The sequence below is a fragment of the Protomyctophum parallelum genome (genome assembly GCF_964188405.1).
Source record: "Protomyctophum parallelum genome assembly, chromosome: 6".
NCBI classification, from domain to species: domain Eukaryota; kingdom Metazoa; phylum Chordata; class Actinopteri; order Myctophiformes; family Myctophidae; genus Protomyctophum; species Protomyctophum parallelum.
Genome location: NC_139701.1, coordinates 19,613,313 through 19,685,401, shown reverse-complemented (window position 1 = coordinate 19,685,401; position 72,089 = coordinate 19,613,313). Strand labels below are relative to the sequence as shown.

General features: G+C 40.4%; 1 protein-coding gene across 2 annotated transcripts in view; it reads right to left on the bottom strand.

Moving 5' to 3' along the window:
• Window positions 1-71,313: 71,313 nt before the first annotated feature.
• Window positions 71,314-72,089, bottom strand: part of kita (KIT proto-oncogene, receptor tyrosine kinase a) — a 39,251-nt gene continuing 38,475 nt past the window's right edge. For both annotated transcript variants that reach the window (XM_083768160.1, XM_083768161.1), the window contains exon 21: window positions 71,314-71,738. In XM_083768160.1, coding sequence (XP_083624286.1) covers window positions 71,556-71,738 — 183 coding nt within the window. In that variant the 3' untranslated portion in view covers window positions 71,314-71,555. The remainder of the gene's footprint in view (window positions 71,739-72,089) is intronic.

The following is a 72,089-nucleotide window of genomic DNA, read 5'->3' as shown; positions in this document are numbered from 1 at the left end:
TTTTTGAAAAAAGAAATTAACCTCGTTTTTCATCATTTTTGAACATGGCTTATAGCACCTACCGTACGGCATACTATAGCACGCCGTTTTTCATCATTTTTGAGGATTTGAAAAAAATTCAAAAATTCAAAAAACATGGGTTATAGCCCATCGTTTTTTTAATTTTTGAAAAACAAAATATCCTCGTTTTGCATCATTTTTGACCATGGGCTATAGCCCATACCGTACGGCATACTATAGCACGCAGTTTTTCATCATTTTTGAGGATTTGAAAAAAATGAAAAAAAAACAAAAACATGGGTTATAGCCCATCGTTTTTTGAATTATTGAAAAAAGAAATTATCCTCGTTTTTCATCATTTTTGACCATGGGCTATAGCCCATACCGTACGGCATACTATAGCACGCCGGTTTTCATCATTTTTGAGGATTTAAAAAAAAATCAAAAATTCAAAAAACATGGGTTATAGCCCATCGTTTTTTGAATTTTTGAAGAAAAAAAAAAACCTCGTTTTTCATCCTTTTTGAACATGGGCTATAGCCCCTACCGTACGGCATACTATAGCACGCCGTTTTTCATCATTTTTGAGGATTTGAAAAAAATAAAAAAATAAAAAAAACATGGGTTATAGCCCATCGTTTTTTGAATTTTTGAAAAACAATGTAAACTCGTTTTTCACAATTTTTGAACATGGGCTATAGCCCCTACCGTACGGCATACTATAGCACGCCGTTTTTCATCATTTTTGAGGATTTGAAAAAAAATCTAAAATTAAAAAAACATGGGTTATAGCCCATCGTTTTTTGAATTTTTGAAAAAAAATACTTATCCTCGTTTTTCATCATTTCTGACCATGGGCTATAGCCCATCCCGTATGGCATACTATAGCACACCGTTTTTCATCATTTTTGAGGATTAAAAAAAAAAACAAAAAAAAAACATGGGTTATAGCCCATCGTTTTTTTAATTTTAATTATTTATTTTTTTACCTCGTTTTTCATCATTTTTGACCATCCCACTGAGCAAAAGCCGGCTATTAGACGTGCATCTAAAAATGGGATGAAAAACGTCAATAAACAGATGTCTAAAAAACGTCTAAAAATAGACGTCTAAAACACGTCTATTTTTAGACGTGTTTTAGACGTCTATTTTTTGACGTTTTTTATCCCATTTTTAGACGCTCGTCTAATAGCCCATATCGTACGGCACTGTAGCACGCCATTTTTCATCATTTTTGAGGATTTGAAAAAAAAATAAAAAAAAATAAACATGGGTTATAGCCCATCGTTTTATGAATAATAAAAAAAAGATTAACCTCGTTTCTCATCATTTTTGAACATGGGCTATAGCCCCTACCGTACGGCATACTATAGCACGCCGTTTTTCATCATTTTTGAGGATTTGAAAAAAATTCAAAAATTCAAAAAACATGGGTTATAGCCCATCGTTTTTTGAATTTTTGAAAAAAGAAATTAACCTAGTTTTTCATCATTTTTGAACATGGCTTATAGCCCCTACCGTACGGCATACTATAGCACGCCGTTTTTCATCATTTTTGAGGATTTGAAAAAAATTCAAAATTTCAAAAAACATGGGTTATAGCCCATCGTTTTATGAATAATAAAAAAAAAGATTAACCTCGTTTCTCATCATTTTTGAACATGGGCTATAGCCCCTACCGTACGGCATACTATAGCACGCCGTTTTTCATCATTTTTGAGGATTTGAAAAAAATGAAAAAAAAACAAAAACATGGGTTATAGCCCATCGTTTTTTGAATTTTTGAAAACAAAAAATTAATAACCTTGTTTTTCATCATTTTTGAACATGGCTTATAGCCCCTACCGTACGGCAAACTATAGCACGCCGGTTTTCATCATTTTTGAGGATTTAAAAAAAAATCAAAAATTCAAAAAACATGGGTTATAGCCCATCGTTTTTTTAATTTTTGAAAAACAAAATATCCTCGTTTTGCATCATTTTTGACCATGGGCTATAGCCCATACCGTACGGCATACTATAGCACGCCGTTTTTCATCATTTTTGAGGATTTGAAAAAATTTCAAAATTTCAAAAAACATGGGTTATAGCCCATCGTTTTTTGAATTTTTGAAAAAAAAAATAACCTAGTTTTTCATCATTTTTGAACATGGCTTATAGCCCCTACCGTACGGCATACTATAGCACGCCGTTTTTCATCATTTTTGAGGATTTGAAAAAAAATCAAAATTTCAAAAAACATGGGTTATAGCCCATCGTTTTATGAATAATAAAAAAAAAGATTAACCTCGTTTCTCATCATTTTTGAACATGGGCTATAGCCCCTACCGTACGGCATACTATAGCACGCCGTTTTTCATCATTTTTGAGGATTTGAAAAAAATTAAAAAATTAAAAAAACATGGGTTATAGCCCATCGTTTTTTGAATTTTTGAAAAAAGAAATTAACCTCGTTTTTCATCATTTTTGAACATGGCTTATAGCACCTACCGTACGGCATACTATAGCACGCCGTTTTTCATCATTTTTGAGGATTTGAAAAAAATTCAAAAATTCAAAAAACATGGGTTATAGCCCATCGTTTTTTTAATTTTTGAAAAACAAAATATCCTCGTTTTGCATCATTTTTGACCATGGGCTATAGCCCATACCGTACGGCATACTATAGCACGCCGTTTTTCATCATTTTTGAGGATTTGAAAAAAATGAAAAAAAAACAAAAACATGGGTTATAGCCCATCGTTTTTTGAATTTTTGAAAAAAAAAACTTATCCTTGTTTTTCATCATTTCTGACCATGGGCTATAGCCCATAACGTACGGCATACTATAGCACGCCGTTTTTCATCATTTTTGAGGATTTGAAAAAAATTCAAAATTTCAAAAAACATGGGTTATAGCCCATCGTTTTTTGAATTTTTGAAAAAAAAAAAAACTAGTTTTTCATCATTTTTGAACATGGCTTATAGCCCCTACCGTACGGCATACTATAGCATGCCGTTTTTCATCATTTTTGAGGATTTGAAAAAAAATCAAAAATTCAAAAAACATGGGTTATAGCCCATCGTTTTATGAATAATAAAAAAAAAGATTAACCTCGTTTCTCATCATTTTTGAACATGGGCTATAGCCCCTACCGTACGGCATACTATAGCACGCCGTTTTTCATCATTTTTGAGGATTTGAAAAAAATTCAAAAATTCAAAAAACATGGGTTATAGCCCATCGTTTTTTGAATTTTTGAAAAAAGAAATTAACCTCGTTTTTCATCATTTTTGAACATGGCTTATAGCACCTACCGTACGGCATACTATAGCACGCCGTTTTTCATCATTTTTGAGGATTTGAAAAAAATTCAAAAATTAAAAAAACATGGGTTATAGCCCATCGTTTTTTTTATTTTTGAAAAACAAAATATCCTCGTTTTGCATCATTTTTGACCATGGGCTATAGCCCATACCGTACGGCATACTATAGCACGCAGTTTTTCATCATTTTTGAGGATTTGAAAAAAATGAAAAAAAAACAAAAACATGGGTTATAGCCCATCGTTTTTTGAATTATTGAAAAAAGAAATTAATCTCGTTTTTCATCATTTTTGACCATGGGCTATAGCCCATACCGTACGGCATACTATAGCACGCCGGTTTTCATCATTTTTGAGGATTTAAAAAAAATTCAAAAATTCAAAAAACATGGGTTATAGCCCATCGTTTTTTGAATTTTTGAAAAAAAAAATAACCTCGTTTTTCATCCTTTTTGAACATGGGCTATAGCCCCTACCGTACGGCATACTATAGCACGCCGTTTTTCATCATTTTTGAGGATTTTAAAAAAATTAAAAAATTAAAAAAACATGGGTTATAGCCCATCGTTTTTTGAATTTTTGAAAAACAATGTAAACTCGTTTTTCACCATTTTTGAACATGGGCTATAGCCCCTACCGTACGGCATACTATAGCACGCCGTTTTTCATCATTTTTGAGGATTTGAAAAAAATTAAAAAAAAAAAAAAAACATGGGTTATAGCCCATCGTTTTTTGAATTTTTGAAAAAAAAAACTTATCCTCGTTTTTCATCATTTCTGACCATGGGCTATAGCTCATACCGTACGGCATACTATAGCACGCCGTTTTTCATCATTTTTGAGGATTTGAAAAAAATTCAAAATTTCAAAAAACATGGGTTATAGCCCATCGTTTTTAGAATTTTTGAAAAAAAGAAAACCTAGTTTTTCATCATTTTTGAACATGGCTTATAGCCCCTACCGTACGGCATACTATAGCACGCCGTTTTTCATCATTTTTGAGGATTTGAAAAAAAATCAAAAATTCAAAAAACATGGGTTATAGCCCATCGTTTTATGAATAATAAAAAAAAAGATTAACCTCGTTTCTCATCATTTTTGAACATGGGCTATAGCCCCTACCGTACGGCATACTATAGCACGCCGTTTTTCATCATTTTTGAGGATTTGAAAAAAAATCAAAAATTCAAAAAACATGGGTTATAGCCCATCGTTTTTTGAATTTTTGAAAAAAGAAATTAACCTCGTTTTTCATCATTTTTGAACATGGCTTATAGCACCTACCGTACGGCATACTATAGCACGCCGTTTTTCATCATTTTTGAGGATTTGAAAAAAATTCAAAAATTCAAAAAACATGGGTTATAGCCCATCGTTTTTTTAATTTTTGAAAAACAAAATATCCTCGTTTTGCATCATTTTTGACCATGGGCTATAGCCCATACCGTACGGCATACTATAGCACGCAGTTTTTCATCATTTTTGAGGATTTGAAAAAAATGAAAAAAAAACAAAAACATGGGTTATAGCCCATCGTTTTTTGAATTATTGAAAAAAGAAATTATCCTCGTTTTTCATCATTTTTGACCATGGGCTATAGCCCATACCGTACGGCATACTATAGCACGCCGGTTTTCATCATTTTTGAGGATTTAAAAAAAAATCAAAAATTCAAAAAACATGGGTTATAGCCCATCGTTTTTTGAATTTTTGAAGAAAAAAAAAAACCTCGTTTTTCATCCTTTTTGAACATGGGCTATAGCCCCTACCGTACGGCATACTATAGCACGCCGTTTTTCATCATTTTTGAGGATTTGAAAAAAATAAAAAAATAAAAAAAACATGGGTTATAGCCCATCGTTTTTTGAATTTTTGAAAAACAATGTAAACTCGTTTTTCACAATTTTTGAACATGGGCTATAGCCCCTACCGTACGGCATACTATAGCACGCCGTTTTTCATCATTTTTGAGGATTTGAAAAAAAATCTAAAATTAAAAAAACATGGGTTATAGCCCATCGTTTTTTGAATTTTTGAAAAAAAATACTTATCCTCGTTTTTCATCATTTCTGACCATGGGCTATAGCCCATCCCGTATGGCATACTATAGCACACCGTTTTTCATCATTTTTGAGGATTAAAAAAAAAAACAAAAAAAAAACATGGGTTATAGCCCATCGTTTTTTTAATTTTAATTATTTATTTTTTTACCTCGTTTTTCATCATTTTTGACCATCCCACTGAGCAAAAGCCGGCTATTAGACGTGCATCTAAAAATGGGATGAAAAACGTCAATAAACAGATGTCTAAAAAACGTCTAAAAATAGACGTCTAAAACACGTCTATTTTTAGACGTGTTTTAGACGTCTATTTTTTGACGTTTTTTATCCCATTTTTAGACGCTCGTCTAATAGCCCATATCGTACGGCACTGTAGCACGCCATTTTTCATCATTTTTGAGGATTTGAAAAAAAATAAAATAAAAATAAACATGGGTTATAGCCCATCGTTTTATGAATAATAAAAAAAAGATTAACCTCGTTTCTCATCATTTTTGAACATGGGCTATAGCCCCTACCGTACGGCATACTATAGCACGCCGTTTTTCATCATTTTTGAGGATTTGAAAAAAATTCAAAAATTCAAAAAACATGGGTTATAGCCCATCGTTTTTTGAATTTTTGAAAAAAGAAATTAACCTAGTTTTTCATCATTTTTGAACATGGCTTATAGCCCCTACCGTACGGCATACTATAGCACGCCGTTTTTCATCATTTTTGAGGATTTGAAAAAAAATCTAAAATTAAAAAAAACATGGGTTTTAGCCCATCGTTTTTTGAATTTTTGAAAAAAAAAACGTATCCTCGTTTTTCATCATTTCTGACCATGGGCTATAGCCCATCCCGTATGGCATACTATAGCACGCCGTTTTTCATCATTTTTGAGGATTTGAAAAAAAACGAAAACAAAAAAAACATGGGTTATAGCCCATCGTTTTTTGAATTTTTGAAAAACAAAATATCCTCGTTTTGCATCATTTTTGACCATGGGCTACAGCCCATACCGTACGGCATACTATAGCACGCCGTTTTTCATCATTTTTGAGGATTTGAAAAAAATGAAAAAAAAACAAAAACATGGATTATAGCCCATCGTTTTTTGAATTGTAAAAAAAAGAAATTATCCTCGTTTTCCATCATTTTTGACCATGGGCTATAGCCCATACCGTACGGCAAACTATAGCACGCCGGTTTTCATCATTTTTGAGGATTTGAAAAAAAATCTAAAATTCAAAAAACATGGGTTATAGCCCATCGTTTTTTGAATTTTTGAAGAAAAAAAACTTATCCTCGTTTTTCATAATTTCTGACCATGGGCTATAGCCCATCCCGTATGGCATACTATAGCACGCCGTTTTTCATCATTTTTGAGGATAAAAAAAAAACAAACAAAAAAAACATGGGTTATAGCCCATCGTTTTTTTAATTTTAATTATTTATTTGTTTACCTCGTTTTTCATCATTTTTGACCATCCCACTGAGCAAAAGCCGGCTATTAGACATGCATCTAAAAATGGGATGAAAAACGTCAATAAATAGATGTCTAAAAAACGTCTAAAAATAGACGTCTAAAACACGTCTATTTTTAGACGTGTTTTAGACGTCTATTTTTAGACGTTTTTTATCCCATTTTTAGACGCTCGTCTAATAGCCCATATCGTACGGCACTGTAGCACGCCATTTTTCATCATTTTTGAGGATTTGAAAAAAAAGAAAAAAAACTAAACATGGGTTATAGCCCATCGTTTTATGAATAATAAAAAAAAAGATTAACCTCGTTTCTCATCATTTTTGAACATGGGCTATAGCCCCTACCGTACGGCATACTATAGCACGCCGTTTTTCATCATTTTTGAGGATTTGAAAAAAATTCAAAAATTCAAAAAACATGGGTTATAGCCCATCGTTTTTTGAATTTTTGAAAAAAGAAATTAACCTTGTTTTTCATCATTTTTTAACATGGCTTATAGCCCCTACCGTACGGCATACTATAGCACGCCGTTTTTCATCATTTTTGAGGATTTGAAAAAAATTCAAAAATTCAAAAAACATAGGTTATAGCCCATCGTTTTTTTAATTTTTGAAAAACAAAATATCCTCGTTTTGCATCATTTTTGACCATGGGCTATAGCCCATACCGTACGGCATACTATAGCACGCAGTTTTTCATCATTTTTGAGGATTAAAAAAAATTCAAAAAACATGGGTTATAGCCCATCGTTTTTTGAATTTTTGAAAAAAGAAATTAACCTCGTTTTTCATCATTTTTGAACATGGCTTATAGCACCTACCGTACGGCATACTATAGCACGCCGTTTTTCATCATTTTTGAGGATTTGAAAAAAATTCAAAAATTCAAAAAACATGGGTTATAGCCCATCGTTTTTTAAATTTTTGAAAAACAAAATATCCTCGTTTTGCATCATTTTTGACCATGGGCTATAGCCCATACCGTACGGCATACTATAGCACGCAGTTTTTCATCATTTTTGAGGATTTGAAAAAAATGAAACAAAAACAAAAACATGGGTTATAGCCCATCGTTTTTTGAATTATTGAAAAAAGAAATTATCCTCGTTTTTCATCATTTTTGACCATGGGCTATAGCCCATACCGTACGGCATACTATAGCACGCCGGTTTTCATCATTTTTGAGGATTAAAAAATAAATCAAAAATTCAAAAAACATGGGTTATAGCCCATCGTTTTTTGAATTTTTGAAAAAAAATAATAACCTCGTTTTTCATCCTTTTTGAACATGGGCTATAGCCCCTACCGTACGGCATACTATAGCACGCCGTTTTTCATCATTTTTGAGGATTTGAAAAAAATAAAAAAATAAAAAAAACATGGGTTATAGCCCATCGTTTTTTGAATTTTTGAAAAACAATGTAAACTCGTTTTTCACCATTTTTGAACATGGGCTATAGCCCCTACCGTACGGCATACTATAGCACGCCGTTTTTCATCATTTTTGAGGATTTGAAAAAAATCTAAAATTCAAAAAACATGGGTTATAGCCCATCGTTTTTTGAATTTTTGAAAAAAAATACTTATCCTCGTTTTTCATCATTTCTGACCATGGGCTATAGCCCATCCGTATGGCATACTATAGCACGCCGTTTTTCATCATTTTTGAGGATTAAAAAAAAAAACAAAAAAAAAACATGGGTTATAGCCCATCGTTTTTTAATTTTAATTATTTATTTTTTTACCTCGTTTTTCATCATTTTTGACCATCCCACTGAGCAAAAGCCGGCTATTAGACGTGCATCTAAAAATGGGATGAAAAACGTCAATAAACAGATGTCTAAAAAACGTCTAAAAATAGACGTCTAAAACACGTCTATTTTTAGACGTGTTTTAGACGTCTATTTTTTGACGTTTTTTATCCCATTTTTAGACGCTCGTCTAATAGCCCATATCGTACGGCACTGTAGCACGCCATTTTTCATCATTTTTGAGGATTTGAAAAAAAATAAAAAAAAATAAACATGGGTTATAGCCCATCGTTTTATGAATAATAAAAAAAAGATTAACCTCGTTTCTCATCATTTTTGAACATGGGCTATAGCCCCTACCGTACGGCATACTATAGCACGCCGTTTTTCATCATTTTTGAGGATTTGAAAAAATTTCAAAAATTCAAAAAACATGGGTTATAGCCCATCGTTTTTTGAATTTTTGAAAAAAGAAATTAACCTAGTTTTTCATCATTTTTGAACATGGCTTATAGCCCCTACCGTACGGCATACTATAGCACGCCGTTTTTCATCATTTTTGAGGATTTGAAAAAAAATCTAAAATTAAAAAAAACATGGGTTATAGCCCATCGTTTTTTGAATTTTTGAAAAAAAAAACGTATCCTCGTTTTTCATCATTTCTGACCATGGGCTATAGCCCATCCCGTATGGCATACTATAGCACGCCGTTTTTCATCATTTTTGAGGATTTGAAAAAAAACCAAAACAAAAAAAACATGGGTTATAGCCCATCGTTTTTTGAATTTTTGAAAAACAAAATATCCTCGTTTTGCATCATTTTTGACCATGGGCTACAGCCCATACCGTACGGCATACTATAGCACGCCGTTTTTCATCATTTTTGAGGATTTGAAAAAAATGAAAAAAAAAACAAAAACATGGATTATAGCCCATCGTTTTTTGAATTGTAAAAAAAAGAAATTATCCTCGTTTTCCATCATTTTTGACCATGGGCTATAGCCCATACCGTACGGCAAACTATAGCACGCCGGTTTTCATCATTTTTGAGGATTTGAAAAAAATTAAAAAAAACATGGGTTATAGCCCATCGTTTTTTGAATTTTTGAAAAACAATGTAACCTCGTTTTTCACCATTTTTGAACATGGGCTATAGCCCCTACCGTACGGCATACTATAGCACGCCGTTTTTCATCATTTTTGAGGATTTGAAAAAAAATCTAAAATTCAAAAAACATGGGTTATAGCCCATCGTTTTTTGAATTTTTGAAGAAAAAAAACTTATCCTCGTTTTTCATAATTTCTGACCATGGGCTATAGCCCATCCCGTATGGCATACTATAGCACGCCGTTTTTCATCATTTTTGAGGATTAAAAAAAAACAAACAAAAAAAACATGGGTTATAATTATTTATTTTTTTACCTCGTTTTTCATCATTTTTGACCATCCCACTGAGCAAAAGCCGGCTATTAGACATGCATCTAAAAATGGGATGAAAAACGTCAATAAATAGATGTCTAAAAAACGTCTAAAAATAGACGTCTAAAACACGTCTATTTTTAGACGTGTTTTAGACGTCTATTTTTAGACGTTTTTTATCCCATTTTTAGACGCTCGTCTAATAGCCCATATCGTACGGCACTGTAGCACGCCATTTTTCATCATTTTTGAGGATTTGAAAAAAAAGAAAAAAAACTAAACATGGGTTATAGCCCATCGTTTTATGAATAATAAAAAAAAAGATTAACCTCGTTTCTCATCATTTTTGAACATGGGCTATAGCCCCTACCGTACGGAATACTATAGCACGCCGTTTTTCATCATTTTTGAGGATTTGAAAAAAATTCAAAAATTAAAAAAACATGGGTTATAGCCCATCGTTTTTTGAATTTTTGAAAAAAGAAATTAACCTTGTTTTTCATCATTTTTTAACATGGCTTATAGCCCCTACCGTACGGCATACTATAGCACGCCGTTTTTCATCATTTTTGAGGATTTGAAAAAAATTCAAAAATTCAAAAAACATAGGTTATAGCCCATCGTTTTTTTAATTTTTGAAAAACAAAATATCCTCGTTTTGCATCATTTTTGACCATGGGCTATAGCCCATACCGTACGGCATACTATAGCACGCAGTTTTTCATCATTTTTGAGGATAAAAAAAAAAACAAAAAAAAAAACATGGGTTATAGCCCATCGTTTTTTTTATTTTAATTATTTATTTTTTTACCTCGTTTTTCATCATTTTTGAACATGGCTTATAGCACCTACCGTACGGCATACTATAGCACGCCGTTTTTCATCATTTTTGAGGATTTGAAAATTTTTTAAAAATTCAAAAAACATGGGTTATAACCCATCGTTTTTTTAATTTTTGAAAAAAGAAATTAACCTCGTTTTTCATCATTTTTGAACATGGCTTATAGCACCTACCGTACGGCATACTATAGCACGCCGTTTTTCATCATTTTTGAGGATTTGAAAAAAAAAAAAAAAAAAAAAAAACATGGGTTATAGCCCATCGTTTTTTTTATTTTTGAAAAACAAAATATCCTTGTTTTGCATCATTTTTGACCATGGGCTATAGCCCATACCGTACGGCATACTATAGCACGCAGTTTTTCATCATTTCTGAGGATTTCAAAAAAAAAAAAGAAAAAAAAAAACATGGGTTATAGCCCATCGTTTTTTGAATTATTGAAAAAAGAAATTATCCTCGTTTTTCATCATTTTTGACCATGGGTTATAGCCCATACCGTACGGCATACTATAGCACGCCGGTTTTCATCATTTTTGAGGATTTAAAAAAAAATCAAAAATTCAAAAAACATGGGTTATAGCCCATCGTTTTTTGAATTTTTGAAAAAAATAGACGATTGTTTTTTGAATTTTTGAATTTTTTTTAATCCTCGTTTTTCATAATTTTTGACCTGACACTGACACTGAGCAATAGCCGGCTATTAGACGTGCGTCTAAAAATGGGATAAAAAACGTCTAAAACACGTCTAAAAATGAAAGTTTTTTAGACGTCTATTTTTAGACGTTTTTTATCAAATTTCTAGGCGAACGTCTAATAGCCCATATCGTACGGCATACTGTAGCACGCCGTTTTTCATCATTTTTGAGGATTAAAAAAAAAAGAAAAAAAAAAGGGTTATAGCCCATCGTTTTTTGAATTTTTGAAAAAAAAAATATCCTTGTTTTTCATCATTTTTGACCATGGGCTATAGCCCATACCGTACGGCATACTATAGTACGCCGTTTTTCATCATTTTTGCGGATTTTTAAAAAATGAAAAAAAAAACAAAAACATGAGTTATAGCCCATCGTTTTTTGAATTTTTTATTATTTTTTTTATCCTCGTTTTTCATCATTTTTGACCATGGGCTATAGCCCATACCGTACGGCATACTATAGTACGCCGTTTTTCATCATTTTTGAGGATTTGAAAAAAATGAAAGAAAAAAAAAACGATGGGTTATAGCCCATCGTTTATTTTATTTTTTATTTATTTTTTATCCTCGTTTTTCATAATTTTTGACCATCCCACTGAGCAATAGCCGGCTATTAGACGTGCGTCTAAAAATGGGATAAAAAACGTCTAAAAATAGACTTAATAGAATATAGCCCATCGTTTTTTTAATTTTTGAAAAACAAAATATCCTCGTTTTGCATCATTTTTGACCATGGGCTATAGCCCATACCGTACGGCATACTATAGCACGCAGTTTTTCATCATTTTTGAGGATAAAAAAAAAAAAAAAAAAAAAAACATGGGTTATAGCCCATCGTTTTTTTAATTTTAATTATTTATTTTTTTACCTCGTTTTTCATCATTTTTGAACATGGCTTATAGCACCTACCGTACGGCATACTATAGCACGCCGTTTTTCATCATTTTTGAGGATTTGAAAAAAATTTAAAAATTCAAAAAACATGGGTTATAACCCATCGTTTTTTTAATTTTTGAAAAAAGAAATTAACCTCGTTTTTCATCATTTTTGAACATGGCTTATAGCACCTACCGTACGGCATACTATAGCACGCCGTTTTTCATCATTTTTGAGGATTTGAAAAAAATAAAAAAATAAAAAAAACATGGGTTATAGCCCATCGTTTTTTTTATTTTTGAAAAACAAAATATCCTTGTTTTGCATCATTTTTGACCATGGGCTATAGCCCATACCGTACGGCATACTATAGCACGCAGTTTTTCATCATTTCTGAGGATTTCAAAAAAAAAAAAAAAAAAAAAAAACATGGGTTATAGCCCATCGTTTTTTGAATTATTGAAAAAAGAAATTATCCTCGTTTTTCATCATTTTTGACCATGGGTTATAGCCCATACCGTACGGCATACTATAGCACGCCGGTTTTCATCATTTTTGAGGATTTAAAAAAAAATCAAAAATTCAAAAAACATGGGTTATAGCCCATCGTTTTTTGAATTTTTGAAAAAAATAGACGATTGTTTTTTGAATTTTTGAATTTTTTTTAATCCTCGTTTTTCATAATTTTTGACCTGACACTGACACTGAGCAATAGCCGGCTATTAGACGTGCGTCTAAAAATGGGATAAAAAACGTCTAAAACACGTCTAAAAATGAAAGTTTTTTAGACGTCTATTTTTAGACGTTTTTTATCAAATTTCTAGGCGAACGTCTAATAGCCCATATCGTACGGCATACTGTAGCACGCCGTTTTTCATCATTTTTGAGGATTAAAAAAAAAAGAAAAAAAAAAGGGTTATAGCCCATCGTTTTTTGAATTTTTGAAAAAAAAAATATCCTTGTTTTTCATCATTTTTGACCATGGGCTATAGCCCATACCGTACGGCATACTATAGTACGCCGTTTTTCATCATTTTTGCGGATTTTTAAAAAATGAAAAAAAAAAAAAAAACATGAGTTATAGCCCATCGTTTTTTGAATTTTTTATTATTTTTTTTATCCTCGTTTTTCATCATTTTTGACCATGGGCTATAGCCCATACCGTACGGCATACTATAGTACGCCGTTTTTCATCATTTTTGAGGATTTGAAAAAAATGAAAGAAAAAAAAAACGATGGGTTATAGCCCATCGTTTATTTTATTTTTTATTTATTTTTTATCCTCGTTTTTCATAATTTTTGACCATCCCACTGAGCAATAGCCGGCTATTAGACGTGCGTCTAAAAATGGGATAAAAAACGTCTAAAAATAGACTTAATAGAATAGAATTAATTTTTAGACGTGTTTTATCCCATTTTTAGACGCACGTCTAATAGCCCATATCGTACGGCATACTGTAGCATGCCGTTTTTCATCATTTTTGAGGATTTGAAAAAAAAGAAAAAAAACGATGGGTTATAGCCCATTGTTTTTTGAATTTTTGAAAAAATAGAAATATCCTCGTTTTTCATCATTTTGACCATGGGCTATAGCCCATACCGTACGGCATACTTTAGCACACCGTTTTTCATCATTTTTGAGGATTAAAAAAAAATGGAAAAAAACAAAAACATGAGTAGCCCATCGTTTTTTGAATTTTTGAATTTTTGTTTTATCCTCGTTTTTCATCATTTTTGACCATGGGCTATAGCCCATACCGTACGGCATACTATAGTACGCCGTTTTTCATCATTTTTGAGGATTTGAAAAAAAAGAAAAAAAGAAAAACGATGGGTTATAGCCCATTGTTTATTGAATTTTTTATTTTATTTTTATCCTCGTTTTTCATCATTTTTGACCATCCCACTGAGCAATAGCCGGCTATTAGACGTGCGTCTAAAAATGGGATAAAAAAGGTCTAAAAATAGACGTCTAAAAAACTTGAATTTTTAGACGTGTTTTAGACGTCTATTTTTAGACCTTTTTTATCCCATTTTTAGACGCACGTCTAATAGCCCATATCGTACGGCATACTGTAGCATGCCGTTTTTCATCATTTTTGAGGATTTGAAAAAAAAGAAAAAAAACGATGGGTTATAGCCCATTGTTTTTTGAATTTTTGAAAAAATAGAAATATCCTCGTTTTTCATCATTTTGACCATGGGCTATAGCCCATACCGTACGGCATACTTTAGCACACCGTTTTTCATCATTTTTGAGGATTTAAAAAAAATTGAAAAAATAAACATAGGTTATAGCCCATCGTTTTTTGAATTTTTGAAAAAAGAATTGGCCTCGTTTTTCATCATTTTTGACCATGGGCTATGGCCTATACCGTACGGCATACTATAGCACGCCGTTTTTCATCATTTTTGAGGATTAAAAAAAAACAAAAAACGATGGGTTATAGCCCATCGTTTTTTGAATTTTTGAAAAAGAAATTAACCTTGTTTTTCATCATTTTTGACCATGGGCTATGGCCCATACCCTACGGCATACTATAGCACGCCGTTTTTCATCATTTTTGAGGATTAAAAAAAAAAAGAAAAAAAAAAAACATGGGTTATAGCCCATCGTTTTTTGAATTTTTGAAAAAAAAACATTATCCTCGTTTTTCATCATTTTTGACCATGGGCTATAGCCCATACCGTACGGCATACTATAGCACGCCGTTTTTCATCATTTTTTTTTTTTTTATCCTCGTTTTTCATCATTTTTGACAATCCCACTCAGCAATAGCCGGCTATTAGACGTGCGTCTAAAAATGGGATAAAAAACGTCTAAAAATAGACGTCTAAAAAACATTCATTTTTAGACGTGTTTTAGACGTCGAAGTTTTTTTGAAAAAAAGATTTATCCTCGTTTTTCATCATTTTTGACCATGGGCTATAGCCCATACCGTACGGCATACTATAGCACGCCGTTTTTCATAATTTTTGAGGATTTAAAAAAAAATGGAAAAAAAGCAAAAAACGATGGGTTATAGCCCATCGTTTTTTTTTTTTATCCTCGTTTTTCATCATTTTTGACCATGGGCTATAGCCCATACCGTACGGCATACTATAGCACGCCGTTTTTCATCATTTTTGAGGATTTGAAAAAATGAAGAAAAAAAAAGAAAAAACGATGGGTTATAGCCCATCGTTTTTTGAATTTTTGAAAAAAACATTATCCTCGTTTTTCATCATTTTTGACCATGGGCTATAGCCCATACCGTACGGCATACTATAGCATGCCGTTTTTCATCATTTTTGAGGATTTGAAAAAAAAAAAAAACATGGGTTATAGCCCATAGTTTTTTGAATTTTTGATTTTTTTTTTTATCCTCGTTTTTCATCATTTTTGACAATCCCACTCAGCAATAGCCGGCTATTAGACGTGCGTCTAAAAATGGGATAAAAAAACGTCTAAAAATAGACGTCTAAAAAACATTCATTTTTAGACGTGTTTTAGACGTCGAAGTTTTTTTGAAAAAAAGATTTATCCTCGTTTTTCATCATTTTTGACCATGGGCTATAGCCCATACCGTACGGCATACTATAGCACGCCGTTTTTCATCATCTTTGAGGATTTAAAAAAAATGGGAAAAAAAAGCAAAAAACGATGGGTTATAGCCCATAGTTTTTTTTTGTTTTTTTTGTTTTTTTTATCCTCGTTTTTCATCATTTTTGACCATGGGCTATAGCCCATACCGTACGGCATACTATAGCACGCCGTTTTTCATCATTTTTGAGGATTTGAAAAAATGAAGAAAAAAAAAGAAAAAACGATGGGTTATAGCCCATCGTTTTTTGAATTTTTGAAAAAAAAATTATCCTCGTTTTTCATCATTTTTGACCATGGGCTATAGCCCATACCGTACGGCATACTATAGCACGCCGTTTTTCATCATTTTTGAGGATTTGAAAAAAATGAAAATAAAATAAAACGATGGGTTATATTCCATCGTTTTTTGAATTTTTTAACTAGTAGCATGCCAAAGTTTGTGCTATTGCCATAGAGAATGCATTGGGCGTTTAAGTTAAATAACTCAGAAACTATAAAACATTTCAAAGTAAAACTTTCCAGCATGTGAGCACAGTAAGCTGAATAATAAAAAGTGTGAATGGAGTCCGAGTTTCTAGGTGAAAGTAATTTTTGACATGCCAATGTCTGCCATTGAGCCCCATTGTAAATTTGAAAGCACTATATCTAAAACTATGAAACATTTCAGATTCCTTTTCAGGCAAACATGTCCACCGTAAGATGAACCTAAGTAGGCTAGAATGGGGTTGGTAGGTTTAAGTATGTATGACTAGTAGCATGCCAAAATTGTGCTATTGCCATAGAGAATGCATTGGGCGTTTAAGTTAAATAACTCAGAAACTATAAAACATTTCAAAGTAAAACTTTCCAGCATGTGTCTCCACAGTAAGCTTGGGAGTTGCACATAGGTAGCACAGATGGCAAGATGGCAGCCGTGTAAAAGTCCTGTACGTGCCCGTCGGCCACCATACATACTCTCAGAGTTACAGACCTGTAAGGTTCCATCAATTGGTTCTAGTTCTAGTGAACAGAAATAATAAATAAATAGTTGGTAACCCAACTGTAGGGAGTGCAAACACAGTAAAGAACCTGGGGGCTATCTATGAAAAGGCAACACAATGAACAGGAAAAAAAAATGTAACTATAAAAATGTAAATACAACAAATTGAGCAGAGCACTGCAGGGAGTTGAACCTCATTCCGGTAAACCAGAAGTACCACAACCAGTGCCTTGGTTTTCGTTTTGTTGTACAGGTCCATTCATTGAAATGTAAATTTTACATTTCAACTGTAAATTTATTTAACAATTTACATTGTAGGCCTACTCAATAATTAATAACGGTATATAAAGAAGAAAAACACAGAAGCACAAAACTAACATTTTTGAATTATTGTTTCCACTAGGCCAAAGGTCATGGACTTTCGCTTTTCCCTTTTCGAATCCTCCGAAATCAGGAGAAAATGGTGCAACTTACCGTGGACAGCCTATTCATCCAAACAGAACAGTCCCATTGAATTGTATTAAATAACGTCAAACTCACCAACATTGCAGCTGTACAGAAAGCTTGAATTATCCTCTATATCTACAATGTATTTGTTTAATAGAAATCCACTGTAGACATGTTATGAGCTATTCTCTGACAAGAAACTCCTTGCAGATGATTTTTTCCCAAGTGTTGGAGTTCGGAAGTGCTCGTTGACTAGGTGCACCTTGCTTGCAAGACGGCAGCCGTGTGCATCTCATCAATTGGTTCTAGTTCTAGTGAACAGAAATAATAAATAAATATACTTGGTAACCTAACTGTAGGGAGTGCAAACACAGTAAAGAACCTGGGGGTTATCATCTATAAAAAGGCAACACAATGAGCAGAAAATAAAAATGAACCATGTACGTACAGTAAATACAACAAATTGAGCAGAGCACTGCAGGGAGTTGAACCCCATTCCGGTAAACCAAAAGTACCACAACCAGTGCCTTGTTTTTTGTTTTTTTTTACGAGGTCCATTCGTTGAAATGTAAATTTTGCATTTCAACGCTAAAGTAATTTCACAATTTACATTGTAGGCAATAATTAATAATGGTATGGCACCAGGCCAAAGCCATGGGGAGAGAGTATGTTTTGCACTCTGAGAGTGTGTGTGTGTGTGTGTGTGTGTGTGTGTGTGTGTGTGTGTGTGTGTGTGTGTGTGTTTCCGTCAGTTTGTTAACAGCTAATCTCCAGCACCATTAACCCGTTCGATGCCAAATTTTGCACACACACTCCCTGGATGCCAACGATGAACATCTGCCACAAATTTTCCAGGACGGCCTGTATAGCACCACACATTTTTGTATGCCCTCCGAGACTATGGACTATATAGCCTTTCGCTTTTCCGTGATTTTTACCTTTTTTTCAAATCCTCCGAAATCGTGAAAAACAACATACATGGCTACAATGGCTGACTGCAAGGGTTGATATGCTCTGGCTTGGCAGCCTGACTTTCTACACTGGCTGACTGGCGGAGCTGACTGGCTGCGTTGGCTGACTGGGCAGGCTTCCTGGCTAGCTGGCTTGCTGGGCTCCCTGAGGGAATTCGCTTTGGGATGGATCTCTAGGGGCATCGGCTTGTGTTGAGCCTTCCAACGGCGTCTACCTTGATCTCCATCCTAAGAAAGAAAGACAGAAAAAGAAAGACACACACAAACCCAACTATGCAGCTTCCACCAAGCGTCACTTGGGATGGTCACAAACTCTCCAACCATACCCACCCCATGTATCTTGGAGTTACACTGGACAGGACACTCTTCTTCAAAAAACACCAGGAGAACACAAAAGCCACGGTCAACACCCACAATTAAATCCTGTGAAAACTAGTGAACTCCAAGTGGGGCGCAGACCCACAAACAATCCGCGCAACTGCCATGGCCCTGTCTTTCTCTACAGCAGAGTATGCCTGCTCAAGCTGGAGCCGATCACGTCACACCAAATTGGTCGACACAGCCCTAAATGACACCTGTGGCATCATCACGGGATGCGTCAAGACAACACCTGTCCCGTGCCTTTATGCGCTAGCCGGCACCTCTCCTGCACATCAGACGACTGTGTATCGCTCAAGATGAATGGAGAACACAGGAGATAGACAGTGAAGTTGGGGATGAACGAAGGAAAGTCTGGAATGAAATGATAGAGAACACCTCACACACACATAGTTTCCTTTCGTGGCTGTTTACATTCGAGGGTCGCCGGTCCTCTCGAACGGAACAGTTTAACGTCATGCCCAGGACGAAAAGATATAGAGAACACCAACATGACAAATAACCCCCCTCCCATCACTGCAGGTGTGACACGTCAACCCTGAGTGAGTAGGTGGGGACCCAGACATATTGATGTAAATATAGTCTAACATAACATCAGTAGCATTACAAAGTTATTGTGACAGTAATAATTGCTATAGTGTGTGTTCAGTAACAGTGTTAAGTGTTCAGTAACAGGAATATTCTTGTCTCTCCAGCTCTTTAATAAATAGAAAAGGGTTTAATCAGGAGTTGTAGTAGCCACAGGATAATCTAAGCGGTGGATATTGCTCTTGTCTTCATGTCTTCATGTATGTAAATTGTCTTGTTGTTTGTGTTATGTCAAATGCGTGTATATGTGTTCTGCATACTTGGCTGCTGTGTTGCAAGATAAATTTCAGTGTGAACTGACAATAAAGTACCATATCATATCATAGAAATTAGGTATAGGTGACACATTTTCAGCCAATCAAGAGAAAGTAGCTATTTATGAGCTTAATGTTCCAGTTCTAATTTTGTCTGTTACATTACAATTCCACTTGTTTAATCTGTATCCTGACTGCGTTGAATCCTGATTGGATAAAATTGCAGTTTCAGAAAATGCTTTTTCTGTTTAACAAAAAGCTGGAGAGACCGGGAGACCTCTGTTACTGAACAAACACTATAGCAATGATTACTGTCACAATATAGAGCTATTTAATACTGTTACTGAACACACACTATAGCAATGATTACTGTCACAATATCTATTTAACACTGTTACTGAACACACACTATAGCAATGATTACTGTCACACTATAGAGCTATTTAACACTGTTACTGAACACACACTCTATAACAATGATTACTGTCACAATACAGAGCAATTTAATTTAGGTAACCAAATGGACCCCAATAGTAGATCTTTACACTCTCAATAGTTTTTTGATTGATTGATTGAAATATTTATTAACAGTTTGTAGAATTACAGTACATTTCAAGCACAAACTCAATACAAAGACTGTTAACTGTGAGTGGATGACCCAATTAAGCATTACACTTGTTTACAACAGGGTCCACATTGTTCAATTCATCAAAACATTTAGAGACATACAAATAGACACTTCTATGTAGTTAAAGAACAGAACAGGAATTAATCATATAGGAAGCAAAAAGGGAAAAGATACATATACAGTGAGGGGAAAGGGGGGGGGGGGGGCGGTGGGGGGGATTCAGATTTTACAGAGGCCAGTTTCGAATTGCAGCCATCCGTAGGTGCCCTTTGAGAGCGGTTTTGAAGGAGTCAAGGGATTCACATGTCTTAATGACTGTTGGTAGGGCGTTCCACATTTTGGTGGCATAGGAGCGAAAATAATTTTGTCCCTTGTTTGTGCCGAATCTGGGTTGTACATGGTTTGTTGCACTCCCTCTGGTGTTGTGGGTGCGGACTTCGTTTACATTAAGGAAGTATTTAGACAGGTAGCCTACATGGGTATCTTAGTGGTGTATCGAATCTTGTGGACCAGACCCATTGCAAGATGCTGTACTCTGTCGTCAATTCACTCAATTGTTGTTAAGCATCTGCTTAATTTCCAAAAAACTACACAATTAGAGAATGTAGAAGATTGCTACTTTTCAGAGGTGGGAGGAAGTCCCTATGTTGCAAGTCCAAGTCGAGTCTCAAGTCTTTGCTCTCAAGTCAAGTCAAGTCTCAAGTCTTTGGCATTCAAGTCCCAAGCAAGTCCAAGTCCTGAACTTTTAGTTTCGAGTCCCAACCAAGTCCTAAGCATTTTGTTTCAAGTCCCAACCAAGTCCTTACCTTTTGTTTCGAGTCCCATCAAGTCCTAAGCATTTTGTTTCAAGTCCCAACCAAGTCCTTACCTTTTGTTTCGAGTCCCAAACAAGTCCCACCAAGACATAATACTAATTAATGATATGTAAAGATTTACATAAATCATGAGCATCTATTGAGCCATTTAGATCATGTCAAAGGTCATGTCTCACCGAGACACAGGATCTGACACAAATTAAATGTTTCCCCTGAGCAAGCAGGCTATTATTATTACAATGGTAAAATGTCATTACTTGCACTGAAAAGGTGTTCAAATCCAGGGTAGAAGAGGAATGTTACATAATGCCTCGATCCACTTTTTCCACTCCCGATCCGATACCGATCTAAAATCATCAAAACCGATCCGATAACTGATACCGATCCGATATCGATCCAATCCGATCCAGCACATATTTAAGTCGCTCTATGCTTTCCCAAATCTGTCAGACATTTTTTTATCTTTACCTTTTATTACAGATTTTATAGTCTGGAATGTTGAATCAGGATTGATCAAGTGATAATATTATTACTCAAAACAGAGAACAACACCTCCCCAGAATAATAGTCAACAAACAAGTTCCACATGAGTATAGGTTGAGAATAACTGACCCATTTATTTTTAACAACTTGAGCCTATACTTCAAATGTGGAAGTGTTCTAGTGACAAATTTATTTTATTGTATTCTATGCCTTTTTTTATCCATACTATTTATTAGTATTATGCACATTATGCACAAAATTTTAAGGACCCAGCAATTTGTATCTCTGTGACCCCAAATTATTATTTTGTATTTGTTTATATTGTAAAATCAATGTCAATTTAGAGTGTACAAATGGAACCTATCATTTGGCTGGGAGTGGGGACCCCTGATCCCCAAACCGTGCATACTGTCCTACAGCTACTGTACACAGCACACTGTCTGTCCGTGACAATGGAAATAGTGTCTGTTTATTTAAGCATTGGTTAGCACTTAAGCAGTTATTAGCATCATAGCATGGTCTGTCACATAAGTATTGACAAACAGCGGTCATATTTGTCAACCAACTGTTGGGGACTGTGGGGATATATCATTTTAAGAACATGAGCATGTCGTCATGCTCAGCTGTCAGCTTGTTGCGCTGTTCCGTCTCTCGTCTAAGATGTTGACGCTAATCAATGCTAAAGATTAGCTTGCATGGAGCTAAGGCTGAAACTTTGCTGCTGTTGTTGCCACGGTGGCGAATCCATTTTTGCACTCGGCTGTTGGGTCTTTTTTGTTTTAGAATATATAATACTCCCATGCGGGAGCGGCTGTCAATGTGGCTTTCTCCACACTGAGTAGCAGCGCGCAGTAATAGCTAGTGGCTAGCCTAGCAGCCTGCACTGTGCAAGACTGCCACTGTGAAGTGTGACTGGGGCTGCCAATGCCTCTGTAGCGCACACTGCTGGAGGAATAAAGTCCTGGAGTGGAGTACTAGAATGGACTGGAGTGGAGTGCTTGCAGTGCTTGGAATGGATCGGTCATTTTCGCTGTAGTCCGATCCGATCCCGATCACGTTTTTTGGCTGATATCGACCCGATATCCGATCCGCGGCATCCCTTTATATACAAATACCAAACTATTTTACATGTCATAAAAAAGATAATCAGATGCTGTAAGGTATTAAGTGACTTGAAAATGTTCAAGTCAAGAGGGCTCAAGTCAAGTCAAGTCTCAAGTCCTTGGCGTTCAAGTCAAGTCAAGTCTCAAGTCTTTGGCATTCAAGTCCCAAGCAAGTCCAAGTCTATTTTTGATTTGATCAAGCAAGTCTAAAGTCATCAAAATCGGGACTCGAGTCCAAGTCGAGTCTCGAGTCTCGAGTCCAAGTCCCCACCTCTGCTACTTTTGATCCTTTGATTATATAATGCTGATTGTAGCATAGCCATAGTGGTTAGTGACTGAGCTTTGTTAACATGAGTGCCCGGTGTTGCAGTTTGACTTGTGCCTGGTTTGTCTGGTTCCCTGGGCTGGCTTTGCGTGTGCATGAGCCGTCTTTCACAGCTGTTTCATGAAGGGGGCGGAGCTATCTTCTATCTTCTCGGAGCTATCTTCTCGGAGCTATCTTCTATCTTCTCATTAAATATCCATCCGATTGTTTGTGGAATCTCACTTGTATGAAACAGTGACAACATGCACTTATAAAACACAGTTAGAACTAGACAAAGTGCCAATCGGCACAGGTCTCCACCAGGGCAGGTCAGGTTGTGGCCTCATGGTGGCGCTATAACAGGCTGTTGAGGAAGATTTGGGCCGGAGGTTCGTGTTGGAGGGATGCAGGTACAATGTTTTTCCATGTGTGCATACATAAGTTGTATACAGATCGATGCAGTTATAGCTAAAAACAGGAATTGGCCTGTTATAGCGCCACCGTGAGGCTGATTTTGAGGAAAACATTGTGGCATGTCGTCCTCGGCCTAGTGAAAATGTGCGTGTATAATTTAACGGAAATTGCACACTGTGTTTGTGATTTGTGGCCTTTTTTCGAAATGGACGAATCGTGTGAGCTTTGGAAGCCAATCTTAGCCAATCAGGATGTAAGATGGGAAATGGTGCCGCTCCGTGTTGATCACATGACTATGGAGATAGTGTATACCGATTTGCGTGAAATTTGGATAAAATCTGAAGGAGTAATAATAGAAAATGTGTTTTACATATGTCGGCCTCCTGGTGGCGCTATAAAGAGCAGATGTGAAAAATTCCAGGCAAAGGTTTTTCCTTGGCCTCTAGGGAGTTGGCATACAAAGTTATCCACAGATCCGTGCAGTTAGAGGTAAAAACACTTTTCGGCCAGTTATAGCGCCACCTTGAGTCTGAGTTGAAATTGTTCATGTGGCATTTCGTCCTGGGCCTAGTGGGAATGTGGGTGCACAATTTCAGGGAAATCACGCGATGTGTTCATAATTTGCAGCATTTTGTTTGAAACTGAGCACTCCTGTGAACTTTGGAAGCCAATCTTAACCAATCAGGATGGAGTGTGAGAAATCTGAAAGACCGGTTTCGTTGAATGGCTCTAGAGAGACTGTGTACCAATTTGCGTGATGTTTGGACAAAATCTGTAGGTGTACTGTGCAAAAACTTGTTTTGCACAAAGCAGCCTCCTGGTGGCGCTATAACAGGCCGTTCTGGAAAGTTTGGGGCAGAGGTTCATCGTTGGCATCCAGGGAGTGTGTGTGCAAAATTTGGCATCGACCAGGTTAACGGTGGCCGAGATTAGCTGCTCACGGACACACGGACGGACGGACGGACACACACACACGGACGGACGGACACACGGACAGACGGACACACGTATGCAAAACATACTCTCCCCACATGCCTTCGGCCTGGTGGAGACAATGATGAAAATAAAAAATTAATGAAAATATCTGTGGGAAGTGGGATTCGAACCGTCTTTGGAATGAACCAAAATAACCTGGGAAGCTGTGCGCAACCCATTACACTATGATGCGCTGACAACTGCTGTAGGAAACGATCTATTTGATCCTATATGTGTCTGTCCAGGCGTGAACTTGGGAACAGTATAGTCACAGCATGCCATCTCATCTTGTGACTCTGGTTTTTTAACAAATATAACCACTCCGTTGAACTGATCAATGAATAGCTGTAGAAACAAGTCAATGATGTTGGTATAGTCACATCATGAAACACAAAGGGCCGATTCATACTACTATTTTAGAGCCGAATAAAAGTCTGTTTAACACAAAAAATGCTGGAAACGTATCCATACGCTTTATTAATATCGAACGCCGTACGCGCGAAGCGTATGTATACGTTTTATACGTTTTTTTATTGCTTACTGTACATCAACGTCCTATGCTCCAGGACACCGAGGAAAATAACAGCGATCGTCTCCAGGAAGCTCCAATATGTGATCCGGGAGTAAAAAGCCCCTCCCTCCTGAAAAGAGGTCTGTCTGTGGCGAAGACGCTCCCTCCTCCAATGCCTCCATTACACGTATGGGTCTGCACGGCAACGGCATAGACCAACGCAGATGTCAGGGCATCTAAAATGGAGTTACCCATACTCTAGTCTAGTAGTAGTCTAGTGTCTGTGAATACACTCGATTCCCCCTCCCCTCCTGTTTCTACATGGTTTCTCCCGAGGAATCTTTGTGGGGGGAGTCTGAGTCTCTTCTGCCCGGATCGCATTGCAGTTTGAGTTCCCTGGCCCCAGGCCACACTGCGCCTTGTAATCGCCTTGCACCGCTCTCTCATTCTCGGAAAAAGATATAACGCAGTCGTGTCGATTTGCCCTCTGCCAGTATATAAACCAAGAATAATCTTCAACGATCGCCATTTCATAACGTTTTCAACACGCACACGGCACACGCCATGATCAACTAACTGCCTGGCTACGTCTTCAGTCTTCACCAGCCATCGCTATCCGTTGTGTGGATCGCCATCGCGTCTTCACTTTGTTTGTTTGGGCAAGAAGCACGATCAGCGATGGAAAAGAGCTTTATATCCACGGCAGATAAGTAATGACGTATTATCGAAGGACCGCCATGATCAACTTACTGCCTACGTCTTCGTCAGCCAATGCAGCCATCATCGCTATCCGTTGTGTGATTGTGGATGTAGGCTATATCCACGGTATCGAGAGAGACGCCCGGCTGTGATATAGGTCTTATCACTGCAATTATAATGAATAAAAAGGCTACAATCACACAACGGATAGCGATGGCTGCATTGGCTGGTGACAACGTAGCCTCGGTCCCAGGCAGTTAGTTGATCATGGCGGTCCCTCGATAATACGTCATTACTTATCTGCCGTGGATAAAACTCTTTTCCATCGCTGATCTCTGCTTCTTTGCCCAAACAAAGTGAAGATAGCGTTGTCCAACAAAGCAGCCAGTTATTTGATCATCTCTCTCTCCTGTGCTTCTTTCCTCAAACATGTCCAGACATGTCAACCTCAACCACTAAACTCACCGATCCAGTAACGCATCTCACCGTTATACTATCGTTCTGAAGGCAGATATAAAAATAAACATAAATAAATTATTGTCATATACATACTACACACTGAATGAAAGCCCTAATTGTCTACTTTTAGGAGGAAAACAAATACATAATATTGATCCCATGTACAGTTTGTCAGTAGGATATTGAATGCAGTTGTTCAGGTCCAACTATTATTCACAAAATAAGGCCTATAGCGACATGTACATATTATATACCGTATGAAACAGAAGACCCTCTGCTTTCATAAGAAAAAAACTAATACTGTAATAATAATAAAAATCACACCCCTGTGAAGTGAGCATTTCCTCATGAAGTTATCATAGCGAGTTATAAAGGTTTAAAGTCACAGAGATTGACAGGCAGATATAAACATAAATAAATTATTATCATATACATACTACACACTGAATGAAAGCCCTGAATGTCTACTTTTAGGAGGAAAACAAATATACAAATATATACAAATATAGTTTGTCAGTAATTGGCTATTGAATGCAGCTTGCGCCCACCAGAGAGGATTTCAGAAAATGCATGGACCAGAAGAACTATTATTCACAAAATAAGGCCTATAGCGAAATGTACATACTATATACCGTATGAAACAGAAGACTCAATGCAGTGCAATGTCGCAACATTGCACTGCTCACTTCACAGGGGTGTGATTTTCATTATTATTACAGTAGAAGTATTTTTCTTATGAAAGCAGAGAGTCTTCTGTTTCATACGGTATATAGTATGTACATTTCGCTATAGGCCTTATTTTGTGAATAATAGTTCTTCTGGTCCATGCATTTTCTGAAATCCTCTCTGGTGGGCGCAAGCTGCATTCAATAGCCAATTACTGACAAACTATACATGGGACCATGTGTATTTGTTTTCCTCCTAAAAGTAGACATTCAGGGCTTTCATTCAGTGTGTAGTATGTATATGATATTATTTGTGTTCATTTTTATATCTGTCTGTCAATGTCTGTCAACTTCAACCTTCCATATCTCTGCTGTTTTTTCAAGCGAGCAGCGTGCCTTCAAAAGCAGGTTTTAGAAAAAGGTCAATATCTCCAGAATGGAAGATGGTAGAATCATAATTTTTTTTTTAAATTGAAGTGGACATGTTTGGCCTACTTTTTATTTATGCGATGTGATTCTCGCTATAAGAGGCCCCTCGCTGTGGGCCCCTAAAAAGTTCAAAAGTCCAATGTTAATCGCTTAGCACCAGCAAGCCTGAGCAAATAGAAAACTCTAGCATACAATGTGTTAATAGGCTCTGTTAAGCGCTTGTTTAATAGAAGGCTGTGCGTGACGGGGTGTCGCGCTGCATCGGCCTCTTCTTTGGGTGTCTTACCTGCGCAGGTAAGATTCTATTAAACAAGCGCTCCCCCTCACGTCTTGTTTTACGGCACGTTGCAAAAATACAAAATGGCGGCTCTGAATAATACTTGTGGAATATTTTGGACAGAAAGTAGCTCATAACATGTCTACGAGGGATTTTTATGAAAAACAAGCTCGGCAGATTGAAAGAGGATAATTCAAGCTTGGACTGCAGCTGCAATGTTGGTGAGTTTAACGTAATTTAAGACAAGCAGATCACAAACCAAAAATCACACACGTGTGAACTGAGTGGTGCAATTCCCCCCCCCCCCCTCTCTCTCTCTCTCTCTCTCTCTCTCTCTCACTCTCTCTCATTAGAGTCACTACCCCTCTCACTGTTTCTGGCGCCCCCTACTGCTATTATTAAGTCACATACTCGTGCTTACACAGACACACACACAAACAAACAAACAAACAGGTACGAGGACATTGCAAGCTGGTTGTAGGAGTGGTTGCACCACTCAAAAAAGATGAATAGGAAGTGGATGGAGGTTGTTGCAACTCTAGATTCAGCCCATTGTAAAAAAATCTAGAGTTGCAAATTGCGGCTAACTGTTCCCAAGTTCACGCCTGGACAGACACACATAGGATCAAATAGATAGTTTCCTACAGCAGTTGTCAGCGCATCATAGTGTAATGGGTTGCGCACAGCTTCCCAGGTTATTGTCTCCACCAGGCCGAAGGCATGGGGGGAGAGTATGTTTTGCACTCCGTCCGTCCGTCCGTGTGTCCGTCCGTGTGTGTGTCCGTGAGCAGCTAATCTCCGGCACTGTTAACCCGGTCGATGCCAAATTTTGCACACACACTCCCTGGATGCCAACGATGAACCTCTTCCCCAAAATTTCCACAACGGCCTGTTATAGCGCCACCAGGAGGCCGCTTTGTGCAAAACAAGTTTTTGCATGCCAAATTTTGCACACACACTCCCTGGATGCCAACGATGAACCTCTGCCCCAAAATTTCCAGAACGGCCTGTTATAGCGCCACCAGGAGGCCGCTTTGTGCAAAACAAGATTTTGCACAGTACACCTACAGATTTTGTCCAAACAACGCGCAAATTGGTACACAGTCTCTCTAGAGCCATTCAACGAAACGGGTCTTTCAGATTTCTCAGACTCCATCCTGATTGGTTAAGATTGGCTTCCAAAGTTCACAGGAGTGCTCCGTTTCAAACAAAATGCTGCAAATCATGAACACATCGCGTGATTTCCGTGAAATTGTGCACGCACATTTCCACTAGGCCGAGGAAGAAATGCCACATGAACAATTTCAACTCAGCCTCAAGGTGGCGCTATAACTGGCCGAAAAGTGTTTTTACCTCTAATTTACTTTTGTTGCCCTTTTATCCAACCACCAGATGAAGGCAAGCTGCAATGTCCTACATTCCTATCCTGGTGGAGACCTGTGCCCAGAAGGGCACTTTTTCTAGTTTTGGTTCATTCCAAAGACGGTTTGAATCCCACTTCCCACAGATATTTTCATTTATTTTTTATTTTCATCATTCTAACTGTGTTTTATAAGTGCATGTTGTCACTGTTTCATACAAGTGAGATTCCACAAACAATCGGATGGATATTTAATGAGAAGATAGAAGATAGCTCCGAGAAGATAGCTCCGAGAAGATAGAAGATAGCTCCGCCCCCTTCATGAAAGGGCCACTCATGCACGCGCAAAGCCAGCCCAGGGAACCAGACAAACCAGGCACAAGTCAAACTGCAACACCGGGATCGTTTCCCGCCAATTTCAAAGAATGTTTGTTGCTTCCCGACAATTTTCACAGAATGTTTGTCCTTTTACCTACCAAACAATACTATTTTCACCTCTAGTCGATTATTTATTCAGCATTTGAGCCATGGACCACCATTTGAGGCCATTTAGTCTCTCAGACCCATCACCCATTTGAGCCACTGACCACCATTGTGAGAGTCTATTAATTAATGTGAAATGGTGGTCCATGGCTCAAACATGTTCACTTTTGAAGTTACTTGTTGTGTTTATATATGTAAATACTACTCTTTAAAGCTGTGTTCCAGTAGCCGAGTGGGTACTGTCGACGGTTAGTAAACATTAGGGCCCGCGCGCTCCTCCCCGTCCAGGACTGAGAGTGTGTTTTCTTCTTACAAAACATAATTGTTTTTGCATCTAGTGAGGTCCATTCAGTATCTGAGCCACTGACCACCATTGTGAGTCTATAAATGTAACATGGAGGTCCGTGGCTCAAATACTGAATGAATAATGGACCTCGACTAGTCTAGCAAAAACAATTGTGTTTGTTTTGGTAAGAAGGAAAAACACTCTCGGTCATCGACGGGGACGTGCGCGCGGGCACCGTTGTTTACAAAACGCAGACAGTAACCATTCGACTACTGGAAAACTGTTTTAGAGTTTTGTAGTAACATTATATATATATAAACATCATAACAAGTAACTTCACAAGCGATAACAGACGTTTGAACAAAAACAACAACAGCGTTAAGTATTAAATAACATTTAATTATTTACCTTCTACCTGCAGACGACGGACCGGATGAATGATGTGGCACTTCCAAACAAACACTGACCAAACCCCTCACCTCATCGCGTCTGCGCCGTATTTGATGGTGGCATCACTTCCTTCCGGTGTGATGCCACGCCCGCAAGTTTTTACATGCGATTATCTTGTAGTCATATTGTAGTCCTACTATGTTACATCCGGGTCCCGGGTCTTAATGCTTCCAAGTTCCAACTCGAGTAGAATTATTAATGTAACTGTAAAGTGTCACGACAAAGAAAATATATGACGTGGAACTTTCTTAGAACACAGAAGTGGCTGACGTCACGGCTTAAATACACAATACAGAGCCCGATCTCTACCTTGGCAGGGTCCTCGGTGGTCTAGTGGACTAATTATCTGACTTGGAGTCCTAACCTCTTAACTTCGCCTGTTCAAACCCCCTTGGTAAATTTCGGACTACATTTTGATTGATTGATTTAAATATTTATTAACAGTTTGCAGAATTACAGTAGCCTACATTTCATGCACAAACTCAATACAAAGACTGTTAACTGTGAGTGGACGACCCAATGAAGCATTACACTTGTTTACAAGAGGGTCCACCTTGTTCAATTCATCAAAACATTTAGAGACGTACAAATAGACACTTCTATATACAAAGAATATTCAAAGAACAGAACAGGAATTCATCATAAAGGAGGTAAAAAGGGAAAAGAAACATCTACAGTGAGGGGAAAAAGTGGGGGGTGGTGGGGGGGGGGATTCAGATTTTACGGGGGGCCAGTATCGAATTGCATGCCGTCCGTATTTCAAACTCAATACAAAGACTGTTAACTGTGAGTGGACGACCCAATAAAGCATTACACTTGTTTACAAGAGGGTCCACCTTGTTCAATTCATTAAAAAAAACGACAGGTAGGTACTAGGGCTGGGGGTCCCCAGACCCCAGCAACTGACAGGTAGGTAGGCCTACTGGGGGTCCCCGGACCCCAGCAACTGACAGGTAGGTAGGCCTACTGGGGGTCCCCGGACCCCAGCAACTGACAGGTAGGTAGGCCTACTGGGGGTCCCCGGACCCCAGCAACTGACAGGTAGGTAGGCCTACTGGGGGTCCCCGGACCCCAGCAACTGACAGGTAGGTACTGCATGGGACATGGGTTTCCCCGGACCCCCCAGTCTGAGACTCACTGTGCTATTGTAGGCTATAGGCCTATTGTTATTATAGGTCAGTCCGTAAACACTGAAGTTGGTGCTTTGCATGAAAGTAAGGATAGCACTCCATCCATTGATTCACAATACACTTGTATGGCGTCTATATCCAAGGTAATAAGACAATCTAGGCAGCCTACAGTATGTAGCTTCCCCTTATATTCCCCATTAGTTCCACCACGTCCCTTAATCATTCCCACTCAGGAGTTAGACTGCTACTGCTGATTGTCTCCAACAGGTCGATGCAAGCCCCCAGCTGGCCAACGTTGAAGCCACCGAGTCTACTGGTCAAAGCTGGAACTGTAGGTGCATATAGCACAAGGAAACCCTGTGCAGCTGGGGTTTAAGCATATTGTCATGGCACACTTTATGTGGCCTTCTAAAAACGACTCTTTTGCACCTCCTCGAGGCGGTTGCTGTAACAGAGCCAGTAATTAGTGTTTAGTAATTTCAGATGTGTTAGCTCAGCTCAATTGTTTCCAATTCCAGCACACCTGAAATCCCTAATTAGTTTGTAGGCTCATGCAGTTTTCAGTTTGTTCTTGTGAGACACAGAGGCAGAGCTCCTCTCCCCCTTTTTCTTCTGTTGTGCCTTGGAAAAGCCTTTGCTTGTAAGTTTTCAGTGTTTAATTCTACAATTGCATTTCTGTATTTGGTACAAGTGTGCATTTAAATAATAATGTAATTCATGTGTTGTTTTGAGTTAAAATACATTTCATGATGCTGTAAAAAATACTAAGCTAAGCTAATGTAGCTTTTGTCATTATGCTAGACTACAGTAGCTTTTTGTCAACATGCACAGGTTATTTTATGCTGTAATTGATTATACTTTTGTGTTGAAGTATGTTTTCTGATCAAGACTTTGTCATGTTTATTTCAGTTTTACAAATTAACCATTATTGGATATTAAGAAGAGGACAGTAAAGTTTGGAATGCTACCCTGGTTCTCGACTCTGATTCCATGATGATGTTCGCTATCTGTAAAGGGATGTAGAAGGGACACGCATCTATCTGAGACAGAATAGTAAAATAGCAGCTTTCCCACGGACACTAAAACAAAAGGAAAGAAAGCTTCAACCCAAGTAATCCTCGCTCATCTTAACACTTCGAACGCCAAGACGGCATAGGCTTTACATGATGTCAGAGAAAAGACATTCAGGTGAAGGCTCAACGGAGCAAACATTAAAGACAAGGTCCATAGCCTCCGCTTCAGCAAGGAGTTCAACAGCTAGCACAGCCGCCACTAAGGCTCGTGCCAAGCTTGAGGCAGCACGGGCCAGGACCGAATTCATTAAGAAGCAAGCGAATCTCATGATCGAAAAGGCTCGGATGGAAGCAGATATTGCAATTCTTCAACAAGAAGGCGATGTGGCTGCAGCCATTGCAGAAACAGAAGTGCTAGAGGAAGCAGCAAAAAGTGAATATGCTTCGCTGGAAGAAGCAGGAAAAAGCGAATATGAAGAGAAGCATTCAGTACAAGCTGTCTCTGAGCGTGTTGTCTCTGAACGCGTTAACAATTATGTTCAACAACAGGCCCAGCTAGAAGTAATAATAACCCCTGCAGGTGTCGAGCCATATGGACCACCGTTGGAGCCCATCGTTCATGATCTCACACCTGCAACGCCAACAAGGCAGCATCGATCTGCTGCTCGAGCTGCACAATACGGGAAGCTCGATAACAATGGCAACGATGGTGCAACTCAGCAATCACAGAGGCCAAAACCAGAGAGACAAACGCCAGTGAGTCATCGCAACATCCAAGCGCTGCCATTCTCTCCCACACCTATTCAGTCTTCACCACAGCCATCAAGTGGAGACTCTGGTATGAGTGACATCGCTAGATACTTAGCACGACGTGAGCTTGTCAACTCAGGACTCTTCAGGTTTGATGATCGTCCGGAGAGCTATTGGACATGGAAGTCATCTTTCTTGAACGCCACAGAGGGTTCTTTCGGCTAGTGAGCAGCTAGATGTGATGTCAAAGTGGTTGGGAGAACAGTCTGCACATCATGTGAGGCGGATTCGAGCCGTGCATTTAGGCGATCCTGCTACAGGCTTAAGGAAGGCTTGGGAGCGCCTGGAAGACTGCTATGGCGCTCCAGAGGTTGTTGAAAGATCTCTATTTGACAGACTCGACAGCTTTCCGAAGATCAATATCAAAGAACCCTCAAAACTTCGGGAGCTAGGAGATCTTCTACAGGAGATGGAGTCTGCGAAATGTGAAGGTTACTTACCTGGGCTCAACTATCTTGACACCCCCCGTGGTGTTGCACCTATCGTAGACAAGTTACCTTACAGTCTTCAAGAGAAGTGGATGGGTCAAGGTTCCCAATACAAAACTGTTCATCGTGTTACCTTTCCGCCATTCTCTTACTTCTGTGACTTCATCTGCAGAGAGGCCCGAGCACGCAATGATCCAAGCTTTGCTCTTTCATCAGGAAACCAAAGTGTGCCAAAACCTGAGCAGCCAGCCAAGAGTCAGGCGAAAAGCTCAGTCTATGCCCACAAGACCGAGGTCTCGTCAGATACCGTGAGTCAGACGCAGTCAGATGACGAGAGCAATTCAAGTGATTTGGATGTCAACAAGCAATGCCCAATTCATAAGAAGCCCCATCCTCTCAAGCACTGCAAGGGGTTTAGGAACAAGCCTCTCGAGGAGCGTAAGATGTTCTTAAGGGAAAACGGCATATGCTTCAGATGCTGTGCTACAACCACTCATCTGGCCAGAAACTGTAGGGCAGCTATCAAATGTTTTGAATGTAAAAGTGACACTCACGTCACAGCTTTGCATCCTGGACCACCCCCTACAACCTCAACCAAGCATAGCGGGGAGAGAGAAGCTGTAACACTGCAACCAGATGTCACTTCAAAGTGTACTAAGGTCTGTGGAGATGGTAGGAATACAAGATCATGCTCCAAGATCTGCCTTGCCAAGGTTTATCCAGAGAGTCAGCCACACAAAGCAATCAGGCTCTATGTAATCCTGGATGAGCAAAGCAACCAATCACTTGCCAGAACCGAGTTCTTCGACCTGCTGAACATCAAGGGAGAAAACTCAGCTTACACCCTTCGCACTTGTGCAGGTGTATCAGAGACCACAGGGAGAAGAACCACAGGTTTCATTGTGGAGTCCTTAGATGGAGTGACAAAGGTGAAACTGCCAACTCTGATCGAGTGCAACAATATGCCAGATGTCAGGGCAGAAATACCAACTCCAGAGGCAGCGCAGTGGCATACACACCTAAGGCCCATTGCTCATTGCATTCCTCCTCTGGACCCTAAAGCTCCAATTCTTCTACTCCTGGGTCGCGACATACTCCAGGTCCACAAAGTACGGGAGCAACGGAATGGAACAGGCAACACCCCCTACGCACAGAGACTCGACCTGGGTTGGGTTGTGGTCGGAAATGTCTGCCTAGAATCAGAGCACAAGTCTTCAGCTGTAAGTACTTACCGCACCCATGTACTCGACAACGGACGTCCTTCTCTTCTTGCTGCACGTCCCAACCAGATCTGTGTCAAGGAGAAGTTCAGCATCAAGCCTCCGCCTGACGCTTCGCTAGCATGCGACACCTCCATCTACGACAGCAGACATGCAATCTTTGAAAAGTCAGTGAACGATGACAAAGTTGGATTGTCTATTGAAGATAGACCCTTTTTGGACATCATGCACAGAGAGATGTTCATGGATGACAGCAACAGTTTGCAGCTTATCAGAAATATCTCAAGCACAGCACAGTGGCATTACGTCTCTTCGAGTCGCAACTCTACAGACCTTTCCACTCGCTCTGTACCAGCAGCTCTGTTAAGCATTACTACTTGACCATCGCTGGAAGAGGAGAGGTTTGACCTCATCAACCCACACATAGATGTGTGGTCCACCCTGGTGGCAGAGGTCAGAGGAATTGTCAATTCAAGGCCTCTTCCTATCTCAACCGCCACAGATTCACCTTTCTTGTTGACACCAACCATGCTCCTCACTCAAAAGGTCTGCACCCTCCGTGCCCCTCCAGGCGACATCAAGGAATTGGACCTACACAGGCAGCAATGGCGGCAGGTGCAGCATCTTGACGACGCCTTCTGGAACAGATGGAAGCGTAAATACCTGGCAACGCTTCAGAGCAAATGGCAAGAGGAACGTCATAACCTGAAGGAGAGGCCAAGCGCAACAAATGGCCCATGGCCCTTGTGACAAAGGCACTGGCTGGCAGCGACGGACGAGTCAGAAAGGTCTAGCTCAGGGTCACAATAAATGGGACAATCAGGACATTTTTCAGACCTGTTTCAGAGACAGTTTGTTTGATGTCAACCAAGGACTAATATGTTGTAGTCTTTACACTGTGTGAAGGTTTTTTGTGATTTCAGTTTGTTATAGTGGTATCTGATTTATACCAAGCGGGGAGTGTCATGGCACACTTTATGTGGCCTTCTAAAAACGACTCTTTTGCACCTCCTCGAGGCGGTTGCTGTAACAGAGCCAGTAATTAGTGTTTAGTAATTTCAGATGTGTTAGCTCAGCTCAATTGTTTCCAATTCCAGCACACCTGAAATCCCTAATTAGTTTGTAGGCTCATGCAGTTTTCAGTTTGTTCTTGTGAGACACAGAGGCAGAGCTCCTCTCCCCCTTTTTCTTCTGTTGTGCCTTGGAAAAGCCTTTGCTTGTAAGTTTTCAGTGTTTAATTCTACAATTGCATTTCTGTATTTGGTACAAGTGTGCATTTAAATAATAATGTAATTCATGTGTTGTTTTGAGTTAAAATACATTTCATGATGCTGTAAAAAATACTAAGCTAAGCTAATGTAGCTTTTGTCATTATGCTAGACTACAGTAGCTTTTTGTCAACATGCACAGGTTATTTTATGCTGTAATTGATTATACTTTTGTGTTGAAGTATGTTTTCTGATCAAGACTTTGTCATGTTTATTTCAGTTTTACAAATTAACCATTATTGGATATTAAGAAGAGGACAGTAAAGTTTGGAATGCTACCCTGGTTCTCGACTCTGATTCCATGATGATGTTCGCTATCTGTAAAGGGATGTAGAAGGGACACGCATCTATCTGAGACAGAATACATATAGAGTGAGGACCGGGAGCGACAGCCCCGCCCCCTGCTATTCATTTCAATGGAAGTTGCTCATTGGCGTTTTGAAGCACCCGGAAGACTGCCGGAAGTACCATTATAACTCAATGGCTTGAGCGAGCGGAAGTTGAGAGTGGTCTCAAATTTTCAAATTTGAGGTCAGGGTTGCTGCACGTTACGCACATGACATGTCACTGAATGTCCGTCCACCTCCATGAACGTGCTGCAGTTCCACTTTTGGCCAGTAGGTAGTGGCCGCTTCAACGTTGGCCAGCCCTTCTGGTCATAGACATAAAAAGAGCCTCTTCCGGCTCTGAGGCGCGTGTCAAAATTGAAGGCACCATTTTCTAGAGATTCCTTGCGAAGCATGCATGCGTAACATAAGTCCCAGAAAAGACGTGCTGTGATTGGTCAGTAGTCACTTGAGTGACAGTGAGAGACATGGAGGAGCCGCGACGTCACTTGGGCAGCGACACAGCGTGCCTTCAGCAAAGGCCTTCAGCACTTCCGCTTGACTTCCTAACTTTAATGGAGACACGCCACTCCAAGGAACTGGATACCTTTTTTGCAGAGCCTGGGTTTCGATGGGCGCTGATGGGATGCTTGTTTCACAGCGGCGTCTACTACTAGTAGAGCGGTGTTATATAACCTCACAAAAACTATGCCTAAACTATAACTTAACCTGTAAAACAAGCGCCCCCTCAATTACCATCGACTCCCAGGAATATTTTTTTTTTAATATCTATGCTTCTGGGGGATTGGGTTTAAGTAACATTGTGCGCTCGTTTGCACACACACACACACACACACACACACACACACACACACACACACACACACACACACACACACACACACACACACACACACACAGGCCAGACATAGAACAGGCATACGAACAGGCATGGCCATAAACACTGAATGCCCATAAATTGAATCTAAATGGCAGAATTATAGCTGTACATCATATCGTATGATGTCAACTTTGAATGTCGTATAGCCAGACTCTGTCATTATGTTGTCACCCATCTCACAGACCACAACAAAACACATCAGCAACACCATCTACTGTACGCACACACACACACACACAGGCCAAGTTAGATAGATATCCTTGTTTAACTGACTTGTAGCGGCTATATCAGATATTCCTGTCATATGCCCTGTCACTCACCTCCTGATGGACTGCTGAGATACACTAGCATTCAGTATAGACAATTGACAGTACCGAGATACAACAGCAATGCCGGACAGAGGCATGTGCTCCCGGGAAGCTGAGGGGGAGGAGGAAGGCTGTCATGGATGTGACATGTGTCGTACATTGAGCTGATCATGCAACGCTGAACATAATTAGTCTTGTCAGTCACAGATCCATGCCTCTGCTTTTAATATCCCTCCCTGGCTCCCTCGATCTTGTCATGTTTTATCCATGCTTCTGGTCAGACTGAATACAATAATGCATTTCCTTTTGGGAAATCCTGATATCCCTATTCAATTATTTTTGAAAATTTAGAAAAGCTTAAAATGCATATTGCAAGTCGTAAAAAATAAAAGAAAAAAATAAACCAACCCACTCCTTTTACAAACCCTGCTCTTGTGCATCACAGGCATTGGGCAAAGCCGACCCTTTCAGCTCTGCTGCAAACTCTTTCTGACTCCGAGTCTGATTGCTGTTACAAAGCTCTAATACCAGATATAATGAAGTCCTGTCACTTACAGTACAGCAATCCTAGGATCACTGTTTACGGCTGGAGGAAACAACAAATTTGTACCAATCACTTTCAACATTCCTTGCATCAAATCCACAGGAAATGATCAGGAATATTAAGAGGCAGGGCGGACGGCCGCTCAGGCGCGACCTACAGTAATAACATACTGTAGGTGGAACACCAAGAATGATTGATGACAGTTATGCGAGGCCTCGGGAGAGTGGGCGTTGGCTGTCTGGTTGCATTAGTCTTAGTCTATGTGTGGGACAGCTAGTGCCGAGGAGAGCATAGCGGAGAAGGTGATGGAGAGTTCTGTTGGAGCCCAGGGACACAGACTTATAATTATAAGTTCCTTTCCCGTCTATCTGCTCGTCAATCTGACCTGGCATGCACTGCCGGCCCGGGCCAGGAGATAGCCTACTTCTGTTCCGTTGCATGTATGTGCGTTTTGACTTCACTGTTGTTTACTTTAGCATAATGCTGGTTGGTAATGGACAGCAGGCCACACAGGTGTGCCTTCTGATTTAGTGCCTATGTTGACTAATGATGGGGAAATCACCAGCTCATTTTCACGGCTATGCATTTTGTCTTGCACCTGCGACCAGGTGTGAAAACCCCAGGCTGTGTAGTGAATGATATCCTTCTACCCTAATGGACAGTGGGTACACAAGCACATGGCCCAGGGCTCTAGACTAAGGGGGTCCCTACGTCCCCCAGGGACTATAAAATATCTATTTGGGATTTAAATTGATCTAATCCTGGAAAATTACATATCGTGCGCACCTATAGATATATATCTTCGGCAGAATACGAGACTGGGCGTTGGGGGGGGTGCGTCAGCTATGTAAGGAAGTAGCAGGGGGTGCACGGCCAAAACAGTTTGGAACCGCTGCGCTACAGTACAGTACAGTACAGTACAGTACAGTACACTACAGTACACTACGGTACATTTTGGTACAGTAAAGTAGGCTATAGTACAGTATGGTACAGTGTGCTACAATACAGTATGGCGTAGCGTGGAGCTAGAGCGAGACCGCCCGCAGGCCAGTCGAGTTCTAGTTCATATTAGTCCCCTCCAGTATCCCCTCCAGATCAACAGCAGTAACACTGGCAGAGCCCACAGGGGGCGATGTAGACCTCCAGTTAACAACTGTCAAACCAGGGTCCCTATATGTGGGCATGTTAATATAGAGCCTTAATTAGAAATTAGTTTTTTAACGTTTAAATAAATGTGATGTTTCCCCAATTGTAATAGCTTTAAATAGAAAATAGTAGTATAATACAAGGCAAGCACAATGCAATGAGCACTGGTTTGTAGATTTTTGCCACACAATAGCATGGTATGTCAAAGTATGAAAGTCCTCCAGTAAAACATGTGTGAGCATATCTCTGTAGATCAAACTGATCTCTCCACTATGTTGAAGAGAGACACGGTTCAAACTCCTTGACGTTAATGAAACATGCCGTCAGATCCCCAAAACGTCCCTCAGATCCCCCACAGGCACCAACTGGAGTTAAGACAACAACATAACGACAAAAGTGATCCATCTCACTGTCTGTGGCAGGAAGGGTGAGGAGTGGAGCACCATCCATCAGTCGTGTGTGTGTGTGTGTGTGTGTGTGTGTGTGTGTGTGTGTGTGTGTGTGTGTGTGTGTGTGTGTGTGTGTGTGTGTGTGTGTGTGTGTGTGTGTGTGTGTGTGTGTGTGTGTGTGTGTGTGTGTGAAGGAAGTGACAGTTATTGGCGCCTACATTGACTATCAATCTCAGTGTTGACAAATTGTGACTTTCTGTTGGCTGATCGTGTCTCTGTCAGGTGTCCATGGAATCAGGGCTGGTCTCTGACCAGGGGTGGTCTTATGTCATAAAGGTTAGAAGAAGAAGAAACATTTGTAATCTGTCACATACCGTATGCTTTAAAACAGAGCTTTTCCAACTGATTGTGAACCAAGGACCAGTCCACCACCCTGACTAAGAATCAACCTGGGGACCACTGTTGTGTTGGGAGGAGATATGCAATGCATCCCATGTCTATACAAACATACATTGCTAATACATGTTATACTATACTATACTACTGCACTGTATATTATGTTAACATTCTTATACTATACCACTACAGTATATTATATACACCAATAAGACACACTGAGGGCGAGAAGCATCCGTCTGGGTGACGGCAGACTGCTGGACGAGCACTGGCACTTTGGCATGGGGGCCCAAATCAACATATGGAATGAATTACTGGCTGAATGGAATGAAATACATAAAATGCCATCAAAGTTACATAAGTTGAGCTTAAGAACAAATGGAGTCTACCAACGCACCTCAAGCCTAGAATGGCTGGTCCGGTGCATCACAGGAACAAGGACACATGTTCACAAAAGGAGGAGAGGACACTGGGGCAGCACGGACAGTTTAAGCCTTTTTATTAGGTGCTCTCTGATGAAGACCGCATAGGGGTCGAAACCTTAGTCGTTTTCTATACTAGCACCTAATAAAAAGGGTTAAACTGTCCGTGCTGCTCCAGTGTCTTCTCCTCCTTTTAAGTTGAGCCTTTGCATATGCCTGTATGTTGGGGCTAGGGCAAGTGCTTTGGGCCAATGGAGTCTGAAGAGGTGGGTTTTCAGACTACGGTGGAATATTGGGAGTGAGTCTGCGGTTCTGATTGTAATGGGAAGTGCATTCCATTGTTTTGGAGTCAGAAGGGAGAAGAGTTTGGGACGTGTAGAGTGCGTTGTCCCGGCGTTTTTAGTGAAGGTACTTCCAGCTTCCAGCTGATCTGAGTGCGTGGGAGGGTTTGTAGGGTTCGATCAGACTTGCCAGATATGGGGGAGCCATACCTTTGGTTGCTTTGAATGCCAGAATCAGAGTTTTGCATTCTGCCGGGCAGCGACCGGGAGCCAATGGAGGGAGCGGAGAAGGGGGAAGACACTATTATATTTATTTTTATTAATATTGCTTGCAAATTGTGGGATGTCCGGAATTAGATGATGTATGATAAGAGCACCCCTCACTTCACAGTTCACACGGGTGTGACTTTTAGTGTATTTTAGTGTATTTTGTGAACAAAATGGGAGGTATGTGTTGTACCACTCCTGTAAGTGTTTATAGCTGATTAATTCAGTCAGGACAACTCAAGAATGGATGGAATAGATATGTATTGAATATAAATGAGCAATATGTTTATTATGGTTTGGCAATTAATTGGATCTGCTTTTTAGGTACTCAGATCAAGCGCATCAGTCCAATCCCCCGTACCGTAGCCGGTATGAAGATGGAGTGAGTGTGTGATTGGCTGAGTGAATCATGTGGATGAGAGCGTGATGCTGAGGCGGTCCAATTAACGGCCGGCAGCAACTGCACTGAGGTTTCCTGACTGAATTTGCTCATGTTGCGCATGTCTGTGACAGGCGCAACGCTCATTAGGACATGTGCAGATTAGCTAATTGATTCTGTGGCTCACCCTTTATAAAACTATAGACTCCAGGTGGAGGTGTGGCTCAGCCTTTATAAAACTATAGACTCCAGGTGGACGTGTGGCTCACCCTTTATAAAACTATAGACTCCAGGTGGACGTGTGGCTCACCCTTTATAAAACTATAGACTCCAGGTGGAGGTGTGGCTCACCCTTTATAAAACTATAGACTCCAGGTGGAGGTGTGGCTCAGCCTTTATAAAACTATAGACTCCAGGTGGAGGTGTGGCTCTCCCTTTATAAAACTATAGACTCCAGGTGGACGTGTGGCTCAGCCTTTATAAAACTATAGACTCCAGGTGGACGTGTGGCTCAGCCTTTATAAAACTATAGACTCCAGGTGGACGTGTGGCTCACCCTTTATAAAACTATAGACTCCAGGTGAAAGTCTCAGTTTGGATTGAGCTAGTAGGCCAACGCTATAACACCAAGGGCCAGGGCCTTCGTTGAAGGCATAGCCTGTTTTCAGTATGTCTTCATGGTTTGCAGGATTACACACAGGTTCATTTGGAATGAAAGCCTTAAGTGAGTCATTCCTCCACAGTGGAAAGCCTGGTGACGCGAGGTCAACATGAACCTCCAAGTGTGTCACGGTCTCAGGTGAAAAGAAGGCGGCTGGTGACTCCATTGTGTACTTAAGGAGACTGTCTACTCCCTCAACAGGAGGGACAAATGCAACATATATAATTATAAAAACACATACGTAACACATACCTATTATAGCGTGCGCAACAGCAGTATAGAGCCTGGGAGCCTCTGACAGCAAAAGTATAGTTTCTCCTCCCACCATATCAGCAAATGATTCATCTCTGAGCACACATCTCATAAAAATGTTCATTTGTCACAGCCCTTGTCAACGCACATCTTTGTTATTGCTGAACCCCATCCACCCCTTGAAAAAGAGAAATTATAACATTTATCATGACATGCCTTTGCTGAGCTTTACAAAACAAGCCTGTTTTCATATGCAGAAAGAAAGAAATCAATCAATCAATCAATCAATCGTCATAGCTCAGTATGAATAATGACTTGTTTTAGGCTTTTGTGCCTTCATTGATAGTTACAGTGAAGACGGACAGAAAAGAGGGAGGGAGAGAGGCATACAGCAAAGGTTGTCATGAACGGGATTCGAATACGCAGCACGCTGTTAGGCCAGAGCCTATATGTGGCATGCGCCTGTACCGCTAGGCCAGCGGGCGCCCCATTGTTTTCTGTCTTTGACAGTCACAGAAATGTTAACCAATTACGCCCTATATTGATTGCCCTATGAAAACAGCGAAAATAGCCAAACCACAAACTCACGATGCATTGTGATGTGCTAATAGGTTGGTTTGCTTATAGAATGGCTATTTTAGCCATTTTCTAAATGTATTTAGATGTATTTATTTTGTATTTACTTATGTACTTTATTATTATTAGTCTTTATTTTTAATTGACATGCCCAAATTGGGACACCAGTTTTAAATATATTGCATCGATCTTTCAAAACACCAGCAGTATAACATTTTAGTTGTAGGCTAATGTAAGGAAGGACACAACAATAGCAGTCGAGTTATATCAACATGATCTATATTTGTTTCAACAGAAGAAGAGGAAACCATTCCAGTAATGTTTTCCCTCTGTGCTGAAGCTATTTGCTACAGTAAATGAATGCACATGCCGCACAGGATACATTTGTTCCCTTTGTGTTGAATTTCATCATTTATATGGTCTATAAATTCATAAATATTCCAGAGCTGGAATGTTATCGTATCTGGTGAGAAAACAAAGATGACATGATAAAAGCAGCTAATTGAATTACATCAAAGAACATGGAAAACAGATATTTCACATCGTCTGAATACAAACATCGTCTGAATACAATCTTGCAAATAACAAATAGGGGGAAATAAGAAAATAACCCAGTCAGTGGCTTTTGTTTTGGACAGAGACAGACACAGGTTAAAAAGGCAATATTATGACACTTGACAGCTTATCATGATAAAGACTCATATCCTCCTAGAAAGTGGATTACACACTAATAATTCACAAATGTCTGACTGTTTTAATGCTGGGATTATCCTGGCCTGGAATAAATCAAGTGGGAGCTCAAGTTCTTCAAGAAAGACGAAATGATTTCAAAGGTCATTAGTCCTTCATGTGATCACATGAATGGTTAACCCCATAAACCCTAGCGTCCCTATTCTGGAGGTTTAAGCTCAGCGCATAGCAACGCAACATGTTGCAGCTTGTAGGTCGGCTATTTTGGTGACGAGATTTGGTGTTGAGGGAAATACTACAGACCTAGTTTACTGAAGAACCCTGGGGAACCACAGTCAAGTAAGGATAAGAGTTTGAAGTTGTTAATGCTCAAAAATAAATAAAGCAAAATGCTGCAAAAAGCTATGACCCTAACCAACCATTGTTTGTTCAATGCAGCAATATCTGCAGCTGCAATCGGGCCATGCGTTGAGCGGTACCAGGGCAATTACACTGTGTATACTGAACAATTCATCACACAATTATCCATTATGCATTCAGCCGAGCAGGATGTGCTGCCTGCGCGGTATTGTGTCTCATGGTCCTATAAATGACTGAAATCTGGAGAGCCAGATAAGACCATTGGCCGTGACTAACGGCATCGTCCATTCACAAAATACTCTAATGAGGTCATTCAGCTGCTGGACATTAAGAGGGGAGAATCAGGAGGCTATCAGGAGAGCTCAGGATGTTGTTTTTACTCCCTGGTAGTAACATGGTAGCCTACGTGGTTCCTTCCTCCCCCCCAAAAACAAGTGACAGGCTAAGAAAATGTCAAGGAAAAAGAGAAAGGACATGAGGAGCAGTGGGGTTGCCTGCTTCTTCAGTGTGTGTGTGTGTGTGTGTGTGTGTGTGTGTGTGTGTGTGTGTGTGTGTGTGTGTGTGTGTGTGTGTGTGTGTGTGTGTGTGTGTGTGTGTGTGTGTGTGTGTGTGCGCGCGCGCATGCGTGCGTGCGTGCGTGCGTGTGTGCGCGTGTGTGGATGAAGGGGGGTGTTTCATACTGCAGGTGTGTATGCGTGTGTGTCTTGTGTAAGAAACTGACCATGCAGTGCGTATTGTTGTTGTGTGGCTCACAGCTGTGCAGGAAGGAGACCCTCTTTAGGTTATCGGCGGTCTGGCCGGACACTCCGACTCGACACGTCACACAGTCCCAAGTCCAGCACAGATGAGTGTGAGGCCGGTGTGTGTGTTTTCCCTGCCTCCGGAGGGAGAACCCAACAGGAAAATGCGCCAAAAGGACAGGGACGTGACACCGTAGAAAAGAAGCAAATAAATAAAGAGTCTTTCATGTTATGTTAAACTGTTATGTTGTCTCTGGCCTGGGAAACAATTCCTCAAAACCGCAGCTTTTAAGTGAAAACCACAAAGCGACAAAGTTTGACGGAGGTCAGTGCAGTGGTGGTAAAGTAACTATAAGTATACATTTACTTGAGTAGCCTACTGTACACAATTTTTAGGTACTTTTACTTTACTTGAGTATTTCAATTGTTTTGTTTATATATTATATTTCTACAGAGGCAAATATTGCCTTGAGGTATTGATACTTAAAAAAAACAAGTGGGGTACTTCTTCTACAACTTCTGGATGGAACAGGGCAGTGCAACATCCCCGTCGGTCCAGCCCTCCCTGCAGGGCAGAAAACAGAAAGTCTGTTGTGCTTTACTGTAGCCATGTACCGTTAGGTTGCTATAGAACACACGCAAAAGCAATTATGTGTGCATATAGAAATGAGAAAGAAACTCCTTGGCAGTTATATTGTTGAGGCGGCAGTAACTAAGGGGAAGTAAGAACTTGTCCTGTCAGGATTAGCCCTGCAAGAAGGTTTTACAATAGTTGTTTTTGTCTGCTGTAGAAGCGTGGAAAAAAACTAAATGCCAGACCCATGCACAATTGTTTTTTGTTGTTTTTAAGCGGTAACTTACATATAGGATCATTACAATATAACTGATTATATTAGATTTTATTTTGTGAATTCATCCTAAAAATGAGTGAATAAATAAATTAACTTTTTCATTAAAGCCGATTCTGCAATTCTTACTGCCCAGAAATTAGCTTATGAAATTGGGGTAGCAATATGTGGCCCCGGGCCCTCATACAACTCCTGAAGTGAGGATTTGGGACAACAGGTGTTCATCAGGTGGAGAAGAACCACCTTTTCTCCACCCTACACACAAATCATGGGTATTATACCCTGCCGAAACCACCCAGAAGCCTCTATTTTGTCATGGTACCCACACGGTTTGTGATGCTCATTCCACGAACACCCGATCCTTACAATCTATACATCGTTGTAAAGGTGACTATTCAACGATTAGAATTAGATACAATAAGATACAAATTGGTATTATTAAAGCGGAGAAGTAATGAACCAAAGTTAAGTTTCCAAACTTTAGTTGGAGTTTATAGCTACTGTCATTCATGCAATAGCAATTCAGAAGTCATTCTATTTGGCCCTCCATCCTCCACTGCAATACCAGTAATTCAACACGATTTGCTGATTTAGGTGCCAATATACAGTAAACAAGTAAAGCCTACTTGTTGCGCTCAAAGTGTTAAGTAGCCAAATGTGCCGGGGTCCCCAAAGGCAAAGACACTGAGACAGGACTAGTAAACAAAAATAAATGTATTTCAAACTTGGTTTGTTAGGAGCATGAGGGGAGTCCTGGAAGGAGGGGTGGAGCTGAGAGACACTGGGTTTGTGGTGGAGTCTGGAACAAAACAGAGGAACAAAGTTAGAACAAAAACAGCAGATCTACCACAAGAAAAACTCTCAAAAGCAAAAATAGAAGATCTACAATATGCACAACGCTAAAGTACGCTAGGAACTGATTCTAGACTGCTGGTAACATTAACCACAGTAGTCAACGTCCAAGTGTCGGGCGCCGGCTCTCAGCAGCATATATTGGCAGTCTGTGATGGTGATTGTGGAGCAGCTAGCTGGGCTGATTGGAATCAGCCCCACCTGTGCTGGCTGCTGGCTGAGGAAGACTCCGGCCCTTGCCCTATATGATGTCGTGCAGGGGAGGGACTAGGAGCGTGAGGAGCTTGTGGCACAACACTACTACTGCCAAGCTGTGTGACAGTGATCTTAATTTTAACACAGCCAAATTAAAGGGTGTTCCAGTGCTATTTTTGTAACTCCTGCTGATCTATAATCCAAGCGTTTATCCCAGCCATTATTGGAACTCTATATACTCTGGCTTCAAAAGAGAAAAACCTATACAGTCTTCAATTATTTCCGAACGATTATGTTTAATGCACAGCTTCCTACAGGCTACAGCGTAGACCTTTTAACCCCATAAAAGCAGGAGCACAGCCTGAGATCCTCCGGCAGGGCCCTTCTGGTTGGTTCAAAGTCTAGACTAAAGGCCTTTGCAACCATGCAGGACCCCTGGATTTTGGATTGAATTTAACTGTTTTAAACCACTTCTCAAAACATACTTTCATATAGACTTTCTTTTACAACCTGATTAGCTTTATGTTTCTATCATAATATCATTGCAGTGTGAACTGTGAAGTACTTTGCAACTTTGTTTAAAAAAAGGGGCTATACAAATCAAATGTATTATTATACATGCACACACACATCTAGATCACATTTGATCCACATTTAGATTGTGATAATGTTTGTATCGTGTGTGTGTTTGTGTGTGTGTGTGTGTGTGTGTGTGTGTGTGTGTGTGTGTGTGTGTGTGTGTGTGTGTGTGTGTGTGTGTGTGTGTGTGTGCTTAGCACGAAACAGACTGAAGCCAAAGAACATTGGCGTGGCCTTCGACTGCAGGGAAAGTTGGCCTGTGTTGATTCAGCTGATCACTCTGTTTCACATTCGATGTACAAAAATGCTGCTATTGGGGAGGATGTTTTAAAATTCACCATCAAAGCAAGACTACAAGTATTACCAACCAAGTACAATCTGTCAATCTGGTATCCCGACACCCACACTCCACTCTGTATAAACCATCATGATTCTGAACAACACCTAGAATCCATCGCACACATAACAAATGGATGTAGTGCATACAAAAACTTATATATTGCTCGCCACGACCGGATTGTTGACCTAGTGTCTGATGCAGTTCGAAAGTATGTGCCATCTAGTGCAGCAATGTATAAACATTCAAGAGTGTTACCAGATTGGTTTAGCTGTGCATGTGATGTCTTTGCTAACATCCCCAATACACCTGATGTTGTCTTTGTTGACACCAGACACAAGGAGGTCCTGATTCTGGAGGTGGGCTGTGTCTTTGATTTGTACATGGACCAGGCATTCCAAGATAAATATTCTAAGTATCAACCATTACTTGGAAGTATAACAAACTTGGGGTATCGCTGTAGATTTGCCATACTGATATTCGGAAGCCTGGGCCATGTGCATAAACTGACCATGAGTGGCCTAAGAATAGCTGGCATGACAAAAAGCAAAGCCAAACAACTTGCCAAATACTGTTCTGTCTCGTCTGTTATAGGCAGTTTGTCTGTGTGGAGAAGGAGGTGCCATGTGTATCCCTAAGTGAACATGAACTGTCAACCCCGTTATATTTGTTTCCTTGTAAAATTAATTGTAATTTGTGGATTCAAATAAAGAAATCGAAATGTGTGTGTGTGTGTGTGTGTGTGTGTGTGTGTGTGTGTGTGTGTGTGTGTGTGTGTGTGTGTGTGTGTGTGTGTGTGTGTGTGTGTGTGTGTGTGTGTGTGTGTGTGTGTGTGTGTGTGAGAGAGAGAGAGAGAGAGAGAGAGATGTGTGTTTATTTAGTTGCTGTAAACAACAATTCATAACTCTGTTTGAAAGGGAAGTTAGAGTCACATCCTTACTCAAAATGCAGAATGAAGACAAAGGATGTTTGCTAGATCTACCGGACTCATGGCAGAGATAACGTCTCCCCGTGCAGAATGCAAGAAGGAACATCAATCAAGAATTACGACATGGAGAGTAAATGAAACGAAAATAATGCCACTGCCTCCTCACTGTCAAAACATCAAAGAGCTTCTGTCTCTCGGTAGTGAACTTCATTTTGTGAATGTATAACTTTATTTATGAATGCTTTAAATCAACAGCCTGTGTGGAGACTGTTGGAACGTTCAAATGATTATTTTTGGCAGGAAATAGTTGGCTGTGTTCAGCTGTTGAAATCTTTGACTGACATAGTATCTTAAACACTTAAAGTCAGCTTGTTATTTAGTGTTTTCCTCTGAAGGCTCACAAGGTGTAAAGCTTAATTTACACTCGCCGCACGACAAAACATAAACCAGGATGAAAGACAACAGCAGTATTTTGGTTGCCAGAGGAACCGTATGTCTTTGGCTCGACTCCAGGCATCCTTCAGGTATCCTTTGAAGTTTGAACTAGCTGTTCTACAGTATGTAACCACATATTTTTGACTGTAGGGTTGGGAAGACCGATAAAACAATAATACATAACCATTGCCATGTTGTAGCCTAGCCTATACCACTGACAGTAGCACTATTAAAAGCAAGCACAGTAATTATGTACAGCTTTGTGTGACCAACAAGTTCAACAGCATGCAGAGCTCGGGTTTTGGGGGATGCCACTGAGCTCCAGCTAGTATTTTTCTTTTACTCTTTATTTTTGAATTCTGTAAGACGAGACATAGGCCTACAAGACATACACAAGGCATACAGTACAATAAAACAAAAACATCAACAGAAAAAACGGAATAAAAAAAATAGAAGAGGTCATGGGATGTACAGCAACAACAAGCATACAGAATTACAATAATATCCTGCCACACATTCCTGTGCATGGGCAGGACAAACATCTCCTCATATCTCCAGGTGCAACTACGTCACAAGCTCTCAACACCGTGTCAACACTCTTCTTCAACACTGTCCATCATTTCCATTACTAGACTGTCAATAGCTTGGTTGAAGACTGGATCCCAAACTAATGACTTGACCCCTAACCCCTGACCCCCAGCAAACAGACGCAATCCTTCTGGCAATAAAAGAGATAAATGAGCTGTAATAAAAATGTCAAATGTCAAATGTCAAGCAAAAAGTGTTAAAAACAAGGTAACAGATGCTGGAACATGAGGCGTTCGGGCGGTGCAGAGGCACGTACCTAGTACCTACATGTACCTGTTCACCACCACAGGGTTTTAATCCACCACAGTGTTAAAAAAATTCAAAGAATCCATGACCCAAACATAACAAATAACACAATGAGTTTTTTATTATTATAAACAAGGCAGATGTTGCTCCGTAGCTGATCTAACAATAGGACCGTGGGTCATTGGGGTCATTGTGTGCACAATATGGACTTGCTACAGGCATGTACTGTACTATCTGTACTGGACTCTTCTCCCTTCTGGCCCCAAAACTATGGAATGCACTTCCCGTTGCAATCAGAACTGTAGCATCACTCCCAATCTTCCACCGTAGTCTGAAAACCCACCTTTTCAGACTCCATCATGGCCCATAGCACTTACCCTACCCCCTTAGATAGCACTTTTAGACTTAGATAGCATTTGAAACAGACTTATAGCATGTCATGTAGACATATAATAATAATTGCATTGTATTATAGTCATAGCACTTCATAGTACATATGTATAGCATAGTATAGTATATAGTTTATAATGTATAGTGTCATTATGTAGATCATATGTTCTAGTTACGTTCTTAGCTTACGCATGTTTCATGATAAATGCATTTTATATATGTGATGTATTCCCATGCTTTTTTGTTCTTGCCTAATGTAAATCGCTCTGGATTAAGAGTGTCTGCTAAATGCCTAAATTGTTAATTGTATCCACATGAGCATTTAACGACAGTACGATTCAGCTCTCAGCGTAGTAATCAGGATTTAAGTTTACTTTAAAACGTTATTCCCTCATAACATAAGTCAGCTTTCTTATAAAGAAAAAAGATGTTCAACATTTTAGTGAATAAATAGTAAATGTGAGAGCTATTGGTTGGTAGGATGTGTTCATATTGAAATGGTTACGTAACCTCAGTGTGTATTTGTGTAACTAAGTAACTGTTGCTCAGAGTAGTCTTTAAAAAAAGTCCTTTGTACTTAAAAGTACAAAATATGTGATTTGATTTATATGATTAATGCTATGGATGCAGAATCATTGCTATAGTATTTGTTCAACAGCTAGGGGTCTACATGTCATTTGACTAATTTCAGCTTTTTAGTAAACGGAACATTTATTTTCATCCCATCAGGAAAGAAAACTCCACAAAGATCATTATCACAGTGTTCCAGTTCCAATTTTGCCTGCATTGGTTTTATTTATTACATTGTATTTTTTTTCCTCACTTACAATTTTACTTGTACAAATACTGTATGTGGGTCAGTGACGTGACACCCCAAAAAAAGTGTTTTTTTAAAACCTTTAAATAACAGGAATAAAAATTATTTACTTTTGTTCTACTCACTCTCATCTTTATGGAAACATATTTTGTTTTTAGATATTTTATTGGAATCAGAATTTATTCAGCATTTTGTTGTACTTGTGCCTAAAATCGTCATATGGTGTGACATGACAATAATTGTTTATAAAATGAAAATGGAGTACAACTTTCTTAAGTTGCTCACTTTATCAAAGTCCTTTATCATAACTAACCTGTGATCCACTATAGTTTTGTGAAAATGTATTAAATCTGTATATTATTTTCGTAATCAACACTCAATGTGAGGCCCATGTTATCGGTCTTTCAATATATTTTGCATTTATTGTGACAAAACTTTCTCTAAAATTACACAAATATTTGTGACTCTTCCTTAGACTATTTGCTATGTAATCCATAAACATTAATGGTTTCATCATTAATAAAGGTATGATTTTTTCACTATTTGGAACGTCACACCAAATTATTTAGTGTCACACCGTATGATCATATCTTCATTTTTCAAAGCAAACTGTGTTTTAACCTACTTATTAGTGAGTACTGAACTTCACAGATTGATTAAACAATTACTCAGGAAAAACAGCAACAGGAAAATTGTTTTAACATTGAATAACATGGCAATGACTGAATAAAACAAAATTAAACACAATTTATTGTGGATAGTTGCAGATTTTAGGTGAAAATGTTTAAAACAAATGTTTAAATGGACAAAAGAAACATGGGACTTTGTTATTTATTGCTATATCTGTAGGAAATTACAGTTTGTATCATATGGTGTGACAAAAAAGTCATATGGCGTGACAGGAAAACAGTCACACCATTATGATAAAGTGTCACACCATATTACGTTTTCTGCACTTAACATAACCTTGAGGCTACTAGCTACACATTAGCATGCTAACAACATGCTAGCTATAACAAAGCAACATAGATTTACATGTAATTATGACCAAAAAATCTAATACCTTTAGCTTTTTTAATGAAAAAGGTGTCACACCCACAGACACTTGGAAGAGTCGCATTTGTCAGCGTTCCAACAAGATCGTATTTTATGAAAATGTTAAAATGATAATTCACCACAGACACCTGTCATGCTATTGTAATGCAAGTGCTGAACAGCCTTACTGAAGAAGTACCTCTCTAACCCAATGGGTGTGTAAACAATTGCCTGTTGAAATTTCCCAAAATGGTGTCACACAATATGATTTTGGTTTGGGGGACAAAATATTTTTGATCAGAAATGACAGAAAACATTATGCTTGGACTTTGAAAAGATTAGGCTCACAAATAGATATCTATATTATATTTATGGATTTTTTTAAAGAATTTTTGCATTTTTTTCCTTAGTTTTATTTAAGTTCCTACTTTGAGAAAGGCCAGGACAGTCCAGGACAGTCGCACCATATGAGTTTTGCTGTGTTTGGTTGACAATTCTGAAGAAATGAGGAATGAAATGTTTTAATCTTGAGTATGTTCACATGGACCATAATGTCCTGCACAATATTCAGAAGGTTTTTGATAAATATATTTCTTATTTATACATGAGTGACACTAAGGACAGCCAGGGACACCATGTCACGTCACCCACCCATATCCTGCATGAGTTCTCTCTCCTGGTTGGATAAAATTGGTATCCCGACCTGAAAATGTTTGGTAAAGAGCTGGAAAGATGGGGATACCCATTTACTGAACACTACAGCAATGAATGCTATCAGAAGATAAGAGCTATTAAACATTTATTATAACAAAACAAATATCACTTATCACAAGTATTCTAACTTCTGTAACATTCAAGTCAAATGATAATAGTACTTCTACTTGTACTTGTCTGCTCGGTTGTTGCTCATCTTGTTTATTTGTCTAAGTGTTTGGATGGACAGACGGTGACAGGTGAGTCTGTCCCATCAGTCAACACCAACATGCTCAGAAGTAGTCAACCCAGAGAGGCTGCCCAGGGGCTAGCATTAGTCTCTGCATGAGGCCTCATCACTCTTCACATACTGTAGGACTACAAGTGCTTAAAAAGAAGCTTATCGGTGATGATACTCAATGGTACTCATTATGCCATTACTCATCTCTCCCACCACCAAAAATAAGCACACTTCCTGCAGACTGTTAATAATAATGCCCGCCCTATATATATTTTGACAGTGTACGAGTCTGAGAGGTTTATGAGGAATACTTCTTTGACACCTCAGTCAAACACATGCTCCGTTTACCAAGGAACATGAATAATTATGATTTACAAATGTTCAGCAACCAAGGAGGAATTCCAGTTAAAAGGTGAGGGGAGAGTTTACTGCTGGAAGTGGGATGGCACAGATGTCAGCCCAGCAGTTGCACAATTATGTGCATCACTGACTGATTTAGTAGAATGACATGAAAACAAGCTCTCTTGTGTGACAGCGGCGGAACAATAAACATCCTGTAGGCTAAACATAAAGGACGGCTGTTCAGAGCGCAACTCTTTTCTTCCACCCATATGGAGAGATATGGATAAGAAGTGAAAGAGTTTAATTAGTTTATGCATTGAAGGATTAAAATAGGCTACATTATGTCCACGAGTCTGTGGTGAAATGGGGTTTACAGTATGGTGAATCAACTGGCAGCTGGTCCGGTACTGTATATTGTCCGTCCAAATCCCTCAACAACCTGGTCACATTAGTCATGGGTTTCCGGTTACACATAATACTGTACGTGTGGCTGCCCCAACATGGCTGCTCAGGCCTCATACTCCTGGTTTTCCACTATGACGTCCTCAACCCGGTCATCCATCTCCCCCTGTACACTGTGTGTGTGTGTGTGTGTGTGTGTGTGTGTGTGTGTGTGCGCGCACGTGCGTGCGTGTTTGCGTGTCCTTGTGTTACAGTACTTGTTTGGGTCAAACATGGGTCACATGGACTGTATAGCGGATTAGCTGGTAGATCACAATTGCCGTCCTAAATCAAAATGGCTAAAATGTTGACGTCCTCACAAATATAGTAATGAAAATGTGCACGGGGGGCACGATGGCACAGTTGGTAGTGCTGTCACCTCACAGCTAGAAGGTCCTGGGTTCGATTCCCGCTCGGGACGCTGTGGGTGCTGGCGGCGTGTTTCCCGGTGAAAGGTCCTTTCTGTGTGGAGTTTGCATGTTCTCCCCGTGTCCCCTAGGGTCGGTACCCTCACAAATCCCTCAAAGGATTGAGGGACCGTCATTCAGAACCAGCTTTATATGAATTCCATAGTTGGATCATTCTTCAGAATTCCAAGATGATTATGTTGTTTAGGGAATATCTTCTTTTATAATGTGTTGAAGAAGTAGAAGAACAACAACGTGTGTGACAAATCATATGACTTTGACTTTGATGTTCTTGTTGTCGTTTTTTGGCAACCGCAGGTCACATTTACTATTAAAACATGCATTTCCCGTCAGTTGGTTGGTTGGTTGGTTTGTCCGTCACCCAGGCAATATATGTCATGCCTCGTGACATCACGTGACATCACATGACATCATCAGACATCCCTGATGTCATCAATATTGGCCAGCAACTGTACAATTTACAATTTAGGCATTTAGCAGACGCTCTTAATCCAGAGCGATTTACATTAAGCAAGAACAAAAAGCATGGCAATACATCACATACACTGCTCCTGCTGCCACCCTTAGATCTCCATATTAATGGAGGAGATCTGTTCTAACATTCCATATGTTGATCTGACCACATCAAACCCTGTACACTCAAGACACGCTCCAGATATGACCAGTACAGAATTAATTCCATAATTATGTTGATCTGACCCCCCATGCCAAAGCGCCAGCGCCAAGGCTTCTCGCCTTGAGGCGTCTTACTGGTATACAGTGTACTGAATATGTACCTATAATGGTCATGCCCAATATAGGAACACCACGTTGAAAGTGGTTAAGGGGTTCTTATATCATGAAATGAATAGTGTATAAAAATGTTATGAGCTCTAGATAACTGCATTCAGGTAGTCCTATCAGTATTAAACACCAATTTCAAATCAAATCAGGTAGAAAGCGGCCTATATCTGCCCGATCAAGTGGCCCACCCATGCAAGGCTGTGTAAATCAGGGATTAAATAGTTTCTATGAGATAGGATTCAACTTTTTGCATTTGCCTACGTGTTTTTAAAGGTGCACTCTATACTATAGACTAGAGGCACCTCAACATTTGTTGAAATACATATCTCAAACAGTGTCACATTTGAGACCCTTAGAGTTGCTTTTGACTCAGGACTTTTTGTGGCCCCTGAAGCAGATCTATACAAGTTTGGGTATTACGTTTACTGACATATAATCTCGAATAAGAAATCATTAATAAAGTCTGACCATGTCTCCACACGCAAAGTACATACACAGGGATTAGTCCAGTGTTTCCCAAAGAATGGGTTGGGTCACGGAACCAATTCTATGGGTTGTGACTAAATAAACTTTTTTTTTTACATTTCCTACAAAACCCTATTCCTATTAATCACAATTTTCTTATTTTAGCCATTTTATCTTGACCTTTACTCATACCTGTACCTATCCTGTGTTTCACTCTTACTGCTGTTGCTGCTATGACACCTGAAATTCCTTTGTTGGCAATGCATTTATTCCTAAATAGTTTGAAGGCTGATGAAAAGGCCTAACTAAACCTTGTGAATTGCAGACTTTGTGCTTAAGATTGTGATCTGCGTTCCACATCCGAGGAAACTGGACTCAAACGAAACCAAACACCTTGTTCTTTGTGACCCCTCACACCAGCAGCTGAATCTTTGATGACTGGACAGGTGATATGATATCCCATGCCCAGTGCAATGGACAATTAGACTCACAAAGCAATCCAGAGTTTGAATGGGCTTCATGGTTCCAAAAAAGTTCCTGCATCAGGGGTCACTTAAAATCTCGAGCAAAAATCGTAAAATAATAGTAATGTTATTATCATAAAAATAAATAATTATAATTATTTGGGGGCCCTGCACTTGCAATATCCTCATGGCCCACCAGTGGTCCCCAGCCCACAGATTGCATGGGAGCCGTCGGTGTCGCCTAAACAATTAAGGTCAGTATCTCCACCCTAGCTAGGATAGAGTAGCAGAGCTGCTAAAAGGATTTCTGACAGGCTTCCAATCCTGTATGCATTCCTATTCCTCTGCCAGTGGTCAGCTGTGGCTGGGGTGTTTTTGGGTTGTCTGTCCATCCGTATATCCATATGTCTGTACTGTAGTCTGTAGACTGTACTGTATGTATGGACGACGTACCACCATTGTATACGCAATCTCTCAGGAATGTCTTGAGGGAATTTCATGACATTTGGCACAAACAGAGTTGATGTTTAACTCATAAACTTACAACTGCTCACTGTAATGCATGAAGACACATCTCATATGAAAGAATGTTTAAGAATTATTATCCCAGCTGTCAAAAATAACACCCTGCCCGTGTTCAAGTGAGCCTTTAAACCAAGCTTGCCTCCATACTGAAATATGAAGCCATACCAAAATACAGTCAGTTTCCCGTTTCCATTGTGCTCTGTTGAGTTGTGTATGCAAATAATCTCTGTCTGTGCGAGGTCAGATGTGGAGCAGTGCGATTACTACATCACACATCTCCTTCCATCACTGCTAATGAAGGATATCAAGTGAAAACAATCCTCCTGTAAGACTTGACACGTGAGATCAGGTACTTGAGTTTGCCACTATTGCTTATCCAAAACACCACGACTATGTTACACCGTATCACCGTATGCATGAATTCAAGGTTACACAACTATTTATGTAAGCTCCAGAGACCACCACAAACCGCAAAGAGATCGCTTGATCTCTTTCATTCTCTCACATTGTGATTACTTTAATCTTTTGAGACAAAGTATGTCAAGAATATTAACCCATTGACGCCTGGTGCAATGTATACGTTGTTCTACCCTTGATGCCGGTGCGCTCTCTGTGTCTCATCAGCTATTGCTATACATGTAGCAACATAACTATTTAAAAAAAAAACATCAGAATTTGAAGGTTTTCAGAAACCTTAGGTCAGGCCCTAGAAGGCGTTCCCAGATTCGGCCTCAGGCATCAATGGGTTAAAAGAATTTACAATTTAAAGAAAAGTTCAAATAGTAGATCGATCTACACCTATCTATCGCATCCCATTCAAAGGGCAAACATTCAGCAAAAACAGCAAATCTAAAAGCTCACAAGTACAACGTATCCCAACACGATGCAATTTGGTGTAGAGGGAAAAAATAGAGGTTCTAGTGTAAAGCCCTGGGGGACTCCGGCCAACTAAGAACATGGTTTAAGTAGTATTTTATGGTTTAAACGTGTTATTTTCGGGATTTATAGCTCTTATGTGTCTTTCCTGCTTGCGGAATCACGAAGGGGACTCTAAAGTCACGGACACAAGGACTGCACAAGGAAGTGCGTGTTCCTTTAGATAAAACGGTGCCTGTCCTTCCGCCTCGCGTCCTCGGTACACCACCAACCCGCCCCTCCCATTCCCACCTAACCCCCGCTAGCCCTATAGCTGCGCTCCAGTTGTGGTCTCGATATCTCTGAGCTCCTGACTGTTAGGACGTGGTGGCACCCACACTTTGGCCCTTTGTGCCCTCGCTGCCAGTCCCCCACACTGGAGTGCACGCTTCCTGAGCAGCTGCGGAAGAGCAGGAAGTGGTGGTGTGGTGTCCCGTAAACTATAGTCCATGTATGGCACCCACCTGTCAACGTCTACTGTAACTGTTTGAAAGTGAGCAGGGACATGTACAGTAAGTGAGGACATCTCTGGTACATCTGCCACAAAGGCACAATCCATGTACTGTTCATGTACAGTATATATGTACGATACATCATTTATGAAACGCTCTACCTGCTGAATAATTCATCCAAGACCTAATAAAGGTAGGTTATACGTAGCTCAGTGGCCTTGTGGTTGGAGTGTTCGCCCTGAGACTGGGAGGTCGGGGTTCGATCACCGGCCGGGTCATACCAAAGACTCTGAAAAATGGCACCCAGTGCCTCCCTGCTTGGCACTCAGCATCAAGGGTTGGATTGGGGTAAGTCCCTGTGACATACTAGCGTCATATCCAGGGGATGTACTTGTACATCAAGCTGCCTGACGCTACAGGGCAGGAGATAGGCTCCTGCCAATGGGCCTCATGGCTCAGCAAGGCTTACTTACTTACTTTATACGTATTGGAGTAATGTACAAGTACAATTTGGTAGTAACTTTCTATTCTTCTATTTTTCTTTTAAAAATGTTACTCAATTGCAATTATTTGACAACTTTCATTAATTTGCAGATTTAGATTATTAGCACAAAACATCTATTAAATGAAACATAAAGGTGTAGGCTAAGCTACAAAACAGTACCATCGTCATTAAATCAGCCCGACCATTACCATCTGCAACATTAAAGGACACATTACGGACACATTAATGCATTACTACTAAATACAATCCGATAATATGACTGCAGATTGATAATATTCTGAGATTTAGTGTTGAGGGTAAAAAGAAGGGGCCATGTAGGCTACCCTATGGGTGGTAGGTTTTAGTCAGAGCACCAGCAAATTTGCCTTGCAAACAGTGGTTAAATAAAAGGCATCTTCTTTCATGCCTGGGTACACCCTGGATATATAGGACACTAAGGAGAGAGCATATTCACAACTCGGAGAGGGACTGAAGGACTGGCCTCCATGGTAGCATCAGCGACTTTCAGAGTACAGGACTGATCCTAATTGATTATATTGTCACCCCCAAAAAAAGAAAACAAGCAAAGCATGACTCATGGCATCACATGTTAAAGCAGAAAACACCACTTGGTGCTGGTAAAGGACACTCTATCTGGGTTTCGTAAGGTAATGGGATAGACACCCTGAGCGCACCGTTGAGTGTTCTTTATCTCTGAATGGACGTGTGCTGTGCATGGCGGCTGTTCGGAGTTTTGTGGATGAAGCCCTCCGAAAGGCTAGAAACAGGCAGCACACAATGTCATTACTCGTGTTTCATATTTATTGTAGACCACGGTACAGTACACAGGTAATAAACCTGAAAATCAAGAAAAATAAAACTGTATTACTATCATTCTTTGAATATACAATGCAATAACAATAAACAGTACAATATTATTTTAAAGACTTTCACAATATATTCACTCTCACTGAACTACTAAATATAAATGCAAACATCTCACTACTGATACAGACTGCACTATAAAGAAAACTGGCATCATAAATATATTCCCTGAATACACTGTGCATATAATCAAACATACCTATACAGTATATATACACACAACACATGTACTCGAAATATATATATATAGTAAACACAACGCAACAGTTTATTCACTACAGGGGGCTGGAATCTAGCATTAACTACATTTTCCAGAATGCAATTCACCAACGTGCCTTAAGTTGCGCAGACCGCACGCAGCACGCACTATGCAGGCCGGCACGATGCTACAACATTACTAGCCCCTCTCGGGACCCTACGTAAAACTTTTCTGATATTTTGTTGAGTTTTACGTTGGGTCCCTGCTCACTACTGTATTTTCGTATGGAAATTCCTATACGCGGAAGTGGAGATTCTCTCTAAAATAGGACCCGCGGCATGTGACGCCATTATTTTCCTTGAGTTATTCTGAATTCGGTAACTTTAAGTAGCTATACATCCAGCTGCGAATATCTCCTGTGGCGCGGAAGCCGTTAAGTATTTTTAATCTTTGTTTGACCGATTTGGTCGCTTTATTTCTTCTTGTTTGTTTACCGTTTATTGTACCGCCTCCCGGTGTGCGGTTGGCTTGTGCGGCTACGTCCCTGCCTCTGATCTGCTGTGTCATAGCTATAGCGCCACTAGCTAGCCAGATAGGCGGTACAATGAGGTGTCAATAAACAAGGAAGGAAAAGAAGAATCCAAGCTTCCAAATCGGGCAAACATATATTAAAAATACTTAACGGCTTCCGCGCCACAGGAGATATTCGCAGCGACATGTATGTGTACTTATACTTTACATATTCAGAAAGCCTCACACTGAATAATATCGTCATAGAGCGCGGGGAGCAGCGAAACATGGAGTAAATGTTTTAAACAGGTGGCATGGACGACGTGGAACAGGACCCAATGCACTGGGTCGAACAAATGTCAGAAACTTCAGTAGCATTTGGGTTCTGCTTGGAGGGCTACAACATTACTATGGCAGAGTCCGTATGTTAATACTGACGTGACTCTTTATGGACGTACAAAACACCACCACGCAACAACACAGCCCACAGGACTTTTCCACCACCCACCACGCTACAGTCCGCTAAGCGTCCCGACAGAGCAACCTGTCTAAACAGCCAGCGCTGGCCACAGCTAAACGCTAGCATTGCTACATAAACACTCACTGCACCCATGCGCCGCTCGCTCAATACTTGCGGTATCAAAATGCGGACACAACGTGATAATTGTATTGTGATAATACTACTGCACAAATGCTCATAGCAAACATTATACATTCACACGGTTCCAAATCTAAATTACCAACGGGCTGTGTGCTCCATGATAACATATCATAGAATGAAATGAGTGACGCTCTGACCAACCCTTCGCCGTCGCACAGTCGCGCATGCGCGAACACTTCCATCCAAGTTCCATAATCATGACCATCATACTGACACATTTGATTGATTGATTGAAATATTTATTAACAGTTTGTAGAATTTACAGTACATTTTAAGCACAAACTCAATACAAAGACTGTCAACTGTGAGTGGACGACCCAATTAAGCATTACACTTGTTTACAACAGGGTCCACATTGTTCAATTCATCAAAACATTTAAAGACATACAACCATTTAGAGACATACAAATAGACATTTCTATGTAGCTAAAGAACAGAACAGGAATTCATCATATGGGAAGCAAAAAAGGGAAAATATACAAGCACTGGGAAAATATACAATATACAGTGAGGGAAATGGGGTGGGGGGGTGGGGGGGATTCAGATTTTACAGAGGCCAGTTTCGAATTGCAGCCATCCGTAGGTGCCCTTTGAGAGCGGTTTTGAAGGAGTCAAGGGATTCACATGTCTTAATGACTGTTGGTAGGGCGTTCCACATTTTGGTGGCATAGGAGCGAAAATAATTTAGTCCCTTGTTTGTGCCGAATCTGGGTTGTACATGGTTTGTTGCACTCCCTCTGGTGTTGTGGGTGTGGACTTCGTTTACATTAAGGAAGTATTTAGACAGGTACATGGGTATCTTGGTGGTGTATCGAATCTTGTGGACCAGACCCATTGCAAGATGCTGTACTCTGTCGACGACCCTAAGCCATCCCAGCCTGTCAAAGTGGGCAGGGGTGAGGTGGGTTCGGGGGGTGAGGCCAAGTAGGAGCCTGACCAGTTTGTTTTGGGAGGTCTGGAGCCTTGTTTTAAGGGCCTTTGATACACACGTATCAAGCATAATGTAAAACATGAAATTAGAGTCATGAAATTATTAAAATAGGACAATTATGAAATAAACATCTTTTAACACCCCACAGTTCCCATTATTTATAAATGAGCCTTTTTATACCCATAAATTTTACTTGTTTTTTAACCAAAACCCCAAAAAACCGAACAGCGGCCGCCCGCCGACTTCACGGACACATCACAGGGAATTGTGCTTTCGGTTGCTGGTGTTCTCCGATTTTTCAAAGCACATTTATCACAGACCAAAATGAAAGCCAAAGCTTCCCTTTGTTCTTGATCTCAAAGCACCCTTTATTCTGCCTTTCTTCCTTGTGCGATTACAAAACATGAAAAAAAAAGAAAAACGCCGTTAACTTGTTTCACATTAAACTGCCAAAATCACCAATGCAGTGCCAAAGGAAGGAAGGTGCAGCTTCATGAAGGCTCACACTTATGTAACCTTGAGGCTTCACCCGGGTTGAGCAACGGTAGACATCAAGCTCTGACACTGGTGCTGTTGCTCAAAAAACCACTTAAGCCATACTTTGTCAGCAGAGGACTAGAGGCTTCTAAGTGAGCCGGGTGGTGGCTGCACCGAGCACATTGACTTGCAAGATTGAGAATTTGAGATGCAATGTATGACCATTTGGGCCACCAAAATTCGAATGAGTTCATCCTTGAAGATGTCATTAAATTCCCTCCAGGGGCTCTTAACCCATTTTGACCTGAGATAAGATTCTAAAAATGTCTTCTACATCCTGACAGTTTTATGAAAAAGCTGTGCTATTTTTCAATAGCTAAAGCATAACATAATGCTAACACCAAAAGGGGTTCCCGCCCCAAAATGGGTTCAATACAGTAGGCCCTATTGCATTCAAATGCGATGTCACAGTGAGTCAGTGACCTTCAAAATCTTCACGTTATATTATACATTTCATAATGAATGAATGTGTCTTGAGTTATGGCCACCTTTGAACCCAAAATGGATTCAGTTCAGTTAAACATTCACTGCCAGGTATTAAGTATTCCATGCTTGGCGACCTAGAACCATTCATATGTTGCCGAAGAGTGTGATCTATCATAAACCATGATGGAGATCTACGTCATCGCCTGGTGACGCGTTGGATTAGACTACGAATTAACTGATCCAAAATCCATAACAGGCTTCGTTCAGATACATGGCGAATGCACTCATTCCTTGCACTGTGCTTGCATATGTGACTAAACCCCCGAAACCAAACAACGTACTAAACCCCCCCCCCCCCCCCTGAAACCAAACAACGTACTAAACCCCCGGGCCCCCAAAACCAAACAACGTACTAACCCTCCCTGAAACCTTTTGTCTGCTAAATGCCCAACATGGTGAAGTGTAAGAATTGACTGTAGTTATAGATTGTCATAGCATCCTATAGTAAGGATACATACTTACCGTCTAGGTCGTCCTCAGACGAGCCTCCATCGTCGCTTCCGGTCATCCCGGTTCTCCATACTGTACATCTGGCCAACTCGTTGTCAATTAATAATAATAATAATAATAATAAAAAAACTTTATTTGTATAGCACCTTTCATGACATGAAATGCAGCTCAAAGTGCTTTACAGAACAATGGAGAATAAAAGAAAAGCAAGGCAACGACATTAAAAAACAAGCAGTAATGCAATACAGTGAGGACATGAATAACAAAAAATAAAAAATAAAATATTTCTAAGGTGAAAAAAGGCAATCTTGGTAACATGATTAATGTGTGAATTAAAATTCAATTCAGAATCAATAATAACCCCCAGGTTCTTTACTGTACTGTTACTTTCTACAGTCAGGTTGCCAAGTCTGCTTATTATTGATTCTTTCTGCTCACTAGAACCGATTATGAGAACTTCTGTCTTATCCTCATTTAGCTTGAGAAAGTTCTCACTCATCCAACATTTGATGCTAGACAGACAGGTCAACAGCGGGTCTAAAGCACAGGGATCATTTGGAGCCAGTTGGGTATCATCAGCATAGAAATGAAAATTGACTCCGTGATTGGTAATGAGTTCGCCCAATGGCAGTATGTACAAGGAGAAAAGCAGAGGGCCAAGGATCGAGCCCTGTGGAATACCAGAACTGATGTCGTGTTTGTCTGAGTCAAACTCGGCTAGATTGACAAAGTAATTTCAGTTTGATAGGTAGGAGGAAAACCAGGACAGGGCCGTACCAGACAGGCCTATCCAGTGCTCCAGATGCTGTATTAAAATTGAATGATCAATCGTGTCAAATGCAGCTGTTAGATCTAGAAGTAAGAGAACGGATACATGTTTCTTGTCAGAAGACACCCTAAGATCATTCATTACTTTTACAAGTGCTGTTTCTGTGCTGTGACCTTTCCTAAAGCCAGATTGGAATTTGTTGTGGACATTATTGTTCTGTAGAAACACATCCAATTGATGGAAGATGCATTTTTCTAAAACCTTGCCCAGAAAGGGTAGATTTGGGGGGGGGGGGGGGCAGATGACGAGAGAACTCGTCGGCTGCAGAAGAGCTAAAAAAACGCTTTTTATGGTATATTCAGTGATGTTTTTCTCTAGATCAGAGACAGTCATATTAAAACACAGCAAATAGTGGTCTGATAGCTGAGGCCTTTCAATAGTCCTTTCCACAGTGATGTTCAGCCCTCTAGAAATCACCAGGTCCAGAGTGTGCCCATGTTTATGTGTAGGCCCAACAACATGTTGGATAAACTCAAAGGAGTGCAATAACTCTAAGAAACCCATAGCCACAGCATCTGTAGCATCATCCAGGTGAAGATTAAGATCACCTGAGATAAGAGTTCTGTCATAGTTAGTGGAGCAGATAGATAAAAGTTCTGATATTTCTGTTAGAAATATTGCTTTACTGCATTTTGGCGGGCGATAAATGCTAATCATTGGCATAGAGGATTGACCATGTAGTATAGTGGCCTGTTATTCAAAGGATGTAAAGCTGCCAAGGGTCAGAGCCTTGAATTTTAACGTGTCTGAAAAAATTATTGCCAGTCCACCGCCTTTCTTAGCTTCGCGAACAGAGTGAATGAAACTGTAGTTTGCAGGACAGGCTGGCGCTAGGAGAACAGCTCCATCCGAGCTAAGCCATGTCTCTGTTAGAAAGATTATATCTAGCTTCTCTTTACAGATTATATCATTTACAGAGGAGGACTTATTTGTTAGTGACCTGATGTTAAACAAGGCAAGGTTAAGCTTGTTATCACATTTTTGGGGGCTGTGATGCCTGTGAGGTACAGTAACCAAACAGCATTCTCTCTGCAGACCACTCCTTGTGTTGGACACTCTATTTGAAATAACAGTAGAAATGTTGTGAACCTCAACCTGTGCAGTGATTGAAACACCAGGCTTTCTAGAAGCATGGGGTCCATACATGTTTGTTGCTGCGCATAATGGACCCTGTTCATATCAGTTATCAAATGTATTTTCTAGGCTATCTGGAGCTGGGCTTGACATATGGGACGCCGTCAGTCGGTGACATCGTCTGGTAAGGGGGGTCGACTTTATTCCAATGTTTATCAGGTCCACCGTCCACCATGCCCGGGGTGAATGAGAGGAGATGTATTGGTGAGGGAGTTAGAAATTCTTCCACTCGACTGTCATTGAAGGACCTCTCGGCGGCCTCAGTATCTTCTCCACCAGGGGACGCTGTGACTTCATGCTCTGTGATTTCTTCTCCACCAGGGGACGCTGTGACTTCATGCTCTGTGATTTCTTCTCCACCAGGGGACGCTGTGACTTCATGCTCTGTGATTTCTTCTCCAGCAGGGGACGCTGTGACTTCATGCTCTGTGATTTCTTCTCCACCAGTGGGCGGTGTGGGTTCATGCTCTGTGGTTTTTTCTCCACCGGGGGACGCTGTGACATCATGCTCTGAGATTTCTTCTCCACCAGGGGGCGCTGTGACTTCGCACTCTGTGAGTTTTTCTCCACCAGGGGGCGCTGTGACTTCACGCTCTGTGAGTTTTTCTCCACCAGGAGGCGCTGTGTCTCCACCAGGGCGAGTTGTGGGTTCACCATCTGTGACATTCCTTGTTTTTGGCTGCTTGGCAACCATTGCCACAATATTATCTGTTATTGCATGTTGTTACCTGACTGACTGACAGCAAGACTCTTGTAAAGACATTTGCATGCTAGCCTATATCCCGCCAATTTGCTTGTCATTATTAGAGAAATCTGTAGGCCTAAGGCATATCGAAGTACAGAGCCATGAAGTGAAGGATCTCATCAACTTCTACCAAACACACAGTATGGCTCAATGCTTGAGACTAGCATTTGACTGCAAATCAACACAAATTTGTCTATAGCCATAGGTATACTGACTGTCAAATGTCAAATATGATATGCACTTTCAAGCGTGTAGTAGCTTGTAGTATGGAAGCATGTAGTATGTAGATCATTTCTGCCTAAATGCTTTTGTGGATGGAGATGCATGGTTTTATCTGCTCAAAAAGGGGTGACACAAACTGAAAGGTATCTGGCCAACATACTTATTGTATGAAAGAAATTAAGAGTAATTGAAGGAGTTTGTGGTGATTTAGAAAAAAGAGAAATGGGTTAGCAGTGCAAAGACCCGCAATCAGCAAGCATATACTACTTGAGTAACCTCGTTAACCCTACAAATAGGCTGACCCTGTGGTCCCCAGCTAAATTAGTTAACATGGCATCAAAATCTGTTTAACCAATTTAATCTGATTTTATTTCAGGTATTCGAAAAGTACATGAACTACAAGCTCTCAATGTGTTGCAATACATCACGTTGTGAGCTTTCAGATCGGTATAGCCAGGTTTCCAGCCTGCTTCACTGAGCTCCCTGAATTAGTTTTGTCACTCGATACTCAGTCTGGCCATGGTCCCTATCTCCAAGGTAGGCGATACTCAGTCTGGCCATGGTCCCTATCTCCAAGGTAGGCGATACTCAGTCTGGCCATGGTCCTTATCTCCAAGGTAGGCAGGAAATGTAAACGGGTGAACCACCCGTGGCTTCTGATTGGTCTGTGGTGAGGGTTGGGGAAAAAACACCAGTTTGACATCGTATCAATGCGCTCTGTGCACGGTGCTCCTGTTACCCTGCAATGCACGTATCATTCACTAAACTCACCGCATACACACACGAGAGGGTGTGGGTTAACGTGATTATTGCCACGACAGGGATGCGGTAAGGAACGAGACGAAGTCGAGTTCCGCAAGCATCACTGAAGTGGCAATAATCACGTTAACCCACACCCTCGAGTGTAATATTGCAATTATACAACAGTGACCCTTAAAACTAAGAAAGTCGCTGAAAAAGACCACAAATGTTCCAAGAAACTAGCTAGCCTAGCCACCGAGTTTGCTAGCGCTCTGGGAAAACAGCAGCTGAATTCTTTGTTTTGATTAGGTGGTGAATGCCGTTTGACCCTGATTAGGTGGTGAATGCCGTTTGACCCACGGCTAGAAGGCCATTTCAACCAATCAGATTGCTTCCTCGAAACGACCTGTGGTATAATACTGAATTAAATTAGTGTTTATTAGCTTTTTAGCTTTTTACCATAGGTTTTACTCTCGAGTCTCAAGTGAGAAAAGCATGGACAGAGTGGCGCTGGCTGATGACATATCAGCAACAACGTGGCTACGTAACAGGTGACGTTATGAAATGCAAGTCTGCTGCCTGCTAGCCAGACTGAGTGAGTAGCGAGTGACTAGCCTGGAACCCAGGCTAGTAGATCGGCAATTTAAAAGAAAATCTAGAAGACTTTTTTTGTTTTTGTTTTTACATTTAACACATTTTTATTTTCAGGTGGGGGTCCGAAAACAATCAATTTGGGGGTCCCTTGATATGAAAATGTTAGAGAACCGAGTATTGGACTAATCTATGGGTAACCCGGCCATTATTTCCCCCTTGCTTTTTCCCTGAAGGCGTCCTACAGTACTCAGAATGGCTCAAAGACCTTTAGTATTCAACTGCTCCGCTCCGGAATTTCCTGCTTATGTCTTATCAGTTAGATGCTGAAACAATGACCTCGGCCCACGCTAAGACACGCACCGGCCCTCAGAGAACGGTCCTCAGGCTTTCCCCACACATACAACCAGATGTCCCCTGGCTGGACTGGAGCCAAGCGACACACAACGAAGAGGTGGGAAGTGTGACAGAAAAATCAGATAGCAAGCTTGTCCCATTATGGCACAAATGCAGACCTACTCTCGAGCCTGATTTGTACTTCGTTGCACGGCGGTGTTGCACGCCTGAAATGCCCAATCTACAGTACAAGCTCGCAGCGTGTCGCTAGGCAACACGCAGTGAGCTTGTAGATCGTCCATCTTCGGCGTGTGACACCGTCATGCAGCAAAGTGTATCCTCGCCAAGCCTCGGTACAGTGAAGGTCTGTGTGAGTGAACAGGAATCTTTCACGACAGTCGCCTGAGGGGACAGCCTAGAACACAGATGGCTGACAGTGTGCCGCTTATGAGCTATAATTGATACGTCATATGTCAGAGAAAATCTCCAGAAGCTGTCTGTGCATCGCCAGATAGAATCAAGGGAAGGAATTATGTGATGTCATAGTGTATTAGTTCAAAACAACGGCAAGAGTGTGTCAAAGCAAGGAGGGAAGGAAGGTGTAATCTACTGGGAATTCCAATTACTGTACACAATTTTATTTACATTGACACATGGAATAGTAACACATCAGATTTACACAATAACACTATAGCCTCAGGTGTAATAAATATATACTTTAGCAAAATGCACAAAACAAACCTCTCTTTAGATTTTAAGGGAACAATGAAATGTCAAAATGAAAAACAGCCTGTATCAATGCAGAGAAAATGGTTCCAGTTCAACGTGTAACGCAGTGATACCTGATGATTGTTACTATAGTACAGCATGTATGTCCTTGTATTAATGATCCTGAACACATGCGTTTGAAGGAATGAGTTTTCCGAAGACATTAGCCGTCGATTGGCTAATCTCTTCATGTTACAGCAGGTTACTATGGTTGCAGGAATACAAGTGAAGTTTCCAGTTTCATTTAGAGATTGCAATCTGTGTGCACATCTGAAAATTACAGCATAATACAATTTTGCATCAGAGTACCATATATCTTCATTAAGAGAGAACACTGTCGACAGCGTCGACATTTCTTTACAATATAACGCACGTATATATTTACAGTACAAACAACAAGACTGGGCTAAGAAGGCTGGGATTCTGTGTTCCGTTAGCCTATTCAATCTGATGGGTCTTTAACCACATGAACCCTGAGTCCATGTTCTGAGCCAATAATAGGCCAACATTCGGTGTAAATAGGCGAAGATGTGGCGGAAATATCCGCTCTACAAGCTTACATCGTGTAGCATTGCAAGCTTTAAGACCAGCTATTTCTGCTATTTGACCTCCAATGAAGACTATTGGGTTTAAGTGGTTAATAGTGGCACCTCTATAGTATTTTGTTTTAATATACATACATGCACAGAAATGCAGTTACTGTAGACAGGCATGCGTGTGCACGCACACGCACACGCACACACACACACACACACACACACACACACACACACACACACACACACACACACACACACACACGCACAGGCACAGGCACACGCATGCCGAGAGACAAACAGGACACTTTCTTGGTCCTCTTCACAACAACATCCCGGTGTGGGAAGAGGGAAGTCATAATGCTGAAAGCAGTGAGTGGGAGTACTGGCTGAGAGCTACTGGAAGTCCCACGTTTGATGGAGGAAACAGCTGGAAACAAAGATGAGATGAGTGCTAGAATGGGAAGTCAGCTAGTGGCCCGAGAGCACTACCCTTTGACCGACAGTACAGGGAAGTGACCACTGTTTACCCGGCATGGACACCTGGATGGCGGGCTCTCAGAGCCTTTCTTATCTTAGAAACATAAGGTTTCTAATGCAGATAGGGCCCGTCTGCAATCGCGACATGCATGAGCGAATATGATTCTAGTGTCGGTCAGACAAATCAGCAGGGTTCCCAAGTGTCCACCAGGATTTTTTTTTTTTGTTTGTCATATCTGTGACCAAATGCCGCACAGCGGGTAGATCGATGATTGGTGAAAAGGGGGCAGAGAGAGAGAGCTGTCCGCCATCTGTCAGGCTAAACACCACCATTCCCGTCAACCGATCTCTAAGACAGCGGGAGAGCAGGTCATGGTGTGCAGGAGGAAATGAACCTTTGAAATGGCTGTACCTGTCTGATGATAGTAAACAAAGAGTGCACAGAGGAGCTACCAGGGGCTCAAAGCAGCTATTTACACATTTACACGCTGCCACGCCCCCAGTGCGAGCGACACCATCCACCAACATTCACCTGTTTGTTTGTCTTTTACAGCACTACAAAAACTAAAAGCTCAGGGGCTGTGACTGTCTCCACAGGAGGTGTTTCATGAGCGGAGGAGCACTTTGGATATCATGTCCAGATCACTCGCACAGACTAGTTCCTGATGCCTGCGACGTTAGAACATATCAACGGTTGTTATATTCGAAAGTCATCTGCATTATTAGCACAAATAGCCTATAGCTGAAACAACAGTGTCAGTGTCTGCAGTGTCCTTCAGCAATGTGTCAAATTAAGATGCTGTCTGCCAGCTGCATCTTGTCAAACAGCTAATGTTCCTCGTAGTTGACCCACCGAGCCTCTTGTACCAGTGTGTGATTAACTTTGTCTTTTTTCATCCTGCTAAATGTGACAATTTTCTGCCAGTCTGTTATAATTTAGTTGTAACAGATGTCTTCAGTTACTTCTGTTAAAACTACTCCATGGACTTCGGATAACAGTAGACATCAGGTTGTAAATGACCCAGTTGTCAGACACAGCCAGGAGTAACGAATTTGACATTTATGAGCAGTACTTCTCAGCAAAAGCAAAACTGCAGAAATTTGTGTTCGAATCGCACACTGTGCACCACCAATAAAACACTGGATGTTGGCCAATCCAGCATAGCTTTACTATAGAAATGCATGACTCAGATTGCAGCTCATAAAACACTTTCTGTGGAGTGGACATGATGCCTAATTCAAGAGTTACACATTTCAAAAGATGCCATGTCTTAAAAACGTTGTAACAATGTAGCAGTACTACCCGTCTTGCCATAAAATTGCAACTACCGCTAACATTACTGATACTATAATAGATATATACACATGTACTGTACAGCGAGCAAGCACATAAACGCAAAGCACATACACGTAAATAAGTACCATATCTGAGGAGAAATTCCAAAAAGACAGGCCTCTACAATACGAGTGTAGAAGAAATAATGGACTGACACACTGCGTTCTTTTCATAGATATGCTTGTATGCCAAATGGATTTGGTAAAGTTATAAATTAATCTCTTGGGCACCAGTTAGTTGCAACTAGAGCAGCAGACCAAAACTACTGCTGGTTTCCATTCTAATTGTCTAATCAAGGACTAATGTAGACCTTGGACATCAGGTGAACCTACTTCACTGCCTGAAAGAATAGAAGTCAACAGTGGTCTGGGTCCGGCAGAAAACAGTTCAGTAATGTGAAGGGGAATGGTAATGTTCTCTAGCAGCGATCTCAACATGCCGTCTAGCTTATATTTACCGATATCCCCATTTAAATTGGCCCCTGTGAGTTTCTCCTTCATATAACCAGAGGACCTGTACATGTGGAAATAATACTGACAGTGTAACAAAAGTGTAAAAAAAATAAACAGAAATAATAATAAGAACGGGCATGGAATGATGTGAAGTTCAAGTGCCGTGCGTGCCTCTCATCAAACGTTCGCTCTGGCAGTGCTCCAAAGTGTAATACAAAATACTACATAACCTTTCACCAGAGAGGAATGAAATGTTGAACACCAATCATCAAATGGTATGAACCGAAAGGTTAATAGTCGAGCGGCAACGTTCAAGAAGGTAGTGTAGAAAAAAACACACACAAAAAACCAATGAAAAAGCACACATACACGTGTGTAGTGAATGACGGTGAGTTAATATGACTGTATGACAGTTGAAGTTGTAGCATAAAAGGTTTATGTCCCTTCACACCTCAGCGTGTGTGTGTGTGTGTGTGTGTGTGTGTGTGTGTGTGTGTGTGTGTGTGCGTGTGTGTGTGTGCGTGTGTGTGTGTGTGCGTGTGTGTGTGTGTGGGTGGGGGGGGGTCTCGAGTCCCATGAAAGGGAGAGGATTTGTCCAGTCTGTCCTCAGACAGACAGAAGCAGTCCCTCCTGGTACATGTAATAACACAGATGGTAGATACAGTACCACATTGTCCAAGAACAAATCCGAACCAATCCAAAAGGGGCGTCGGGTTGGTGGAGGAACTTTACAGGCACTTAGCGGGGCAGCCGAGCGTTAGCGGGGTGGGGTCCTTTACACCGGGTGGGCCCGGCGGCTCATGCCCTCCAGGAATACCTCGTTGTGCGCTAACAAAGGTTGGGACGGGGTCGGTGGGCTGTTGCTGCCGGCGGAGCTGAGGCGCTGCAACGCTGCATTCTGGGAGTTGTGGTCCTCCCTGGTCCCCGCCTTCAGCTTAGTGCTGAAGTTCAAATATATCTAGAAAGGATACATAAATAGATGGACACAATACGTGTGAGAGAGAGAGAGACCGTTACACAGAAAGAGAGGGGGAAGAGAAAGAGAGAGAGACATTGTTGTAATGTCTACTTAGTTGCGCAGGGGTGTTGCATACCAAAAGATGTATAGGCTCACAACACAGCACAATGTATGTATGCTTATATAGATCTGCTATTTTCAGTGTGTGGCACCAGTGTACAGCTCAGTATAAGGGCATGGTCACACATACAGGTCAGATGTTCACTTCTGTTCTATGGGAGAAAAGTGTGTAGGGTTGGGATCCGGAACTGGGGAAACTGGAGGAACGGGAGCCAACATCGAGGTACCGAA